The 72,089-nt window shown below is 38.8% G+C and overlaps 1 long non-coding RNA gene across 1 annotated transcript; it reads left to right on the forward strand.

The window, feature by feature from the left end:
* Positions 1–24,560: 24,560 nt before the first annotated feature.
* LOC126282184 (uncharacterized) lies at positions 24,561–30,936 on the forward strand. The gene is made up of 2 exons (XR_007551345.1): positions 24,561–24,851; positions 30,562–30,936. It is a non-coding gene; the product is annotated as an uncharacterized LOC126282184 (long non-coding RNA).
* The last annotated feature ends 41,153 nt before the right edge of the window (positions 30,937–72,089 follow it).

Genomic DNA, 72,089 nt, shown 5'->3' on the forward strand with positions numbered 1-72,089 from the left:
AACCTCTGGAACTCGTCGCTGCCTGAGCCGCTACGCCGCACGGAACGGCACGAGGGGCAGACAAGCGCGCAGAGCCCTCGACAATAACGAGCCTAAGGCACGCCGTTTCTGGCGCCAGTGCCGGCACCGGAGCGCCAACACTTTTCCAATTTCCGACTCGGCCGCTTCTCCAGGAAGGCGGCCGGAAACGTCTTTGCTCAGGTCGAGGGCGCTGTAGCGATAACGCGGCCCATCGATAAAGCGATAACTCAAGAGGACCCAGGCTACGCTGTTAGCAGTTATTGGATTCTTCCCTGGAGAGGAATGACGTTCCCGCCGCTTATATCGCCGACGTAGTTTCCCGTCGTACTCGAGTCTCGCTTCTTTTTACTGTCAACATTATGTGTTCCGTTTCTGCAGTCCGACATTAGTAGAATCACACACGTTTCGAGAAGAGAGCGAGGTTTCTTGGTAACGTCTATCAACGTTTCCTCGCCCATGTTATTGGCTTATAAAAACTTTACGTTCGAAAGCCCTCCAACAATTACTGTCTCAGGCCAAGGAGCTTTTTTTATGTTTAGCATACTCTGAATTTACATGTACGTCCATGATATGAAAAGCACTGTGAATTGCATGGCATCGGCTACCTCCCATTGTAGCTACCCATTATCAGAGAACCTTCCCATCTCCCCTCGTCGTTCCTTCGAAGCCATCAAGTGGGCTCAGACGACGTGCAGATTTCAAAGCAACTGTTAATCCACAAACTGTAGTCGATTCCATTCCGTCCATCCTGACACATAGCCCGCAGCCCTTGCAACCACTTGACACACTTTGTAGTCTCTCCCCTCCTTCTCTCTTGCATCTATTGTCTACATTAAGCAATGCCCAGTCCAAGTAATTAATAAGCAGAGTCTTTTATGAAGATCTGAGAGGAGTGAAGATTACAATAAACCTTCAAGTTTACTAAGTTGGTCATGTTGAGATGTTTCAAGTTCTCCTTTGTCTACAGGTATAATTCTGGGTGAAGAAGTCCTCACAGTTGGTTTGAACTAAAAAAATTGGAAGATTGTTGTTACAGATTTTTTATGTAAAAATATTTTCCAATGATTTTTTCACATTTTAGTACATCTTACAGTATTTTGATTTTTCACATTAACAAAGCACGTTTCAGACTTAATACACAAAAACACATGCGATCATATCAGAGGCAAGTGGAAATAACAATATTCCAAAGGGTTCAAAGAATTCCTATTAGTTTTGGTTACATTACTAATTTCCATTATTATTTCATAAATGAAGCCGGCCAGTGTGACCATGCAGTACTAAGCGCTTCAGTTTGGAACCGCGTGACCGCTACAGTCGCAGGTTCGAATCCTGCCTCGGGCATCGATGTGTGTGTGATGTCCTTAGGTTAGTTAGGTTTAAGTAGTTCTAAGTTCTAGGGACTGATGAACTCAGAAGTAAAGTCCCATAGTGCTCAGAGTCATTTGAACCAACCCATAAATGAATCCAGAAATAAATATAGTAAACAGTACAGGGTACTTAATAATAGAAATTTTAAATTTGCAAATAATTCTTAATTTCAAATATTTCTAAAAAAACATAAATGTACACTCAGAACTAGTACTTATCGATTATAATGTCGAAACTGAAATATTTTATGAAGTAATTTGCTTTTCATAAATTTTAGCTTGAAATATGACATACTGTGTATAAAATTATATGAAAGTTTTCAGAAAAACAACTGATATAATACTGAACTGTTCAAAAGTCGAAAAATAATTCTGGTTTTGACAACTATTGAGGAAAAGTAATGCTAGAGGGGGACGTGCCGTTACTACCTCCAAGGTCAGTTGCCTAGCTGCAGGCGCCTAGGACTATTTAGCAGGTGTTCTCTGTAAAGGCACGTTTTTAAAATACTCAATAAATGTGGCTGGGTGCCACCACGAGTTTTGCCAAAGTGAGTGGGGTCTTAGAGGAACATTTTTCCGTTTTATTCGGGCATGTGTTAATGTCACACTCCTCTATGATGATTTCACAGGAAGGCGTGAGACAGGACCGCTGAAGAAGCATAGGGACCCTTTGCTGCTTTGGACCACGTCAGATGTTTTTGAAAGGTCACTAATGGTTCCAACCTGTAAACAAGAGCAAATATTGCGGTAACACTGCACTCCAAAGTGGTGAGATCACATTCAGTGGGGTTGCAGCCCCATAATGCACGTCGAGAAGGGTTGAATCGCCCATGATGGATCAACAGTGCCAAAGGTGCCGAGAACGTCATCCGCTCTGCGAATTGTCATTTTTGACCGCGAAATGTGTAGGAATCAGTGTCACAAGGAAAGGGTCTGTTTCACTGATGGCCTTTATATCACCCCCGAGGCCTTTCTATTTTTATTCTGAGCGCTTCAACGCTGGGCGTCACGGTTCCCAACTCCATTGCACAGGCATCAATGTAGGGGTGAAATGTGGGTAAGAGGGACTGTGAAAACCTTCCTATCGTGTGACACGATACGATGGCGTTTGGCACAATTCTGATGAAATCTGTTGCCAACGTGACATAATTAACCACCTTTGTACACCACACGAACTTCTGAGCTTTGGCCTTTTTTTCCCGCATTTACCGACACCTTTCTGTTCGAATCGTCGTGGTGTCCACGCAGGGCGCCACACTTTTGTGCCGTTACCGAGGAAGGTTGTAGGCACTTGAGCCAAATTTCAAAGTAATGCGTTGGATTGGGAGACAGTTACGGGGTTTCGAAAAAGTAATCATTGAATTTTGTTGTGTAGTGTAGTATCAAACATAGGCGTTAATCTGAGGAAGATGTTTCTGAGAATGGACGTTTGGAGCACAGCATTGTATGGTAACGAATCATGTACTGTTGGAAATCCTGAATAGAAGAGAAGCGAAGCATTTGAGATCTGGAAACGAATGTTGATAGTCAGATGGACCGATAAGGTCAGGAATGAGGAGGTTCTCTACAGAATCGGAGAGGAAAGGGATGTGTAGAAAACACTGACTCAAAGAAGAAACAAGACGATTGGACATCAGTTAAGACATCAGGGAATAAATTCCAAGGTACCAGAGGGAGCTGTAGATGCTGAAAACTGTACAGAAAGACAGAGATTAGAATATATCCAGCAAGTAATACTAGGGGTGTGGTTTATCATTGTTACTCTGAGATGGAAAGGTTTGCACAGGAGAGGAATTAGTGGTGGGCTGTATTAAGCCAGCCAGACGACCGATTACTCAGAAAACACGTGCTTTGGCCCCAGTAATTTTGCAGAGGTACTTGGGGGCAACTTACTTCATAAGTGCCACCAAGTGCTAACTACTTGGAATCTGTAAGTGTCGTTCAATGTACTATCGAAGACAGGTCTAAAGTGTAATCGCTCCAAGTATTCCTTTTTTAACAAAGACATAGAGTATCTGGGTCATGTGATTAATGCTCAAATTATTCATCCATCTTAATCGCATTTGTGTGCCATTTGCAACTTCCCTGTCCCCACAAATGTGACGAACTGCAAGTAGTCATGGGAAAGTCAACATATTTCATTCAGTTCATACCAAACGCCACTCAGATCATTGGTCCAATTAATCTTTTGGGTTGCAAGGGTGTTCATTTTGTTTGGTCTTGTGACTGTCAGACCGCTTTTCAACACATAAAAGATGCACAGTTAAGTGATCAGTGACTTGTACACTTTGACCCCAAAAACCCTGTCTCTCATGCAGTCGACACTTCTTCTTATGGTACTGGCGTGGTGCTCTCGCACCATCTGGACTCACCAGACACGTCGATAGCCTTTGTATCAAAGGCAATGAATAAGGCACAACGCAGTTACAGCCAACTGGAAAAAGAGGCTTTGAATGTCATTTACAGGTTTACTCAATGCCATCAGTACTTACATGGACTGCGCTTTTACTTGATTAAAAACCATAATCTGTTGACGGTTCTGTTTGGTTCCTCCCAGCCTGTCTCAGCTCGGAAAGCTTAATAATTATAGCAGTGGGCCTTATTGTTGTTTAACTGACAATATGAATTGACATATCGGTCTACCACTAAGCATTCCATTGCTGGCCTATTTTAGTAGTCACCAGAGGGCTCCAGTACAAACTCTGATTCATCAGAGGACTCCTGTTTTCACATCGACTAGAAGAAGATACGAATGTTGGACGAGTTTCTGGTGACTTTTCACTGAGGGGCAAGTGAGACGGCGTCAGACATGGCTTTGAGTGTAGTTCTAGGTGGCCTCGCAACATTACTGGAACCGCCACCTTGTGGTACGCCACTATTCTGCACATCTCAATGCACATGGGCGCCCTCCTCGTTCACACAAAAAACGGCGATGCTCAAATAATGGCCCTCAGCCGCTCCAGCAGGAAGTACTCTGATGTCATCAGATCAAACAGTTAACTAGGTGCCATTGAATGTGACTGTTGATGAACTCTCAGATAGAGACAATGACTTCACAGCGTGCTACCTGAATGGAGCATCAGGCTGCTCCCCCTCAGCATTACCTTGATTAGCTTTGCTCTGCTGGACCATGGCAGTGGAAGCGCATTAACTTTGCTGCTCCATTGCAATACCCACTAGTTATTGATGATGGACACTTATACCAAGTTCCTCTTCATCATCCCCATCACTTCTAATACGTCTGTGACTACTGTGTCTACTCTGACTTCAGATTTTTTTTTTTTTTTTTTTTTTTTTTTTTTTTTCTGACGGGTTTTAAGAAGTAACTGTGTCTGGTAAAGAGCCACACTTCACATCCTAAGAGTTTAAAGAATTTTGCACTAAAAATGATATACAGCATATCCTCACTGCACCTTCCCATCTGAGGTCCAATGGAGAGGTGGAATGGTTGATCAGAACCTTCAAGGTGCAGATGTACATGTTACAGGCCACCCACACATGGGACCAGGCCCTCAGGGATTTTTGACATGTTACCACTCCTTGGGATGACAAACAGTCAGCGGAACTCATGCATGATCACCATTGTATGACGTTGCCCCATCTTCTGCATCTGTCTCAGAGGATCTACATCCCACCATCTACACCTAAGTTTTGACCTCAGCAACTGGTTTGGTATAGGGTCGCAGATGGGAACACGCAGAAGTTTCTGATTTGCTTTTGAGGTCCACCTACACCATACAGGGTCCAATCGTGCTGCACCAGCAGCTTCAAAAACAGCTTAGGCCTATTACTTCTCGAGATCCTATTGCCCCTGCTTTTTGTTCACAGACCCAGTTCATCACCAGTCCTGCTGCAGCTGCCATCACAGATGGAGTCGCCTCCTACTTCAGCACTGTCGTCTCCTCAGTTGGGGAAACATGCTGGACGACTTTGAGTCACCTTCAGCAATGCGGCTATTTTGGCAGCATTTGCCAGAGCCAGTGGAGGAGTCACATCCAGTCATCTGGCCAGATACTGCAGAGGTTCCCATCTCCACCTCCAGTGCCCATATCTGCAGCTGGTGCCCACCTTGTGTCTGGTTTTCCAGTTGGTGTTTCTGGACATGCTCAGGGTACCTGCCTGAGCGTAGGTTGGTGCTTGGCACTGACGACTATCTCCGCTCCTGCCCCTATAATTGTGTTCATGTTCTGTCCTCCTCCCTGCTGTTGGGCTCTACTTGTATACACAATGCCAGTGAAGATGTTTGGAGGAGGAATGCAGTGTCGACGGTCATCGTAACGACACGCCGCCAGTCGACTACCACAAAGATGCTGCAGTTCCACTCAGTATCATCGATGGGTCACGTCCGGACAAGGCATGTGCCATGCTTCCTGGGAGTTGCAAGGCACCACCGTCATGTGGCGGTTATGAAATATGGCCACAAGGGACAAGCGTGGCAGTTCTGTTTGAAGAAGAGTTCGAGTTTTGCGGAACAGTCACATTGTAACCCTACCAAGCTTATGTCAGACTTGTATAATCAGAGTCTTTGCAGTAATTGCAGTTAGAGTATTCTGAGTTTGATATCTACAGACTTGTCATATTATGCAGCTTAGTGTCTTTAGCTGATTTCTTGCTTGCTCCGAAATCATGAGTTATACTTGTGAACATAATTCCACATGTGTTTAACTTAGTCACAGTATGTGACAACTACGAGGGTCGTTCAATAAGTAATGGTCCACTTTTTTTTCTCAGAACATATTCATTGTTAAGAGTCAGAATTTGGTGAAAATATTCACCAACATGCCTTATCCATTCTTAGTTTTCTATGTGTTCTCCATCAAGTTGAATGGCTGAACGCCAACGTTGTGGAAGAGCATGTATTCCCTGCTGGTAAAAGCTCTTGTTCTGTAGGCATAGTAATGTTTTCACTGTATGACTGACACTCTCGTCGTCTTCGAAGTGTGTTCCCCATGGAGAACCTTTAAGCATCCCAAAGAGATGGAATTCCGAGGGTGTCAGGTCTGTACTGTAGGGTGGATGAGCAATAATGTCCAAACCAATTTGGCGATGAGTTCCCAATCACTGTAGATGCACTTCCAATGCTCACCGACACCTATAGAGCCAATCGTCGAGTTCTGATGCTCCGGTCAACAAGAATAATGGCACACACACGATTCAGCATGTCTGGAGCAGTGGTTGTGATAGAACGTCCAGAGCGTGACTGATCATGGAGCTCTGTTTCTGCATTTCCTGAGACTGTAACTTTCTTTACCCATCTCCCAACTGTACTCCTATCAACTGCAGCATTGCCAAACATTGAACACAAATGTTTATGGATGTTCACCACAGTTTCTTTTTATGCACACAAGAATTCAATAACAGCACACTGCATGCAATGTTAGTCTATGTAGACGCCATTTTGACGCTGTACTACGCCTCTGTCATCTGCCAGAACGGATTCAGACTTCATCGTCGCACAGAGCAAACATCGTGAGGCACCAACAAGGAGGTTTGTCTATGTATACTAATGCCTTTTTTAAAAAAATGTGACGTATTACTGATTGAACGACCCTCTTACAAAGATAGGTGTATTTCAGCATTCAGTAAAGAGCTGTGTTTTCTGACTGTTCATTCAAATTACTGTTCTCTTTCTCCACTTACATGTACAAAAGAAGAATAGGACAATACATTTCATTAAACTGTGAAAACATGGCTAATGATCACTTTTTAGACATTTTTTGGTACTGCACATCACACACAAAACAAAATGACTAACACAAAAACAAAACTTTTGCGATGGTGCTTCAAAATTCACCCACTAGATGGTGGCTGAGTGACGCTAGTCGATGGTGGGGGAAACACATGTGGCATCATAAAGTTTAATTTATGTGGCATGGCTAAAGGCCAGTACACACTACATGTTAATGGTTGGTTGGTTGTTTTGGGGAAGGAGACTAGACAGCGAGCTCACCGGTCTCATCGGATTAGGGAAGGACGGGGAAGGAAGTCGGCCGTGCCCTTTGAAAGGAGTGATTTAGGGAAATCACGGAAAACCTAAATCTGGATGGTCGGACGCGGGATTGAACCGTCGTCCTCCTGAATGCGAGTCCAGTGTCTAACCACTGCGCCACCTCGCTCGGTCGGTTAATTCAATAGAAGAGAATGAACAGTCAGGTGACATAGCAATGTTGGAGGGTTCATACTAGATGGAACACCAACACCATCAATTCACTAAGGCTTGTACTGAATGGTGAAACTGAGGCTATAAGATCACATCTATGATGCAAAAAGCAGCAGAATAGTATCATTAAAGTTTGTTAATGGCCAAAGCAAACTTCATCATGGTTGTTCTTGATCAATTATGAAAGCTAACTCCCTGAGAAGTGAAACATTTCAGAACAATGAAAATTATTAGATATATATATACATATTTCAAACAATGTTATAAGGGAATACTTGGAACCTGTTCACCTTATTCATCATTTTTTTCTCTGTACGCCATTAACATCTTAAATAATTGTATTTTTGTCCTTAAAGACAGCTGACTTCTTAACTCAATAAAAGTATGTTTAATGAAAATTGCTTCCTCAATTTCAATCCTTTTCCTTTATAGTGTAGTTGTCAGCCCTGTTCAGTTACTGTAAAATCTAAATCATTTCTTGCTCTCAGATATCTGGGCTCTCTTACGGGAGAACACTCAGTGGAATCAATATCCAAGTTGTCATAGAACATTTTCAATAAGTCAGTTAGTTTCATGGTCAACAGATCATTTGCACAATAAATTGTAATTACTGTCATGAGTTATTTTACATTCATAACACAAATTAATTTGTAAATATGGCAAAATTCTGCATGCTGACTATTTACAAGATTTCTTTTTAATACACAGATGTGTGTTAATAATACCTACTCACCCTGAAACATTACAATAACAGAAATTGTTCTACAGAGTAAAGGGAGTTGTCAAGGAGAAACTTTTTCAGTTCATTTTCAAATTTTACTTTTCTGTCTGCCACACATTTTACATCACTTGGTAAGTGATCAAAAATTTTAGTTGCAACATAATGCACTGCCCTTTAGTGCTAAATACAACCTTAATGTAGAAAAATGAATACAATTTTCTTCTTCTGTTATTGTAATTATGTACATCTCTGTTCCTTCTGAACTGCAATGGAATATTAGGAACCTACTTCATAAGGGTATAAATATATTTTGAACCAGCAGCCAAAACGCCTCACTCCTTAAACATATGACTACTGGATGATCATGGGTGAGCACCATCTATTATTCTTGCAGCACGTTTTTTGAACTACAAATACTTTCTTTCTTAAAGATTAGTTGAGCGACTAATGCCCCTGTAGTTTTGTGCATTCATATTCCAAATGAACCAACCAAAGACGAGTTGACAAATGCTTATTCCATATGACATTATTGAATGAAAATGTGCAAAATATGTCGACTTACTCACTTGTCTTTCACCAAGATTTGCAATTATTCTAAGAGTAAATGTTGTTGAACCATGTTGTTTTTGGAGTTCCCAAACGTGCTGTTTCCAGTTTAAGTTGTTCTAGTCAATATAAAGACACAGAATTTTGAAATTTCCACCCTGGTGAATCATTGGTGCAATACCTCCAAATATGCAGAATTGAATATATTGTGCCTTTCTGAAACTGATAATGAGACCATTCATAGAAAACCTCCAATGACAATCTTAAGAACATTGGTTACCACTCCTTCTGTTGTTGCATGCATTCCTTGATTGATTAAAATATTACTGTCATTGGCAAAAAAGTAATTCTACTTGTTTTATATTAAACAGAATATCACTAATATCGAGATCGATTTAGAAAGTAAGGAACGATCGGTCGCAAAACGGAAACCACATTGAATTAAAACTGTTTTATTCGAAAAGTTAGCTATACCTTTCAGCTGCTTCTCTTCATAGTCACCACTCGGACTTAGATATCTACCATAGCGTTTTACCAACTTTCCAATACTCTCATCACAGAAGACAGCCACTTCTGCTTTCCATCTATTTTCTGTGGTAGACTGTGGCTCGTTGTCCATGTCAAAATGTTGCTTTCATAGCTGGAGGTTCATTTGAGCACAGATGAAAATCAGAGGGAGCCAAGTTTGGGCTATATGGTGGGTAATAAAACACTTCCCATCTAAAATACTGCAGGAGCGTCCTCATTGCCCATCCAATGCGCAACTGATGACTGTTATGAAGAACAGTTATGTAGGGTTACAAGAGATCAGGCGAAATCTCTAGGCTGACAACCATACTTGGCTGGAGACACTATTTTCTAGGCATTTTTACACATTCACTGTGCGCTCAGAACTGAGAGGAGCGACATGGCATGCAACATGTCTGTTTAAACCATCATCAGATGTTCACTGTGATTGCTATTTTGTGACCAATCATTCCTTACTTTCCAAATAGCCCTATGCAGACCTACCATTGAGCCTTGGGGAAACTCATATGTGATTTCTCCATGGTAAGAAGAACTGTCCCTGGTTACATAGGTTGAATTGTTAAGTACACCTTTTTGTATTCCTCTCATTACATATGACATCATTTATTTGTTGATTATGCATTCACTTCCACAAAAACATTTTAATCTGTACAATGACAGAATTGATAAATCATATTGAAAAATAAAACTGCTTCAGCTGTACAATCTCTTGTTTCTTAGCCAGTACTGGTTTCACATCTGTTACAGCTCCATCTTCAGGTGGTAATCTGTAAATATGTGAAAAAACTATGTAAAAAAATCTAAGATGAAATCATAGTGAAAAATCTACGCGAGTCAGGTCATGATAAACATAACAAGATTTGGTGGAGATACTCTCATAAAATGCATGGAGAAATGTAAACAGCGATAGAGAGGAATTTTATGCAATGTCACAATGAATAAAAAGGAGATATAAGAGGCAATCATCTACATGGTTGCTCAGGATTAAAAACTCCTTGAAGAGTGGAAAGGTCGGTGGGATGCAGTGACAGATGTGCATCTGAATAACATCTTCTCAGGTGCTAAACTTCCAAGTGGATATGACCTACCACGCAAGACCTGCACTACTCTCAATAGAATCTGTACCAGCCATGGCCAATGTAGGGATGTTTTCTTTAAGTGTAAGAATCTGAGTAATGCAGCCTGTGACTGTGGGGCTCCATACCAGACTGTTTACCACATTATCAATGAATGCAGGATTTGAGCCTATCACCGTGCTGAAGAGGACTTCCTGCTAGCAACTCCGGATGCTGTGCACTGGATTGAAGGACTGGATATTCAGTAGTAAAACCAAACTTAAGTTTCTTGTGTGTAAATATGTACATATGTATATGAAATTTAATTTTATGATTTGTCTGTATTAGCCATCCGCTAAATAAATAACAGTAAGCATGTAGAGATGAACTCGCACTGTCAGAGGGCATCTACATGACAGTCTACTGATTAAAAACTTTTGCCATCATAATAGCAATATGTCAAAGAAAATAGACTACAGTGCACGATTTCCCATTAAAAGCAAAACTAAAAATGATACTGTACCAAGCAGGCGGAGTCCATGGCCTGAAGATTTAGCTAGAAACTCAAACAACTCATACATGGCGTGAAAAACAGACAAACAGAAAGAGAAATACTGATGTGTGGTGCAGGAACGACATTAAGTGAACTCTATCGTACCCAGAAACAGGTTGATATGTAGCAAATGTGGGAGAGACGTTGTAGATTGATTAGAAAGAAGGGATCTTACCAAACATGGAGTTAGGGACTGGCATGGGAAATACACATCAGCATGTCCAGGCTCTAACGAAAAACGGGCGTAACTGGCCAGCAAGCTGTATGGACATACTCAATGGGATGTGTGGCAACGATGTGGAATGTATGTGTCAAACTCTTGGGGGATGGCAAGATGGTTCAGTATATCTCTTATAAATAATACAGTATAAAATGTTAATATATGCCTAAGTGAAAAGAACGCCTTATGTCAATAAATAAAAGCGCTAAAATATGGAAAAGCACTAAAGTTTATAGTTTATGTTTCACAGGTAAAATTAAAAATTAAAAGCTGAAAAAGCTCGCTAAATTGGAGAATTTTTGACTTAACGTTTATATGAGAATGTGTAGGTAGCCAATTAAAATACCATGGTTGCAACTGCTATTCATATCTGAATTGGCTACCTGCTCATTATCATGCAGTTACTAAGTCAATAATTTTCTGGTTTAGCTGGATATTTCAGCTAGTAATTTGTCATTTTTAATGTTACTTCTCTCTCTTCTGTCTTCAGTGTTCAACCCACAGCGTGGTTTGCAGCAGTATTCCATGGCCCCCTTCTGTCTCCCTTCCTCTCCATTTCTATGTAAGTAGTAAATGTGTATGATATCCTTGGTCATCATATCGATTCTTTCCCTCAGTACTCCTTTGCTACAGTTCCAATTATGTTACTGTAGAATGAGATATTCACTCTGCACCGGAGTGTGTGCTGACATGAAACTTCCTGGCAGATTAAAACTGTGTGCCGGACCGAGATTAGAAGTCGGGACCTTTGCCTTCCACGGGCAAATGCTCTACCAACTGAGCTACCCACACGACTCATGTCCCATCTGCCCAGCTTTACTTCTGTCAGTACCTCGTCCCCTACCTTCCTAACTTTACAGAAGCTCTCCTGCGAACCTGCAGAACTAGTACTCCTGAAAGAAAGGATATTGCGGAGACATTGCTTAGCCACAGCCATGGGGATGTTTCCAGAATAAGATTTTCACTCTGCAGTGGAGTGTGTGCTGATATTAAACTTCCTGGCAGATTAAAACTGTGTGCCTAACCGAGACTCGAACTCGAGACCTTTGCCTTTGGTTCACAGGAGAGCTTCTGTAAAGTTTGGAAGGCAGGGGACAAGGTACTGGTGGAAGTAAAGCTGTGAGGACAGGGCGTGAAGCTGGCCGGAGTGGCCGAGCAGTTCTAGGCGCTACAGTCTGGAACCGCGCCACCGCTATGGTCGCAGCCTCCAATCCTGCCTCGCGCATGGATGTGTGTGATGTCCTTAGGTTAGTTAGGTTTAAGTAGTTTTAAGTTCTAGGGAACTGATGAGCTCAGAAGTTAAGTGCTCAGAGCCATTTGAACGGGGCGTGAGTCGTTCTTGGGTAGCTATGTTACTGTGTCTCAGTATGTGTCCTACGAGTTTGTCTCTTCTTATCTAGATGTGTCTCCACAGAGATCTGATTTCCTGTACTCTTCTCAGAATCTCTTCATTGGTTACCCTATCTTTCCAACTGATTTTAATCATTCTTCCCAAGCATCAAACCTCCAGGGCTTGCAGCCATCTTCTCTCTTGTTTTCCTATTGTCAAAGTTTCCCACCTGTTCAGAGCAGATGCTTTCATGGCCCATTTTCTTATTTCCAGACTGATGTTTTTGCTGGTGAATAAGTTCTTTCTCAGATTAAATGCAGCTTTAACGTACTGTATTCTGCTTACAATTTCTTTCTGGCTTCTACTATCCCTTATGATCCTCCTTCCAAAATAAATAAATTCATCTAGCATTTCTTGTTCATCTTTTCCAGTTCTTATTCTTAATGGTTCATATTCTTTTTCTGCCCTGGACACCATTACTTTAATCTTTCACTTGTTTATTCTCATACCATTTTGACTGCCATACATCTTTTCCATTGTGCTAAGGACTTTCTCTAGATCTGCTTTCATCTCTGTGATCACAGCAGTATCAGCTGTACAACGCATTAGGTCTGTTTTCTGTTGATTAATTTTGATCCCCATCCCAACAGGTTCACAAACTTCGTCTATAGCTTCCTGGATGTAAGCACTGAATACAAGAGGAGAAGGAGTGTATCCTTGTCTCACACCTTTTCTAGTTTTTGCTTCTTGTTCCTGACGAAAATTCCTAATCACAGTCACTTACTTTTTGTAGAAGCTGTGCATCATCCACATGTCTGTATTTTAGACCTGCTTTCTTAAACACTCTGAGCATCTCTCCCAGACAACATTATAAAATGTCCTTTCCAAGTCTACAAACGCAGTATAAGGTGGTCAATTTTTCTGTATTTGCTTTTCAGTAAGAAGCCTCAATGCTGGAATCATTTCTCTTGTTCCTAATCTCTGTCTGAATACAAACTGATCCTCACTCACTATATCCTCCACCTTCTCTTCAATTTTCCGAGAATCATCTTTATAAGAATTCTGGAGGCATGTGATATTGGGATTATGTTTGGTACTGTTCATATTTTGTAGCTGTTTCCATCTTTGGTATAAGAATCGTGATACATTTCTGGAAGTTGGTATCTCTCCTCTGTTATAGATGGACCTAATCAGTTTCAGTGGCATCATTTTTATGTTGTCACGAACATTCTTGATTAGTTCTGCAGGACTGTCATCAACAATTCTTAATTTGTTCTCCAGTAGATCTTTAAGAACTTTCTCATGTTCTTCTTGTAGAATGTCACCTTCTTCATTTTCGTCTCCTTCCTCTTCTTTTATTGTTGAACATTCTTGTAAACGTCATACAATTCCTCAATGTAATCTCTCTCTTCACCAAACAGCATTTTACCTCTTCGTCTTCAACTGTACTGAGGTTGTTGTTTTCCAGTTGTTAAAAAATTTATTTACTGTTCTGTAAGCCGTACCAGATCTTCCATTTCACATTTTTTCTTCCACATCTGTGCACATTTCCTCAAGTTTATTTTTTTTTTTTTGTTGCTGTCGTAGCTTCTTTACTGACTAAAATCCTTAATCTTCTAATTCAGGTTTTCGTGTTTTCGTTGTTCACCAGCTGCGTGTTTGTACAGTACTCTGTTTTCGCTAAGCTGCATAAAATCTGCTGTAACCCATTTCCTCTTGTTTTTGGGTTTAATTTTCGTAACTGTCTTTCTTGCTGCTTTATGTATACCAGATTCGCCTTGTTCCCAATTTCCTTTAACTTCATTATGTTGGATATTTTTAGCTGGGTTGTCTGCCTCATGAGTGTAATGCCTCATCATTCCCTCTGTTTTCAGTTTTTCTATTTCCCTTTTACTGTCTGCTTCTTCACACATTTGAATTTGAATTAACATTTCATCAGAACCAGGTTTTTATCACTATCTAAGTCTGCAGATTGCTAGCTTCTGCAGTCTTTTACTCGGTTTCTAAAGCTTGATTTCACCAAAATGTAATCGAACTGTTGTCTCCAGGGCCCTTCCATGTGACCAATTCTACCTTTGAAGCATTATCTCTAAACTCTGTGCTTTTCCACGTTTCACCACTTTTATTTATTCATTATAGATTTTTAAGCGTATTTCATTGTTTCACATCGTATAATAATTTAAGAGATCTATCTGGGCTTTTTGTCTGTATCTCAAGGGTTTGACATACGCGTTAGGCATCGTTGGCGCTTACGTGTCCATGAACACGTTCCATTGTGGACGCCCGTGCTGCTTGCTGGCTGGTTACTTCTGTTCCTCAGTAGTGCTTGGACATTCTGGTGTGTAGATCAAGAAGATGCAAAACCATGAAATCCACTGTTATAAAAACGTGAGCACATCGAAAATAGGTGAACTTTACCAAGTTAGACTATGAGTCAGTTCTGTCCAATAACGTCAGCGTCAAAACTGTCTTCCCAAAAAACCTTGACAGTGATGTCCTGTTCCATTCTGTCTTATTCCATGCTGTTGACCACCTGTGCTAATCATGCCCAACGTCTTTGACACCACCATTTGAAATGCATTTTGGAATTAGGTGATCATATTTTTTTAAAAACAAAAATGCAACATTTGATTTTTTTCTAAATAAGAAAGGGACAAAAGAGAATGCATAAAATTCTTTCATCATAAATGCGAAGGTTTCGAAACTAATGATAAATAAATAAATAATGTGTAATATAAATATCCTCTGACTCACTCCAACCAAACAGTACTGTAGAATATTGATGCAAGAGTCATTCCTCAGTGATATTTTACTGATGAATAGATATTTTTCATTAAGTCCAATTTGCAGATAACATTCTGTAAAAACTAAAGAAGTGTGATTAAACTTCATTTTATAAATCAACATAGCTTTCAAAGTTTCTGCTGCAGGACTGTAGTTTTCCTTTGTCCACAAGTGATTCATATGAGCAAAACACTCTTTAAGTAAGGATATTTGTTCCAGGTAGAGAAAGAATAAACTCTAATATTTTAAGAAAATTGGTATAGGACACTTTGTTCATACTACAACGTGAAATAATTTCTACTCAACAGTCGCTAGGTGATATTTTACCCTGTTTCCAATTTTCTAATATTTCTAATGATACATATTGCTTAGTATACACTTAGTCATCTTATGAGCCATTACTGTCTATTGCAACTGCAGGAATCATTCCACAAACGAAATCTTCAATCTTTTGTGTATTCTTGCTGTCTTAAATGATACCCAGCTGCACTACTGCAAGCACTCAATGGATTCAAGCCACTCATTTAAATATTTAGCTCAGGTTAATGAACTGTATGGACATACTGTTCGAATTTTTAAATCTCTGATGAGATCCAGTATACCATGGACTAATCTGATACCACATGTTATGAAACAGTCTTCACCCTTGAAAACTAAATTAGGTTTCAAACCTTATAACACAGAAATTATTTCAAAAGCTGTAATTGTTTCACTCTCTACTTCTTCAACTGCAGTGTCAAAAGCTAATCCTTACATGTGAAGAAATTACAGCCAAGTTCCTGATAAAGATTTTCAGAGAAAGATTTGGTAACAAATGGACATTTATTTTGATATTTGAAATACGATTTAGGAGGAACAAGCATAGAAGATGTTTGACTTCTGAGAGTAAAGCACGCCATTTCTTTTTGCTATAGCCTGAAACTTGTTCATATTCCTGGTCTAGAAATTTGCAAATTTCATTCAGATTTTCAATTCTTAGAGTTCACATGTAGAGCTAAGCATACATTTTAGAAACAATGCCTCCAATATCGATAGGACAGATATCAGCAGCTGTCTGGATAGTATTGTGGAATCTATGAGCAGAATGTCCAACCCCAAGTAAGTCACAACAACAAATTTTCAAATTGCAGTTCATCTCATCTGCACAAAGAGCGATTGGCTTTTTCTTTTAAATCTCACTCAAAGATGTAGCAATGATTTCTGAAGGTTCTCCAGGAAAAGATTTCAGATCCAGTATTTTAACTTCAACCCACTCATTAGGATTAAATTACATCTACATCTACATGGATACTCCGCAAAACACATTTAAGTTTCTGGCAGAAGGTTCGAAGAACCACCTTCAATATTATCTATTATTCCAATCTCGTACAGCGCACAGAAGGAACGAACACCTACATCTTTCTGTACATGCTCTGATTTCCCTTATTTTATCGTGGTGATCATTTCTCATATGTAGGTCAGCATCAACAAAGCCATTTTCCATTCGTGGGAAATAATTGGTGATTGGAATTTCGTGAGAAGATTGCTCCACGCTTTTGTTTTAATGATATCCATCCCAAATCCTGCATCATTTCAGTGACACACTCTCCTCTATTTGGCAATAACATAGAATGTGCTGCCCTTATTTGAACTTTTTCGATGTACTCTGTCGATCCTATCGAATAAGGATCCCACTCTCTGGAGCAGTATTCTAAGAGAGAAAGGACTAGTGTAGTGTAGGCAGTCTCCTTAATAGATCTATTACATTTTCTAAGTGTCCTGCCAATAAAATACAGTCTTTGGTTAGCCTTCCCCACAACATTTTCTATGTGTTCCTTCCAATTTAGCTGGCCAGTGTGGCCGAGCAGTTCTAGGTGCCTCAGTCTGGAACCGCGAGGCCGCTATGGTCTCAGGTTCGAATCCTGCCTCGGGCATGGATGTGTGTGATGTCCTTAGGTTAGTTAGGTTTAAGTAATTCTAAGTTCTAGGGGACTGATGACCTCAGATGTTAAGTCCCATAGTGCTAAGAGCCATTTGAACCATTTGAACCTCCCAATTTAATTTGTTCATAAATTTTGATTCCTAGATATTTAGTTGAATTTGTGGCCTTTGGATTTGACTGATTTATCATGTAACTGAAGTTTAACGGATTCCTTTTAGCACTCATGTGGATGACCTCACACTTTTCGTTACTTAGGGTCAATTGCCAATTTTCACACCATACAGATATATTTTGTAATTGTTTTGCAATTTGTTTTGATCTTCTGATGACTTTACTAGTCGATGAACGACATCATCAGCTGTAAACAATGTAAGATGGCTGCTCAGATTGTCTTTTAGATAACAAAACAGAAAAGGTCCTAAAGCACAACCTTGGGGAACACTATAAATCACTTCAGTTTTACTCGATGACTGTCCTTCAATTACTACGAAATTTGACCTCTCTGATGGGAAATCACTAACCCAGTCACATAACTGAGACGATCTTCCATGAACATGCAATTTCACTAGAACCCGCTTGTGTGTCAAAAGCCTTCTGGAAATCTAGAAATATGGAATCAATTAGAAATCGCTTGTCAACAGCACTCAACATTTCATGCAAGTAAAGAGTTAACTGTGTTGACTGTGTGTCAATGGACCATATTCTTCAAGGTAATTCCTAAAGTTGTAACACAATATATTTTCCAAAATTCTGCTGCATATCGACGTTAATGATATGGGCCTGTAATTTAGTGGATTACTCATACTATCTTTCTTGAATATTGGTGTGACTTGTGCAAATTTCCAGTCTTTTGGTACAGATCTTTTGTGGTGTGATTCATTATAGCTGATTGTTATGTATGGAGCTATTGCATCAGCGTGTTTTGAAAGGAACCAAACTGGCATATGGTCTGGACCAGGAGACTTAATTTTATTAAGTGATTAAGTTGCATTACTATTCCGAGGATATCTACTTCTCCATTACTCATGTTGGCAGCTTTTCTTGATTCGAATTCTGGAATATTTACTTCATCTTCTTTTGTGAAGGCATTTCAGAAGGCTGTGTTTAGTATGTCTGCTTTGGCAGCAATGTCTTCAATAGTATCTCCATCTCCATGACTATCGCACAGAGAAGGCACTGATAATCTTGCCGCTAGCATACTTCACATATGATTAGAATCTCTTTGGATTTTCTGCCAAGTTTCGAGGCAAAGTTTCATGGTGGAAACTATTACAAGCATCTCACATTGGATTACCCAATAAATTTCGAGCTTCTGTAAAAGATCGCCAATGTTGGGGACTTTGCATCTGTTTAAATATGGCATGTTTTTTTCGTTATTTCTGTAACAGTGTTCTAACTCGCTTTGTGTACCAAGAAGGATCAGCTCCGTCGTTTGTTAATTTATTTGGCATGAATCTCTCAGTTGCTGCCGATACTATTTCTTTGAACTCAAGCCACATCTGGTCTACACTTATATTGTTAATTTGGAAGGAGTGGATGTTGTCTCTCAGGAAGGCATTGTGTGAATTTTTTCTGCTTTTTTAAATAGGTATATTTTTCGTTTATTTCTGGAGGGTTGGGGGTTACAATATTCAATCTCGCTATGGCAACCCTGTGTTCACTAATCCCTGTATCCGTTTTGTTGCTAAGAGGTCAAGTGTATTTTCACAACCATTTACTATTCCCATAGGCTCATCAACTAACTGCTGGAATTAATTTTCAGAGAATGTGTTTAGCACAATTTCGGATTATGTTTTATGTATACCTACAGAGTTAAACATGTATTTTCGCTAACACATCGAGGTTAAATTAAAGTCACCACCAACTACAATTGTATGAGTTGGGTACGAATTTGAAATCGAATACAATTTTTCATTGAACCTTTCAGCAATTGTATCATCTGAATTAGGAGATCGGTAAAAGGATACAATTACACTGGACAACAAGTGAAAGTGTGTAAATTGCATGATTTTGTGTTGGTTCTGTTTATTTCAGTATAAAATGATACAAAACCATTTTCATTAGTAGTTATCCCCAGCTTTTTTAAAAAAGTAATCTACATTTTTGTATAAGTAGCTCACTAACTAAAAATGCATTGATCTACATCTACATATACGTGATTACTCCGCTTTTCATAATAAAGTGCCTGGCAGAGGGTTCAATGAACCACCTTCATGCTGTCTCTTTACCATTCCACTCTCGGACAGCACGCAGGAAAAACGACCACTTAAATTTTTCTGTACGCGCCCTGATTTCTCTTATTTTATCGTAATGATCATTTCTCCCTATGTATGTGGATACCAACAGAATGTTTTCGCAATTGGACGAGAAAACTGGTGATTGAAATTTCATGAGAATATCCTGTCGCAACGAATCGCCTTTATTTTAATTATTCCACTTCAATTCACATATCATGTCTGTGACAACATCTCCCTTATTTCTCGATAATACAAAACAAGCTGCCCTTCTTTGTAATTGTTCGATGTCATCCATCGGTCCCACCTGATGTGGATCCCACACCTCACAGCAATACTCCTGAATAGGGCGGACAAGTTTAGTGTAAGCAGTCTCTTTGATAGACCTGTTGCACCTTCTAAGTCTTCTGCCAATGAATCGCAGTCTTTGGTTTTCTCTAACCCCAATATTATCTATATGATCGTTCCAATTTAGGTTATTTGTAATTGTAATCCCTAAGTATTTAGTTGAATTTACAGCCCTCAGATTTGTGTGACTTATCGCGTAATCAAAATTTAACTGATTTCTTATAGTACTCATGTGAATAAGTTCACACTTTTCTTTATTCAGGGTCAATTGCCACTTTTCGCATCATACAGAGATCTTATCTAAATCATTTTATAAGTTGTTTTTATCATCTTATCACTTTACAAGACTGTAAATGACAGCATCATCTGCAAACAATCTAAGACGCTACTCAGGTTGTCTCCTATGTCATTAATATAGATCAGGAACAATAGAGGGCCTGTAACGCTTCCTTGGGGAACGCCGGATATTACTTCCGTTTTACTTGATGACTTTCTGTCTATTACTACGAACTGTAACCTTTCTGACAAGAAATCATGAATCCAGTCGCACAACTGAGGCGATACTCCATAGGCATGCAGTTTGGTTAGAAGACACTTGTGAGGAGCGGTGTCGAAAGCCTTCTGGAAATCTAAAAATATGGAATCAATTTGACATCCCTTGTCGCTAGCGCTTATTACTTCATGAGTATAAAGAGGTAGTTGTGTTTCGCAAGAATGATAATTTCTGAAACCGTGCTGAATATGTGTCAATAAATCGTTGTCTTCGAGGTACTTCATAATGTTCGAATACAGTATATGTTCCAAAACCCTACTGCAGATCGACTTTAGTGATATAGGCCTGTAATTCAGCATATTCCTCCTACTTTCCTTTTTGGGTATTGGTGTGACTTGAGCGATTTTCCAGTAATTAGGTGCAGATCTTTCTGTGAGTGAGTGGTTGTATATAATTACATGGTTGTATATAACTGCATCCATGTTCTAAGGTTCATCATAACAAATTTAACTGAATAATTACTTGAATTGTATTATGTGTTATGCATTGATCAATTTCAGTGCCATTCTGGTATTATAAAAGTAAAATATAAGAAAAAATGAAGATAATATTATATCAATGAAAATACTTTTGTAAGTCTACTTCATACCAGAACTTTGAAAAAGAAAAAAGAAAGTATATAAATTAACTGGTCACAAATGTATATAAATGATTACAAATGTTGAATGTTCATATGTACAGTATATACAATTACATATTTTGTTCAGAGATAAATTCAGAAGATGAGCGTTTTCGCTTGGCTTGACATTTATACACATACTCGGGAGCATTCTTTCTGACAGTTTAACAATACTCTGCTAAAATAGTAGGGCTCCATTTTCCACCATACCTCTTCTCAAATGTGGCATTATGTTGATGAAATCGTTCGCCATGTTCATCACTTACTGCACCACAATTTTTCGGAACAAGTCAAGACGACTATGTAATAAATGCATTTTCAATGACATGTTCCAACGAAGTTTTTCATAAGATGATAACATGTAATCTACAATCTCCTTGTACTTTATTGCTCATTTGTTCCCTAAGAACTGTAAACAGACGTTTATAAAACATTCCCATGCATGCTTCTCATTACCTTGTATGATTCCTTCAAAAGTATTGTCTCCAAAAAGCTCTAGAATCTGTGGGCCTACAAAGATGCCCTCCATAGTTTGTCATCACTTAAGTAAGGAAATTTTTGCCTTAAGTACTTAAATGCATCACCATCTTTGTTCATTTCCTAAAAAAAGTTTTTGATGAGACCCAACTTGGTGTACAAGGGTGGGAGCAGGATATTTTTCGGATCTACTAGAGGTTTACTCTTAATGTTCCTTATACCTGGTTGCAGAGATTTTCTGGTGGGTCATTAATTTTTACTGTAATGAGATGCACCGGCTCGACTCTCCCATTCACAGAGAAATCAGCAATATTTAGTATGCCCTAACTGCATACCTAATAGCAAAGCAACCACTTTCAAGTCACCACAAATCTGCCATTGACAGTTACTATACTTGATGGCTTCTAGTAAAATTTTCATGTTTTGGTATGACTTTAATATGCACACTATGTACAACTGGAATAGAAGGAAGCTCATTATAATATGTAAAAGCACTGGTTCTAAGGTCAACTTTGACGAATCAATAAAGAGCCTCCACTCATCAGGGGTGTAATAAATTCTGAGAGTCTTCATTACACCATTTATGTCTACACATGCCACAACACTTTCTTGCATGTTAAATAAAGGAATGAATTGTTGCTGCCTTCTGCAGTGGAATGAAATATTTACATCGCTTTCCATAAAACTGCGCTGCTGCAATCTTGATGCTAAACTCTCAGCCTTACCTTTAGAGAGCTCCAAATCTCTAATGAGATAACTAATTCTGATGCAATTTTTGTGGATCATCAATTGATGGTACATTTGGAAGCAACTCTGAATCTTGCGATGTACATGGTTCATGATATTCAGAATCCCCATTCGAAGTAATCTCATACTCTGTCAGTGGTTCAGGTGTTGGCAGTCCTTCCCCATGTAGAACTGGACGTATGGCAGATGGAATGTTAGGGTAGGTCACTGTCTTCTTCTTCTTCTTAGATAATCCTTTCTTGATAGGAAGAACCATTCAAAAGCAGCAGTCACTGACATGGTTAGTTGGCTCACTCCACGTCATGGGGACTATCAAGAGCATAGAACGTCCTTTCCCATGCATCCAGTTCCTGAGGTTGCTGGCACAAATGTTGCAGATCACATGTGGAGCCCAGTATTTCTCCTGATCACCTATTTTGCTCCCAAAATAACAACTGTAAGCTTTTTCAATCACTGGAGTTATTTGCCGCTTTTGTGTAGCAAATATCAGTTCTCTGCACACATAGCAAAATGTGTCAGCAGTGTTAACACAAACTCGTGGCATTTTTGTTCACTTCAATAGCCATCAACTGGAACAACTGGTAGTTAATTTGGAAATAAATGTGCAAAAATTATTATATGTATTAATAAAGTCACTGAAGTTGAAGAGGAGGGAGAAAAAAATATCACTAAAATTCGTATTAAAATGTTTACAGCCATAATACTGCACAGAAGCAAGACCAGGGACAATAATATAATCAATTGTTACTAGTTATTATGACTTTGACAAACCATTGTGATATTTGACTTTAAACTTAACACAAAAATCCAAATATAATTATCTTACCATAACAAAACAGTGTAAAATGAAAACTAGAGCAAATTTTGAATTGTCTTTGTGATATTCATGATCAGCATATTAGAATTGATAGGAATTTACCATATTTATTCGATTTACATTTTTATTATTGCACAGTGTTATTATCTTATTCCATCTCCCAACAGTGAAGTCTGCCCATATTAACACACAGGAACTATCTGCTTCAGTTTTGCAGCAAGATAAACTACTTCTAACAAACAACAGACATATTTTTACGTCCTTATTATCTGATGCAGCCGTATTTATTGAAGTAAAATTTGATTCCTGCAAATCAGATTCAATTTGAGAAATGACAAATGAGGTCAAAACATTCAACATAGGTGCCTCGGTTCTGGTACAGCCGCAAATAAATTTTGGTTCAAAAGTACTTTGGATAAGTTTAGCAGCACAATCCACCCATCTGAAAGACTGATTGTGAAGGACAGGATGGTAAGCGAACGTCAGCCATCAGCTGCTAATTTCATATATTTATCACTAAAACTTTCAATTTTTAAAAAAATAGCCTATACTGTTCTAGAATAAGCTCTTACACAGGCTATTCTTTTATGTTTTTCACTTTTTTTATGTTGTAATACATCCGATCATATCCCATGGCAAATACTAAAAGCAGATTCACACTTACTGCATCGAACATCTGAGTCAGACGCTGTTGTTTTTATGTATGAGTATTGCTTTTGTATGATTAAAATGATACTTTCTTTTCGTCAGTGGTACATTATTCATTTCAAGTGTTTTAGCACTCGCATTTAAGCAAAATCTTACAGTATTTTACTATTTCACAAATGCAGAACACAGTACGGTCTTCTACCAAAGTCACAGCTGTAACGAATTTCTTCCGACTCCCATTATTAATTACCTAGATGCCGATTGGACGTTAAACACAATCTTCGTTTTTTCTTCGAGTCTCACTCATCTCATTTTTGGGTCTGTGGAACAAAAGGGAGAGCAGACCGGTACAGTTCAATTGTCGTCCGCAACTTAGTTTTGCAGGTGAAGTCTCACATGGTTTCAGGTACATATGTACTGTAGATATCTCGTCGAATTGTCATTTACTACTTTCTTTAAGTTCTTCATCAAACTGATGCAAAGCAGGACATCTTGAATTTCTGAAAACTATTGATAATGGCGGTTTAAGCCGGAAAGTCCTTGCCACAAAAAGGGACATTTCGGAGTCCCGTTCTTCAGAAGACAGGACGGAGACTCAAAACTGTCACGGGATCTCTGGTGACTTTACTATGGAATATTTTGACATGGCGTTCAATTCCGTCACGTGTGAATCGGTCTTTTAACTGGCGCCAATCGAGTGGCGCTACAGGAATTTGAATGTTTCAACACGCAACTTCGAGGACGCTGCTCGGGTTGCCGCCAAGTGGCATCATTTTTGTTACATGAGGAAATCCAGATTTATGATTTTTGGTGTGGTTTACAAAATTCCGATGCTCTCAGAGTATTCTCTGATGTCTTGATGATTTCAAGAGTTTCTCTGCTTTCGTCTTGTTCACAGATGGCGACGCTGTCGAGAGTCTTGTAATGTTTTTGTCTCTGCCGGCCCTGGCGGTATTGTTTGATTTGATAGAAGGTGATGAAGTTGGAGGTAATATAATATTGAACGCGCGTTAACGTATTGGACTGGAAGTGTTGTGGCGCCCTTTTCTGAGCCGGTTATGAGATACAGTTGTTCAGTGGAGAAATTGTGCTTGTGTGGGACTTACTCCAAGCGTAATACTTTCAGCATAACCATATTACAAAAATACGTGGTAAGGTGTTACTGGTAACTTGAAAAGAACCCGTGAGCCCACCACCAGGTAATGAAAAGCGTCTTTCCTTAGTTTATGCACCTCCGTAGTGTATGTAGAAAATTCGTAACAATGTTTTCTGAAGTTTTTTTCTGAAAACATTGTCGGTACTGTTATCCAGTCAAAGAGGAATTTCATGGATGACTAATGAATTAAGGTATACATTGACGAAACAGAGGAAATTGCTGTCATTCCACCGAAAGGAAAACCAAACAGCATTTGTTTTCTTGATTAGATTAGTTTTCGTTCCATAGATCCGTGTTGAGGAGATCCTCGTGGATGTGGAACATGTCACCTTTTTTTAATTTTTTTAAGCTGAAATAACAATACTAATAGTATAAATATATACAGCACATTTGTTTCTATTAAAAAATTCGTCAATGGAGTAGAAGGAGTTGGCCACTAGTAAGTCTTTCAGGCTCCTTTTAAACTGATCTCTATTTGTAGCTAAATTTTTTATGTTTGCTGGCAAATTATTGAAGAATAGTGTTCCTGAGTAGTGGACCCCTTTTTGAACTAAAGTGCTTTTAAGTCCTTGTGCAGATATTTTTTGTTCCTGGTATTGTATGTATGAACTCAGCTGTTTGTTGGAAAGAGATATATTATTTAGGACAAATTTCATTAAGGAGTAAATATACTGAGAGGCAGTAGTTAGTATACCCAGTTCTTTGAAGTGGCTTCTACAAGACGTCTGTGAGTTTACTCCAAAAATAATATGTATTACACGCTTTTGGACTCTGAAAACTTTTGTTTGACTTGAAGAGTTACCCAAAAGATTATACCATATGACATTATGGAATGAAAGTAGGCAAGGTATGCAAGCTTTTCACTTTTATGTCGCCTATGTCTGCTAACACTCGAATTGCAAATACAGATTTGTTAAGGCGTTTCTGCAGTTCTGTGGTGTGCTCCTCCCAACTGAATTTATTATCAATTGTACGTAAATTTGTTGCAGTTGAATTCATATTTGCATTCTCAATATCTTATACGCATGGAAACACTATTGTGAATGCACCCCTAGGTAGCCCATCTGTTATTACGCTCACGAACAACAGTTTGATTTACAATTATTTGCTTTTGTTTAACATATATGCAATATTTCGTCGGTTCTTGGAGGAACATATTAAGAACTTAAATACACAGTAAAATTCATTAATTTGTTACGAACCGGCATTCGACTTCTGCAGCCATTGTCAGATAACGTTGAACACAGTCCACACAACTTCAGCGAGAATTCATAATATGTACAAAATATGCTATACAGATGTGACATTTTATGACTGTACCAATACAAAACACATTCGTAATGTAATATCTAGAGAGACACTAAACAAATAAATTGTAAATGACATTGTGTTCAAATATTAAAACTGAGTGCATAAAACAAATGATCTACAGGTGAATAATGGGACATGCTACTATGTCATACGGACAAACTGGTGAATGTGATGAACAGGCCGAATAAAGGGAGGGGATGAAAGATGTCTTTGGAATGTTTAGAATAATCTTATTAGCTAATGAGATGAATAATAACTGGCTGCCATTTTAATAAGGGTGAGTAATGAAGCTATGTTTGGCAATTAATGACCAGGTCAGGATTCTTTGATTGGTGTTTATTAATGACTAGAATTTGAAGTAATGTTAGCTTTCTGTTTAGTTCCTTTATGGGGAACGTCACATTTTGAATCATATGAGTGACATTCATTCAGAGCATATTCAGCAAAGGTGCCTCTTTCTTAGTCTCCGTTTCCTCTCATAGTCAGTCTAGTGGTTATAGCCATACCTGATTGATCTACTTATAATTTGCCACACAGATTGCAGGAAATCTATAAATTTTACGCTGTTTTAAAGGTGGAATCTTTTCTTTAATGCTTAGCAGAAGGTGGGCAACAACGTTCTTAATGAAAAAGCTGAATTATATTTCCTGGACTTAACTTTCCTTGCAAGAATTTGTGTAATCCTACCCATATATAGTGTCAGTCCCTATTTGCTATCCAGTGTGGTTTTGTGCTGTCCGAGATGGATAAAAGAGAAATGTTATCCTTTGTCCTTTCTTTTTACTGAGTATATGTCAATCATTGAAGGACTATAACTGTTACTGTACGTTATTTCTTCTATTCATTTTCAAAATCAGGCTTGTTCCACATCCACATCCCATAGATGTCTTTCTTCCCCTCTTATTCAGTCTCTTCATCACATTCACCAGTGTGTCCATAAGACGTAGGAATCTGTGCCATTACTCACTTGTACCCTCCGCCACACACCGTCAGGTGGCTTGCGGAGTACGGATGTAGATGTAGATGTAGATGTACAGTGTAGTTTTAATATACTGTAATGTAAGATTTATTTGTTCAATGTCTCTTTAGGAATATCATCTTGTTTCATATTGCTATAGCTATAAAAGTCACTTATCTATGTACAGCATTCTTTGTACAGTAGTGAATTCTCACTGTTGTTGGTTCAACATTATCTGACGATGTCCTAAGAAGCTGAAAGCCAGTTCATAACGATCTAATAAATACTATTTTGAAACATTAATACGTTGTATTCAAGTTATTAATATGTACTTGTTTATACAAATTCTGTAGAATATCTGCTACTAAGATGTATATTTTCTGGTCCCATTCCATTACAGTAGGAAAACATATGTTTATGTTTTCAAAAATATGAATGATATTTTTGGGACAAGTATTCACCAACTTAAATTTACTTTCAATTTTTTTAATAACGGGTCTCATTCCATCACAACTAAAAACACTAGTTTTATTGCACTATGTAAAAGGTTATTGCTTACTCTTAATCAACTTAACATCGGTTGTTCAATAAACTTAAGAAAAATTTTCATAAACGAGAGAAACTCAAAATGTTTTTAATCTTTAGTAACTGATAATTTGTATGTTGCCATGTGTGTTTTTTTTTTTAATATTTATTCAATTGGAAATAAGGCTATAGTGTTGTTAAAGTGGTAATACACATCAAAAGAAAAGATATGGTTCCAGAAATATTTTAAAGTCACAAACATATGTTGTATGTTTGTGTACTGAAATGACTGACGAAAATTTATACATAAGTTGGGATATGAATGGCGCATCTCCTGCTCACTAGACAGATGCACTAACCACAGCTGGCCTAGGTACAAATTTTCATCACTTCAGTCTATATATAGACATTACATTTATATTAGCCTTACATCACATTAGAAGGTTAATAGCAAAGTCATTGTTTGAGTTTATGGCGTACTCAAATTAATGTACAGTATGATAGACATGCAATAAAATAATGTCGTGTCCTTTTATTAAGTTGTCCAGAAAGAGAATCAGTTGTGGTGTTTTAAGGATGAAGCTGAACAGCTTAAAGCAGTGCACGAAGTAAAGCTGCCTGGAAATACACTCCTGGAAATGGAAAAAAGAACACATTGACACCGGTGCGTCAGACCCACCATACTTGCTCCGGTCACTGCGAGAGGGCTGTACAAGCAATGATCACACGCACGGCACAGCGGACACACCAGGAACCGCGGTGTTGGCCGTCGAATGGCGCTAGCTGCGCAGCATTTGTGCACCGCCGCCGTCAGTGTCAGCCAGTTTGCCGTGGCATACGGAGCTCCATCGCAGTCTTTAACACTGGTAGCATGCCGCGACAGCGTGGACGTGAACCGTATGTGCAGTTGACGGACTTTGAGCGAGGGCGTATAGTGGGCATGCGGGAGGCCAAGTGGACGTACCGCCGAATTGCTCAACACGTGGGGCGTGAGGTCTCCACAGTACATCGATGTTGTCGCCAGTGGTCGGCGGAAGGTGCACGTACCCGTCGACCTGGGACCGGACCACAGCGACGCACGGATGCACGCCAAGACCGTAGGATCCTACGCAGTGCCGTAGGGGACCGCACCGCCACTTCCCAGCAAATTAGGGACACTGTTGCTCCTGGGGTATCGGCGAGGACCATTCGCAACCGTCTCCATGAAGCTGGGCTACGGTCCCGCACACCGTTAGGCCGTCTTCCGCTCACGCCCCAACATCGTGCAGCCCGCCTCCAGTGGTGTCGCGACAGGCGCGAATGGAGGGACGAATGGAGACGTGTCGTCTTCAGCGATGAGAGTCGCTTCTGCCTTGGTGCCAATGATGGTCGTATGCGTGTTTGGCGCCGTGCAGGTGAGCGCCACAATCAGGACTGCATACGACCAAGGCACACAGGGCCAACACCCGGCATCATGGTGTGGGGAGCGATCTCCTACACTGGCCGTACACCTCTGTGGATCGTCGAGGGGACACTGAATAGTGCACGGTACATCCAAACCGTCATCGAACCCATCGTTCTACCATTCCTAGACTGGCAAGGGAACTTGCTGTTCCAACAGGACAATGCATGTCCGCATGTATCCCGTGCCACCCAACGTGCTCTAGAAGGTGTAAGTCAACTACCCTGGCCAGCAAGATCTCCGGATCTGTCCCCCAATGAGCATGTTTGGGACTGGATGAAGCGTCGTCTCACGCGGTCTGCACGTCCAGCACGAACGCTGGTCCAACTGAGGCGCCATGTGGAAATGGCATGGCAAGCCGTTCCACAGGACTACATCCAGCATCTCTACGATCGTCTCCATGGGAGAATAGCAGCCTGCATTGCTGCGAAAGGTGGATATACACTGTACTAGTGCCGACATTGTGCATGCTCTGTTGCCTGTGTCTATGTGCCTGTGGTTCTGTCAGTGTGATCATGTGATGTATCTGACCCCAGGAATGTGTCAATAAAGTTTCCCCTTCCTGGGACAATGAAATCACCGTGTTCTTATTTCAATTTCCAGTAGTGTAGGTCCTCATTGAAGCCATTGGATAACCTTTTTGATGTACATGTAATTGTGTTATTGGTATGAAGGTAGATGTGGTTGAAGACAGCTGTTGGTGATGCCAGCAGTACCTCCCATCCTGGTACAGTAATCGACACAGAAGCAGCCCATAAAATCCTTCCACAACATATTATTATGAAGGCTCCTGAACAACTGCTTCCCCAAGCTTCATTAATTACAGCAACGCCATCCAAAGGATGCCCCCCCCTCTCTCTCTCTCTCTCTCTCTCTCTCTCTCTCTCTCTCTCTCTCTCTCTCTCTCTCTCTCTCTCTCTCTCTACAAGGCAACTTCATCTTCCTGTGAGAAATGTGTTACAACTGAGATTCAAGGTACTCCAAGTGCAGGTAGAAATGATGAGACCAGAACATTGGAAGGAAATGTGAAAAAAAATCTGAAAATATTGACAATAAAAGAAAACTAGAATTCTGGAAGGGAAGCACATATGCCTGGTGAACAGGTGACCCGGATTCATCACAGCCTTGGCACAAATTTTCATTTAATACTTCAGTCTGCGTGTGTACGTCATTATTGTATGTTTATTCAGCTTTGTGAGCTGAAAATGAAATTGTCACCTTCCAAAGAAGAATGCTTTTTTGGTTTTTGTCCTGGTCTTCTGTCACGCCTTTGGCCAAGTACAGTGAAAGATTGATCTGTGTAATAGCGGAACACACACATTTACACCACATGTTTGTAACTTTTGTTAAATGAATGCGTGTAGCTCCAAAAGCTATATTTTGTAGATTTTTTCCTCCACTTACTAAATAGTTTTTCTGACTTAACTGTGTTTTCATTTGGTAAATCCCTTTCCCTATAGTAAAATAGTTTATGTGATTAAAATTGATCAGTGAACAATATGCTCTTTTTTATTGCAGGTGTTGACAGCTCTCAAGCCTTGATATACACCGGTGCAGATCCAGCATTCCAGGCACAGATACCACCAACCCTGCCATTGTCAGCTAAATGATTTTCCACTGTTTGGTAGATTGCAGTTACACAATTCCAGTATTGTACAAATTTAAAGCCCTTCAGTACCATCTAGTAGCCTCTAAACAAAAAGTCGGATTTTATTATCTAGCAAAGTGGCTAATCCATCCAGTTTTTGTCTGTAATCAACTAGCCACATAAGTATGTGGTATAATTCCAGGTGTTTAACATTGTGTTTTTTAGTGATCAGATGTGATTAGAGTTCATGCTTATTTCTCTTCCACTCACACAGTTACATTAAACTTTTCATTCTCTTACCATTATATTTGAAATGTTTATTCCTCTTCTGTAGTAATTGTTCTAAGTAACTTGAGGTGAGTGACAGGGAAATACGGAAGCCTCCGATCCCACCCGTCTGATTTGACCCATGATGTCACAAATATGGCCAAGTGACCATAAACGCCAATTCCAATATGGGGCATATAAAGTCATTACATACATATTATAAAGACGAGAATACATTGAAAAAACTCTCTCTCTTTTTTCACAAAAAGCTTAATGACTCTTAACAGGACAAGTGCGGGAGATGGGGGTTTTTGGGTGGGGACAAACTAAATACAAACAAATTTAGGCACCCACCCCATACAAAACTACGCAAAATGATGAAAAAAAATAATCACAACTTAGCAAATACCACAAAACACAATATTATCTGGAATCGGACACTTCCCTTGACCTATGTAGCTCAACTGCTGCTCCCAATCCCATAAGTTAGCTTCGACCTCTTCTCTTTACCAATGTAACTAAAAAAAACATCTCCCAATACTCATACCAACCTTCACGGATACATATTTCAATGAAACACTTCCCTAGACCCCAACACGCAACACATACTCCGAAAACAAAAAATAAAAACTTGCCACAAGAAAGTTCCAGCTTCACAAACTAGATTGGCCACCACAATCACACATAAGTGTGTGCGCACAAACCAATGAAAAAATACTAAACCAAAAGAAAAACACAACCCACCCAACCTCCCCTCCTGACCCCAAAATAAACTGACAAACAAAAACCAAATGCAACATAAAAAAAACTCGCACACTACAACTCAACGAAAACTTCAGCTAAATAGATCCTCCACTACTAAAACAAAACACACACACACACACACACACACACACACACACACACACACACACACACACACACACACTCCCCCTCCTCCCAACATAACAAATACTCCAAAACAAAATAAACCACCCACCTCACCCTGAGCCGCAGCCATCCACCCACCTACCCAGACCACCCTAACTAACCACTTTCGGCCTATGCATTTTACATTTTGCAGCAGCAAATTGGAAAAGCATTTTGTGGAAACTAAAGTATTCGTTTCCTCAACATAATCATCTTGCCCTCTGCAACAAAAGATCAGTATACAGTTTGTGATGAGACCACCAGGTGAGCCATTGTAAAGGACAATTACCTGTCCTGTCAGTGCATTGGTATTAAGCTGTATGATGTGACCAGACTTTAGTCAAAGTTTGCCACACTTTTAGCCCACATCTAGTCAAACCACACAATACCGTTCAATGAAATGCTCCTCACAGCATGTAGATATTGGTTATGCAAGCCATTGTGTCCCTCCTTCTGTTGATAAACATCAGAGTCAAGTGTTTCATGCCAGAAATTGGGTTTGTGAGGACTGTTTCGGAGGCAAATTACTCCACCTCCTGCTGGAATGTGCCGTTTTTGACTTAGATTTGTATTACATTAAAAAATACACGCGCAAGTTGTACTCTTTATGGATCCCAAGCAAAATATTTCATTCATTTGCTGAAATTTGTTACTAATAGCAATTAGTTGATTCTAACAAGCTATAATGTCGACCAATTCTTGTTGCTGATGGAGCTGGAGTGACAGAAGTAACGTGTTGGTTTGGAATCCAACAAGCACCCTGCCTAGCTGGCTATTACCAATCCACCACCTTCTACCATATATACAGGAAATGTATTGGCCTGGTTGTAAGGCTGTAATACTTCTGAATGAAACTGATGCTTGACTTTGGAGAACATTTGCCACAAAAAAATTTGTCATTGGATACTCTCCTAATACAAACTTTCATACGTGAAACTAATTTCTCTGCTGTTGGATATGCACCTTCAGCGTACTTGCTGAACACTATGTGCTGCAGGACGTTTTTTGCAAAATCGTCTAGCTCACCCACATCTTTTTTGTGATTGTGTTGCGACCCTGCTGATTTGAAAACAGGTGAGCCGCAGGCTCACATAGACGTCTTAGATTCACTGGATATTTTCTGAACGGTCCCCAAACCAACACCACAGGCTTCAGCTGTCTGCTCCTGGCATTTGGGAATGACGCGACCTGCATGTTGTGACAGTGTGGATTGAGCGGAAGCTTGTCTCTTAAAGTATTGTTACTCATGGAACACTATTCCTCTTGCCTGTTTCTGTAACACTGGACGTTATTGCTTACAATAACACCATGAAGGCAGTCAGCACTCAGCACAGAACACTGTGACTCAAAAAGTTAAAACTTCCAAACACAGCACAACCTGCACGTAATGAAGACAAGAATGTCACTGGCACACGATCACCTGAGAGCCACATTGTACACTTCCGCATGCTTCTGCGCATCTGACCCTCGCTCGCCTTCATAGCTGCTCTCCACTTTCATTATGTCCCACACATCTTAAAAAACTTATTCCTGCAAAATCAATCTTAACATGAATTATGAAACACCATAATCCTCACTTCTTACGTTTTGCTTGGCATCATACAGTTGTGTGGTTGTTTGCTTGTGTTGAAAGTGCCTAGTTACCTCCCTGTAATCAAATTTCAGATGTGTTCTATTTCCTGCAAGACAGTATATGCATGTAAGAAACATATTGAAGATGAAAATTATTCTTGTTCATAAACACCTATTCTGATTATGAGCAGTTTATGAATGTACTGTGTTCTCATGTGTAACATAACAGCAACAGTGTCTAATCACAAGTACCATTGGCATACAAAAATATTAGTTTCTGTACATTTGATGGCTTGCCCGGGTTCTTCTGTCGTTTATTAAATGTCCACTTTTAGAGAAAACCATCTGACAAAGCACAGAAGATGCAACAACATTGAATCTCTTGCACTACTTTTGCAATGGTTGGGGAAATGAACTGATTTTGTCTCCATCATGTCAGGAGATGATTTCTACTGATGATTGGGCTGTCAACATGTCTTTGGACCTCTACAATAGTGTGACTGTACTGTCCCCTGTGGCTGTGCGTATTCCACCAACTCGCCAAATATGCCCATACCTTCTGGCCTACATTTTTAAGCTTTCTGGGCAACAAAATTAACTGTTTCTTTGTGTTGTCTGCTGCTGTCTGCTTCTGAAATGCCAGCAGTTTGAATCGTGATCCAGCAGAGTAGCAAGGGCAATGGATTTGTTCTGCTCAAGATTCTGAAACAGGTTAGTAAGTCCCTCTTTCAATGCATCAACAGCTTTCATCGAAACTTCATGTAACCACATTTTGGTAATTTCATCACACACTGCCAGAAGGCCATGTGTCAAAACTATAACGTGAAAATTGAGACAAACGACACAACACATAATAAAAGTATACAATCAAATAACATTAAACTTATGTGAGCCAAATAAAATAAGTTAACTTGTCAAGCTGCCAGTTGGGTAGTTCTCTGCTCTGAGCTGCCTTGAAACATGCTTGTACAGTTTCAAAATAAAGTTCAGAGCAGATATCCCACATTTTTCAACAGTGATGGAAGTTCTGTTGGCCTGTTACAAAGGGCAACTGTAATTTTTACTGCCTCTGATAATTCAACAATATTTTCCAACATAAACAGGGTGGAATTCCATCTTGTGAGCAAGTCCTGTATCAATTTCTTAATGTCCACTGTGCCTCTGTTCTGTTGGCATGTTAAGAGCTGCTCCGTTGTGCTATTGCTTCTTAAAAAAAAAAAAATAGTTGTCTTCACTTTCTGAACATTTTAAATGCACTTTGCACAACTAAATTAAGTGTGTGGGCATAACAACCAAAATGTTCCCACTTTAGAATGATGGAAACTGTATTTTTCATATTTGATGCATTCTCTGTGACCGCCATTACAATTACACCACCAAGACTAAATTTATCTGTGATTTTAACCAAAGCTGTGGGCGAATTTGGGCTTGTATGGGCACCACTGAAATGGCTGCAGTTCAGCAGTACAGACTGTAATTGGATGTGTTCAGTTATGAAGCGTCCAGTCACAGCCATATAACTTTCATTGCAAGTTGATGTCCAACAACCTGTTGGTAAACAGTTCATCTTTATACCTTGCAGCTTTTGTTGTACTGTCTTAGAATATAACAAATTTGTAACTGAAATGAGCAGTGATTGGGCAGGGCCAATCATTTATCTATAAATAAAACAAAAACTGGAGTAGTTTGCTTCATATACAGACATTTAAACAAGACACAAAATGTGTTAAATTTCTGGAATTCCATTTACATCAAAAACTCACATGGGATAAGCATACAAATTATCTTTGTGGCAAACTTGCTAGACTCTCTTCCTACCGCACGAGACGACACATTATTAGTAACCATTTATTAATTTCTGCATATTTTGCTTTGTTTCATTCACAATTGCAGTGTGGTAACTCAATGGATTCAAGTACCATCTTCAAGTGGCAGAAGAAAGCAGATGTATATTATGTATAGCACCACGACCAAACTGTGAAAAGCACTTCAAAGAACTCAACATAACGACTCTGCCTAGTATGTATATCTAAAATGTTTAATAAATGCTAATGGAAACATTAAGAATTTTGATTTAAGATCCCAAGTCCATGATCATAACACCCGAAACAATAGTAACCTAGATCTTCATACTGAAGACTGACATTAACCTATAAGAACACTAATGACCATTATTTCTTTGTCTGAAATTCTATAACAAGCTACTGAGAAAGTAAGCGGCCTACCATTGAATAGTTTGAAGCATACCATAGAAGTGTGGTTCAAATGTATGCTATACGACTCGACACTTTTACCTTGATGGGTTGACTGTGGCCACAAAAATTTCCTGTATCTTTTTAATGTCTTAGCCGGGCATGGGTCTTACAAAGACTAGTGTCTGGCCGCTTGGAAACCTTAGCTATCATTTCTCTAGTTGATTGGGCCTTTGGTACCACTTGTGCAGCCACACAAGCCCATGTTTTTGCGGGTGACCTGTCATTTTCTTTCTCTAATTCTTCACTGCGGTCTTCAAGCTTTGCATTGGCAATTGCCTATGCAGCCAGTTCATCTTTAATGGCCTGGAATGTGGCCTGACTGATTTTCCCATTTTTTTCTGTGTTGGTCAAGGATCTGCATGAACCTTGTGTGCCTACTCATTGTCATCCTCCATTGCCTCACCCAGACCATCTTGTGGCGAGGGATCGCCAAGCATAGAAACCCTCGTGGGTGCACCAGGATCACTTGTCTCATCTGTAGCCAACATGAACAGTTGACAAGTGATGAAATTGGGAGCCATCTCTTGCCACGGATCGGCTCCTCTGGCATGGCGGGGACGGACTAAACCAAGGACCTCTTGGAGTTGTCAAGTTAAACAGGCCGTCTCCAGTGCACTAGTACCTGGTCACCACTGATTTAACTCGTCCCACATTGACAAGTGCACCCCACACTCCAGAGAAGCAGATTCACCTCGTGTCCTTCGCCCCCTGCTAGCCTGAACGTCCACCTTGTGGCCAGGAACCCACTCCTACTCAGGTGGTGGGTCAGTCACCCAGCCGTTTGGGGGTCTGGACCCATCCAACCTAAACTGTACCCGTGCCAGCGAAACATTGCACTTGACAATTAGCTTTTTGTCTAGTTAGGTTGGCTATACTGTAATAGCGATGTTGCAACAGCAGCCTCTTTACACACGGCAGATGATACAGTTTTCCGTCCCGCCTTGTAAATGCAAGCGATTGAGCAATTACAGTGTATATAAAAACTCATTTTTAGTTGTATTACAAGGACAGGAAGTAAACAACCGTATAATAATGCATGTAAAAGCATAACAATAAATACCCTTTCAATAACGGAGCAAAGAAATACAAAAAACAAGCATCTGATGACTGGTACTTTAAAATCAATAATGTATGTAGTTTATAAATTAAATAATAACAGAGATTGCAATAAATAACCAATATTAGTAATTTTTCACTCACCAATTTACAGCGATAATGGTGTAATTCCATCCCGCTCTCCTTCGTCGCTGTTGTCCTATTCATCGCCAAAACCGTCATCAGCAAGACAAATCATTAATTGTTCGTGGCCACTGATAATGCCTTCATTGTTTGTGCTGCTCGTATAAGCTTCTCGACATGCTCTACTTTTCTTCTCCATGAGGCTGCATTCACAGTCACAAGAGTTTCACGCAACAGCTTTTCCACCTCTGTTATTGAAAAGGACTTGTTGTTGATCCTTACATTTTTACATCACTCCATATTAACTCAATAGGGGATTATTTGTGGTTGGGGCTTTGTTCTGTATCACCAAATGTGGAGCATTGTCAATTAAAATTGTTGTAGGGACAGGAAATTGTTTTAAAAGGTTCCTGAACCACTCAACAAATAGTGTTTGATCCATATCTTTATGGTAATCACCAGTCTTTTTTATCTAAAAATTAAAAGTGGGTCGGGCAAAACCACTGGAGGAGCCTGCATGGACCACAATTAATCTAGCTCCTCTTCCTGTTGGCTGATGGCCGCTACTGCTGGGTGTGTTATCTGTCCAGCATTTACTGACAGTTTCCCCGGCTATAACCCGAGTTTCGTCTAGCCAAATTATGGAATGAATGTCTCTGCCCACAATTTTGTGCAAGAAAATGCTACGAGCGGTAACAATATGTGCCCTCTCTAACAGTACTTTGTGTCCGTCTAGTGTTTTGTAACGGAAACCCATATTTTTAGCACACTTTGTTTTACCACCCCTGAAGAGTTCACTTTCTTTTAAAGAGACTAAAAACTTAGCTACAGTTGGATACTCTTTTTCTGCTGTAGTAAGCATAAACATGCCTACAAATTGCATCAGTCTGGAAAGAATCTAAATCTGTGATAGGACTAGGCTGCTTTTTCTTCTTTCCTGAGGTTGTTAAAACATATTATTTGATCCAGATAGCTCGGAATCATTACGGCTCACTTCAGTATCTTCCAAGTTTTGTAGTAATACTTTCTTACTTACTACGGTTCTTGCACTAATTCCAAGAGTTTTCGACGTACGTTCCACCACTTTATTGGCAGGAATTGATGGATGTCCATGAATGCTTACGTAGTTTTTCTCTTGCTTGTAAAACTAGAGTTCTGCGTAGTAACTCCAGTGCTGTTTAGTGGCACCCCTCGACACAAAGGATTGTCACTAGGCGAACGAAGTCTCTTCGGTGGCATTTTCCAAGTATGTAAACTCACAACGTTACAAAAGTCACAATGATGTAGCAGACAGTACAACGAAAACACACGGTAAACAACATACAATTCACGTTGTATACACGTGCACTAAACAAAACCAGCAACGCGGGAACTTTGATGTCACAGCACGTGAATAAGAGCAGTGCTCACTGCGCTGTCATTGGCTGGCACCCCACGCTGAACGCCTAGCGCCTATCGTTCTTCACTTGTTACTCTGTTACACTGCCAACTTCATACGCAAATGTCAAGTGCAATGTTTGAGCGGCCCAGGTTTGGGTTGTGTTACCCCCTCCCAGGCTTGGCAGAACACGCCTCAGGTGACCAGAGGTGCAGTGAGGCACATTTGCCGAATTGGGGCAAGATCCCACAACAGCAAACCAGGCCACCAGCAGCCAGAGATGCAGATGGTGGCATGTTCCTGCATTCTGGGGAGCAGTGGTGCCAGGCAGTGCTGCATGCCGAGGCCAGCAACTTGCCACACCAACTCTACATTCACTGCTCGAGCAAGGAGGGACAGATGTGTCCATTTTTTATGCTGCTCCTCCTCCGCCATGCACCCTTTGCTTTCACTTCGCTTTGGGTTAGGAGACTTTTAACGTCCTCCGGGATGTGAGGAGCGGCCAGGCCGGAGGAGCCCAGGCTAGTAGTCAGACTTGCCCTCACCTCCCTGCCTGACTAGTTTGACATCGCTACGGTGCAGCACTCAGGCCCAAGTTATGTTGCCCAGAGGGCTTCCACACGTATACTCTGTGCCAGATATCTGAAAGCATGGGTGACGTCACAGCAGGGAAAACGTCCCGGTGTCTCAAGATAATCACTCTGGACATGTAATTGTCCCAGTTTTAATCGAGAAACAAAATGCGTGCAGTAACATCTCTTACTTAATTACTGTGGACACACAGTGCGTAGTGGGGCAATCACACTTTTGTAGAAATAATTCAAAAGTCAAGATTGCTTAAATGCTGTTTACTGGATAACCGGTTTCAACACACTAAAGGTGCCATCATCGAATCTGAATGTAGGTTAACATTTATAAACCATTTGGATATAACTATACATGAGGCAGACCAGCTGATATAAAATCATTGTCACAAAAAAGATAAAACTATTTGGTACATGACCGCTGCCTGACTAACAGTCAGCATCACACTGTCCTATCAGTGGGTTAAAGTTCAAGTGTAGCATCATCATGGGCCTAATATCAGCTTCAAAATATCACAGTACCTGGCAAGAAAAATAAGAGTAAGATGTAACTGCAGTAATGAAGTATAAACTATAAACAAGTGTCCTGGTTTTTTCCTCTTTGAAATCTGCTCAGCTTAGAATGCGAGAACTTACCTCCAGTCATCATCAGGTAGCACAGCTACTCCTTCCAGTTCTCCATCTTCAGAGCTAGAATCACAATAATCAGTTCCACTATCACCACTTAAAACTGATTATTTTATCTACTTCACTGTCGATAAATATCTTTCTGCATGTATTCCCGCTCAATTTAACTTATGTGCACAACGGAATCCAGTCTTCTTTACTCATGGATTTAAATTTCTCCTCTAACAAATTTTTCAGACTCTACATTGCAGAGAATGTTCCTTGAGGCCACCCAAGCTTTTACAATCGACCAAATATTTTCTAATGGATTTAATTCTGGATGGTAAGGAGGAAGGTGTAAAGCAATGTGACCAGCAGTTTCAAGGATTTTATAGATGGAATACCCCCCTCCCACGCCGCCGTTGCCGCCGATTTTCCTTGGTAGCGACTTCACACTAGTGTTACTACCTTGAAAGACCGCTTCTTTCAACAATTCCTTCCACTATAGGCACACATTTTTCAGCCAGTTAAAAGTTGTAAACAATTCTCTTATCAACGGCCTCCTGAAAACTGTCAACAATTCTCCTATCAATGGCCTCCTAAAACTGTCAACATCTATAATTCATTTGCATTTACACTTTTTATCTGAAGTTTCAAATTTCCTTTTCCTGTGATATTCTGATAGCTTGCCTTCGCTTTTAATTATCTGGGTAGAGCTACACGAAACGTCTTTTGCTATTTCAGCTCTCAGCTGAGCTTGCTCCACCGGAATGTTCATCCCCTGAGAGGACTCAGCCTCCATAAACATTAAAACATAATGTACCATCTCCCGTGACTGACTATTCAGTTTTCTGCCTTTTAGTTTTTTGGGCAGAGCTGCACACTGCTGCGCATGCACAGTGGCTATTCGACTGTTTCAGAGTAACGGTCACGAAGCTCTGATACCTGGCGCGGACTGTACTGGGGGAGCATGGCCAACCATATCTCGCCCACCACTTTCAATAATTCACGGTGGGCCAGTGCAGTCCAATGAGGATTGCAGCCAATTAAGGGCTAGCCTTTTAATGTCATCCATGGACAGCCCTTCCCGTGGTAGCTTCACCCCATCCAAGAGGGCTACTGAGTGCCAAGGCCATGGGATAGAACGTTGCAGTCCCCATCCCACTCGGGTTCCTCTGAGCCACAAGAACAGTTCGGAATAAATCAAAATATTTCCGGGAATCAGAGGGTCTCCTGGCAGTTCTAACAAAGTTACGGAAGGCAACACTCCTCCACCCGGAGTCGCCACTCAGACCGCTTTTCAGCTCACCTCTTCTGTAGGCTCAGTTTTTGCTTCTACCAATGAGCTTTAACTGTTTATGCAAGAATTTCTGTCACTTCTTAAAAACTTTCTTTCATCTGGAACTGATTCTCCCTTCTTCCTTTTTCTGAATGTATCATTGTGTAAATTCATCATTTTTCACAAAGTACTTTCATGAGTTTAACAGAAAACAAGCGGAGTGTAGCTGCACAGTACTGTCACAGACATTACTCGCAAACAGTGGCAAAGCTTTTTGGCACTTAACCCACTTTAGCCTCTCCTGTGGGTCTGCACATACAGGGAGAAAAGTATTTAAACCAAAAAACTCTTGGATGTTGTAGGGGACATCAAAACAAATTTTTCCCTAATGTCATTTTTTCCTAAGATGAGTGTTTAAAATGGCAAAGGAAGATTTCTCTACGGCAAACTAATCAAACCAACAAACACTTCTCCATTTTTTATGACCAAGAGATAGCTCATTAACACAACCCAATTTCAATTACAGTAGATTTTCAAAAATGCCTCCATTGACATGTAAACGAAGACTACATCGTCGGATCATTTTCTGTCACACAGGCAAAAACCCCAGGAATATCCTGAATTGTTCCTGCTGCTGCTACTATCCAGGAAATCAGATCCTCTTGTGACGCAACAGGAGTTGTCTAAACAAGGTTGTGCATCTCTCCCCACACAAAAAAAAGTCCAGAGGGGACATATCTGGGGATTGAGCAGGCCATGATACAGGATCACTTCTGCCAATCCACATTCCTGGGAACCGTCGGTCCAGGAATCGACGAACAAGACTGAAGTGTGCTGGCGCCCTGTCATGTTGGAACCACATACGTTGTCTTGTAGGGAGCGGGACATCTTCCAGCAATTCTGTCAACGCTCTGGCGAGAAAATTGTAATTGTGCCTGCCATTTAACGGCCTAGGTAGCAGCTATGGCCCAATTAAACAATCCCCAACAACACCGATCCACACATTAACGAAGAACTGCACTTGATGAGCCCTAGCAACTGTGGCATGTGGCTTATCCTCACTCCAATCATGCGAATTGCGCATGTTGAAGACTCCCATCACGCCCAAACGTTGCTTCATCGGTAAACAACACAGAGGATCGAAATGAAGGATGCATTTCACACTGTTCCAGGTACCACTGTGGAAACTGTGCTCTAGGTGGGTAATAAACTGGTTCCAGGTTGTGGACATGCTGTAAGTGAAATGGATGTAACAATTCCTCTCGAAGGACTGTTCTTACATTTGTCTGATTCTTCCTCATGTTACGTGCAATTGTACAAGTGCTAATTGAAGGATCCCACTCCACATGCTGCAAGACAGCTCTCTCAAATTCTAGTGTTCTTACCGTGTGACGGCATCCCTGTCCAGGTAATCTGCTAAATGACATGGTCAGACACAGACGTTGGTACACAGCAGAAAAGGTTGTATAATGCGGGATACGGCGATTAGGTTATTGTTGTTGATAAACATGCTGTGCAGCTTGTTTATTGTGGTGTGCTATGTAGTACGCACCAAATATATCAGTGTACTCACTCCAGGACTATCGTTCCATTAGTAAACAGACACAATGTACTGCTACACTGGTGGACAGCAGCTACCTACAACTGAAGAGTGTAATACGGCCTCCACCGGTTTAAATAATCCTCATAGGAAAAAGTGACATTAGGGAAAAATATTTGTTCTGATGTCCCCCTACAACCTTCCAGAGTTTGTCAGTTTAAGTACTATTCACCCTGTATAGCTAATGCCATCTGTCGGGCCTTACACATACGCACTATTAGAAATGATCGTAGCAGTTAGTCTGCTTTCCAGGTTGTTAGCAGTGGCACTTAGAATTTTTTCTTTTAACTAAAAAAAATTTTTTTTTTTCGCTCGGTCCATTGATTTCCATTCGTCAAATGCGGTTAATGTGACACAGAGAAGTATTGGAAATGGCCGTCGCTAGATATGTCTGAAATGTGAGAGGCTCTGTCAACAGCTGGTTTTATGTGACCAATGACTGAAGGAGATGCTTTGTATAGCTCTGAATTCAAACTTGGGTCCTAAGCTAACCACAACTTCATTATGTGCAATGTATCCGAGAAAACAACGGTAAACAATCTGCGGCAGAACTAAAATCACAATCACTTTGTTAACGCTATTAAAGCTGACATCTATGGGCAAACTCAACACAGAAAAAGTTAATTTCAGTGCTAAATGCAAATTGTAATTTTTTTACTGGGTACCTGAAACTACCATCTCACTGGTTACATGACCTACTGCATTACCGTCCAGTGAGTAATCCTCGCGGGAACTTGATTGCAACACAGGCACATTCCAGACTCAAAAAGAATGACAGTAGGAAAAATAAGAGCAGATAGTCAATTTATTTATGAAAATGACATGGCACAGAATTAGAAAAAAATACATTTAAACCACTTAAGTGAGAAAGTGGTTATCAAATTGTTTTGAGTACATTCAGAAACAAAATAATTTCATACCATTTGACGAGCTTTGAACCTAAGACAGTCAGCATGGCAAGTTAATACACTAACGATTTGTTAAATTTTTTTATTGCATAAAACACAATAAATTACAATTTTATACAAAAGTTGACGAACTCAATCACTATCAAACTAGTCTTCAAACTGTTACATTAATGAACGAAATAATTTTTAAAAAAATAAGGGGCAGTATCAATCAATATTTATATACACAGTATGAACTGATTTTGACTTCCCCTTGCAGAACTTATTCACTGTTGTACATTGATGTGTTGCTTGAACTGCTTTTAGTTGTAAAGAAGGCAACAGAACTTTAGAAAAAATACCACGGAACTTGGCAAGCAAGGCTTTATTTCTTTTCTTTGGGTGTTTTTTTAGATTGCTGCTGTTATCTTATGCCTATTTTTTTTAAGACTGTCTAAAAGCTGCAGCTCAATCTCTGATTCTGATAAGACTTCTTTTTGCCATTGCAAAAGAAAAAATCACCCAAAGAACACAGAATAAAAAAGGTATACCAGATTGGCTTAGTGCACTCTCATTGGTCAGCAACTTATGTCACCCAGCAGCCAGACAGTGGCAGTCACTGTTTGTAGTGTAGAGGAGATTGCAAGATTGTTTTTACATCTCTTCTCATATAACTTAGCTTTGCACTCACAGGGTTGAACACACTTATTGTTAATATTATATAAAAGGCTTCCGAAAGAAATGTGTTAAATATTAGTAGCGATGATGATATATCGCCATGCAAAACTAGTGGCCGATGTTAGCATTCGCATTCATGCTTGTGTTTTAGGCATCAGACTATGGTAAATGTTTTACAATTGGACAATGCCTATTTTACACATTTTTGTAATAAAAAGATTATCTCCAAACTTATGTTACAAAGCTGATGCAGAAATTACGTCAAAGATGCTGAAGGCGACGCTAAACAGAGCTGATGCTTCCTTGCCGAATTCAGCTTCATTGCATCAATTTTGGCACTTTTGTTTAAATGTCTAATCTGTATAAAACTTCTTGTTCTGACATATAATTGAACTATTTTGCTATCAGTTCGGGAAATTTCGTACGTATATGGTCTGCTAAGGTTTCCATCACTCTACTACAATGAGAAATATTTGATCCATTAAAAGCAGCAAATATAATTTCTAACTCGTGTATTTTAGCAAACCATTCAGTAGAGGGAGAAATGAAGCCCCATTTAAAAAAATAGTAATCCAGTTGTTTTGCTTCAGACTTAATTTTGTATCAACAACACTGCCCTGCTGGGTTTCCCAAAGAACTGTCAACATTTTTGCACTTTAATGCTACGTGTCATGCTAGATGTTTTAACACTGAGTCCCAAGCCCTTTAGAGCATGCATGCATGCAACAGAATTGGCATTTTTGGCATCTCCGTAATTAACTACGATTTCATTCTTATAATGTTATTTAGATATGGAAACATTTTTTAGAGGGAAAGGTTCCTATTTGATCCATTTCTAAAATAAAAAGCACACTTACATACAATTTTAGGACACAAATTTTATGTACATTTCAGCATATATTTAGTGAAAAAAATTCTGCACAGATTCCTATCTGCACATTTAACAATTTGCCACTTGTATGGTACAATTTGAAACACTCTGGAATATACATTGGAATTTTACAGTCAAGACACCATCATACTGTTTCTTTTCTTGAAGTCTTTCCATTGGACAGTTGTTTTTTCTGCAAAAACTTTGCACACTCATGTGGGATACACCTTCTTTTCAGTGGAAGGAATCCTGTCTGCAAAATACCTTCCTAGTGTCCTCAGTTTCATCAGCAGGTGTCAGGTAGGTTTCAGAATCAGAATTCTCATTTCTGTCCTCTGAAGTCAAAGCACCAGAAGACAAAGGTATTTCACTTGCACTTAGTCAGTATCAATAAATGAATTCTGTTTTTCGCCTTGAAAGGTATGGGATTGTTGTAGAAGACACCAAGGCCACCAATTCTGGAAAAGAAATTTTCCAGACAATCATGATTAAGTCTGGCTGTCAATATATCGACGGCCCCAAGTATTAACTTCGTAACTTAAAATTGTCAATTTTACAGGAGAAGCAAAAGAAAGCTCGAGCAAACGGTGTAAATCAGAATCTATTTAAATTGTAATGAAACTTCACAGGTAAACAGTTATAAACGAAGAGATTTAAATGTACTATACTAATATGCTCCACTCTTTTCCAAAAGTATAGTTTTTGGACTTAAGATGTTTCTTCTCTGGAAAAATATACAGAATATTTCTATCTAAGTTGCGTTACAATTGCTTTATGATAACAAAAACTTACTAAATAAGGTATTTAAAATTTTTTGAGCTTTTATGACAATAGCTCATCATTCATCTGTATTTGACACATCATGTTGTTCTGGTGTACCAGTTTGTGTTGAAACCAAGCTTTGATAAAATGGATGATAAACACTTGGGATGCACTTGTTGTCACATAAAGACGAGAGATCCTTCAACTTCAGTTCACTGATAGGTAAGACTCCATGATATGCCTGTTCAAGGATGTCACAGGATGATAACTGTCATCCTCTAGAACACTTCTGGACAAAGATACACGGTGCTTCTTCCTGGTAAATGTACTTAAAAAAGTGCACTTAGTATGGTCGGCCTTCAAAGACAGCAATTTCTCGTACTTTACTCCACATCACCTTATTTTGATTAGTGTCACACATCCACTGTTGCTTCTGCACTACTTTCTTGAAGTCTTAAATTAAGTCCTGACTCATTTCATTAACTGTGTCTGGCTTTCCAGTGACCTTACTAATTCTTATTAAAGTGACCCATTGATCCGGAACGTACACTGATTCTAATTACGATCAGAGCGTGCATTGTCGCCTTCATTCTGGGAGTGAACCCGTTCTAGAAAGTGATGTGTGATTGAAATTCCAAACTTAACAAAAGCAATGACGAACATACAAAATGGGAATCTGTTCCTATTTTGGCCTCCATGGCTATCAGAGTACACGTTAAAAGTTTTTCCACTTTTGCAAGCTTTCATCTGCAAGAAATAGTAAGACGGCTAGCAATTTCATTTGGACCACGGCAGGCAATGGCCTCATGCCAAACATAGCAATGCCCTTCCTTGTTTCCCATGTCGTATACTGTAAAATTGTAGGTGGAATAATTTCGTTTGTAATAGTAAAGGCTCACATCAGACTGAGGAGTAGCCAACACTTTCTGCAGATCAAAACATGCACTAATAATGGACTTGTCCGAGATTGAACTCATTTTGTCTTTTTCTTTTGGATCCCTGACAATAGTTTTATTGGCAGTGAGAGACATGTATTTTTTCCAACTTTGCTTTTTCCTCTCCAGAGGAACTATTGTAAAGCTCACATAGTTCACACTTATCCTTTTTAGGCCGAAAGAATGAGAAATTATATTTTTGGTTGAATATATCAGTGTATTGCCTTAATGTGGCAGGATGTATGGTGGCATATTTTATTTCCTTGGTTCATTCCTGGTACAATCTATGCAATTTTGCAGTGCTCAGTTCTGCATCAAGGTATTTTCTGCTTGTTTCTTTTCTTGTGTAATGTGACTCTACACAAGGAAACCTGTTTATACCCTCTCGCACTGACTCCTTTGAGGCCCTATTGTATTTCCCCTTCTGCAATGCTTTCCTCTCATTTCAGATGACAGAATTCCATCTGTTCTCAGTTTTTGTATGGCAGTTCTCGCCCACATATCTGTAACAGAGAGTGTGCAGAAACATTTTCTGACACACCTTAATGATATTCCCATCGACTGTTAGAGAATACTGTCTTGAAAATTTTCTTCTTGATTCTGCTACATTTCGAATCTGTTTCCTGCTTACATTTTTCGCCTGTCGACGGACGAACTCTTGTCTGCTATGATCCCCCATATGCCAGAACTGTTCACAAATATCCTGCCCCCCCTTTTTTTTTGTTTAACTTATGACATTTTATTGGCATAAGTTAGGATCCCATTCAGGCTTCATTACTCTTGCTTTTATTTCAGCACATTTTCGACCAATGTGTGCAAAACCTCTGAGAGATTCTTTTGCTCTATTCACTATCCATGAGGCTGGGTTCCTACTCCTTTTACGGGTCTTTTTATCCTTATTTTCACATCATTGTGTGCTAACAGTGTTTGGTGAGGATATAGTTGTATTACGTTCCGCTGTGGATATGGGTGGAGAAAGATTTAATCGTTACCCAGTAGTTTGTAAGATCTCTCCTGCTATAAAAATGTGTAATTTTAAAATAAAATGCCTATATTGTTTTGCGAAATGTACTATGCTACAGAAACCTTTGTTTACCTTGGTCTTATGTTTCCCTTTGAACTTTTTCTTTTTTGTTCCGTCTCGTCACTGTTGCTTGATGAATCATCAGCTGTTGTGGCAACAGTCAGGATAAGAAACATTCACCACTATTATCCAAACATGATGTATCAATTAATTTTGAACTATTTCTTGTTATCACGTCAGCTGTGCCATTATTGGGACGAACATTAGAAAACCACAAACTAGAGCAGCCAGCATCAGTGAGACGTGGTTTCATTTTATTTGCACTTCAGTTTCCTGTAGAAAGACGCGAATGACATCTAACAATCATTATTACTGCGACAACACAAATTATTTGTAGCGCTAAATAGAAATGCAGCCAAAAATTTACGAAAAATATTCTTAATTTGGATATAAAACGAGAAATTGTAATTATTTTTGTTGTCTATAGAATTTCGGGGCTTTCAGGTTTTCAGTTGTATACACGAAATTAAGTTTTCTATCAATGTTACAATAAAAGAAAATGAGTACTTATGTTTATCATCTTTCGTTGGGTTGAGAACCATTTCCATTATTTTTAATGCTCTACTTGAGTACATAATTATCCAAAAACCTAATAAATGATACTAATTACAAAAGCAGCACACTCAGAACATGTTAACACAGATGTTTATCAATTAATGTGCTAAGCGAAATAATTGGTTATACTCGTAATGATGGCTGGGTTGTGATATCCAGACAACGCAATTCTGGTACCAACCTCATGAAAAGCTTTACAAAACCTTATTTACAAATGAAGAAAACTATGAACAAGAATTTGTAATTATGAAAAATTTCGATGTAGACATCTGCTTCCTGTTTCGTTTTATAAAGTGTGTCCGTCATTTTCTCTTACATTTCATGTATGGCTCAAAAGTTACACGTGTTCTGTTGTTTCCTGGTCGTTCTTTAATGCATCCAGAGGCAAGAAGTGCTCCATTCAGTGTACTGGTTTGGAGTCTGTTCCTAATTTTGCTTTTCATGAGGTTTACCTGAAGTTGAACATGAAACTTCAATAACCTGACAAGTATGAAATCATATTATTAACTAGTTATTAGCTTCATTGCTTTACATACCTTAGAAAAACTCTTTCACAGTCTACATTTGAATGAGGTAAACTCAAAATTGAGAGAGCGAAAATGCTTAATTCCTTCAGACTTGTTATTAAATATATTCCACATTTTATCCGGTGATTGTTCCTTCTGTAGTGAGTGTGGGAGACAAGCCAAAACCAGAGGGAGACGCCTCCACTGGTCATCTGTAGTTTGTGCTAAATTGAAAGCTGAGGGAGGAATTACACTTGGCAACAGTTCCATTAAAGGCATGAGTGAAGGTGTTGTATCTCGGAAACTTTGTGATGGGGCACTTGTAGTTTTGAGTGCCCCTAGTTTGGACAGCACTTTATCTTCCATATCATACCGTAATTTGATCTGGCACGAAGCTGTGTGCAATATTTGAGAATTAATAGCTCTCACTAGGTATCACACGCGCACACGCACGCACACACGCGCACGCGCACACGCACGCACACACGCGCGCGCGCGCGCACACACGCACGCACGCGCACGCACACACACACAAACAAACAAATGTATAGAAAACAATATCACACATATTATGTATGATTTCAGGCAAACAAGGTGTACTCACCACAAGAAAGTTCCTGCATCGATGATAAAAATCCTTGATAAGATGTGGGGGGGTTCTTAATCTCTGGTTTGCCAACTTTCTTCAGAATTTTCACACCCAAATACAGTTGTGAATCTTCCAGATGATGAGCTGCATTTTTTGGGGCAACATCACCGAGATTTTTTCCCATGACTGGACTAGACTGGAAATACTCGTTGAAAGTAGTAAATGTTTGTAGAATCCCCTCTAAGATAGGGTTTTCCTGTAACAAAAATGAGAATTCATGCAATATTGAATTACTTTCCATAACATTTGTCTAAAAGTGTGTTTTACTTACCTTGACCAAAATTTTCCAAATAAGATGCACGTGCAGATGGCGTTTTAAGCTTCCTCAATCTTTCGCACATGACTTCAAGGCCTTTCCTCATTTCCTCGGGGGATTTATTTGAAAAATCTATGAGACAAGCTTTTATGTCGTCTATTAAATCATTATTTCTTTTGTCTGGAACACTCGCCATGTGAAGTCTCTCTGGCATATCTTCTTGGCTTTCAGAGAGCAGTCCTGTATCCATTTGCTCCAAAAGTTCCGAAGAATTTGAAGCCACTGCATTCTGAGAGCAATACAGAGGCTCTAGCCACCCTTCAGGAGGCTCCTCATTTGTAGCAATAAAATAATAGTCTACGTATACTGTCACTATTCGTCACCTCCCTTTAGTTTCCTGATGGTAAAACAGTATTGCCCCAATATATATGTTTGCAGATCTTCCCTGTATTGCCTTGGCAACAAGTGCAAACAAGAACAGCCGTATTTACAATGGTAATAATGATTCTCCCTTTCTTCACTGGGAACGAGCAGAGCATCCTCATTGACTTGACTGATTTTTGCTAGAATCTCCTGTGAAGGAGCCTTTATAGGCCTACAGAAAGACTTAGGACTTACTCCATTAGCAGTATCAAGAAGTCTCCTCTGAAAATACAAATTCACCTCTTGTGTGAAAGTCCACCATCTGAACCACATTGAAGGCACGCACCCTCTCAAGAATCCTGTCCTTTAAAATTCTCATGAAGGCCTCACTCATATTGTGTGTTGTGCCCTTCTATAAGTGTATCTCAACGATGTGAAAGCGTCCACAGTTCTCTCCTATCCCAATACCCTTCCAAGTATTTCAATAAATTTTGATTATTTTCACCGATGTTCGCCCTTGTTACATTATAGTTTACCACTGCTTAATTTTTTGTTGGTGCAAACATTATTTTTTCGAAATTCTGGAAGAACTCTCACTGTTTTTGCATTGAGAAGACAGCACCACACTGCCTGCAGGACATGAAATATACACAACAAAGGTTTTGTGTTTGGGAAGTTCCTTCCAATTGCATTTTGTTCTGACTGGCTGTCGTCAGGCAGAAACACACTTGGGGCCATTGATGTTTCTCCCAAAAATATTTTTTCCCCACTCTCTCTTTCAGCAACTCTAGTCCCATTTCTATAACTCTGCAGCTTTCTGAAGACAATCAGAACTCCTAGTGGTAAACCTCCACATTCCCTATAAGTAAAACGAACATTCTGCTGCTATCATGATCCAGAGAACCAGTAGAATCCACAAATAAAAGTTTGGCAGCAGCTTTTACATGAGTATGGACTTTTTTGCATAAGTGGTGAGCAAATGCTGAAAAACAGTTCTACAAATTAATAGTAGCTAAATGTATATGCATAAAGTTTTCATCAGACTACAAATTTGTAAATGTACTCTTACCATGCTATATAATCATCTTTCAGAATCAACTTGGCACACACAGCTCCAACTTGGCTGTTGTATTCCTAACCTCTGTTGCAACAGCTGCTTTCCTTCTTTGTTGAAGTCTGTTGGCCCACACTTTTTCTTGAAAACTTTATTGAACAAATAGTGGCAAAAGTTGTAATCAGGACACTTGCTTCTGCCTGCAATGACTAAAGGGTAATCTGAACAATTCAGCTGAATTACAACCTTTATTGACTTGAGCAGTGGCTGGTGAATGACCTCTTTCAAACAGGGAGATTAATTTTTCTTTGACTTCACTTGATGGTTGCCTAAATCTTAAATCAGCAGCACTCTCAACACTGTGGTTATGCCCCAACACCAAATTAACCTAAACACAGCATTTCCATATAGAGCATTGTTTTCTCTACAGACTTACCTCTGTATCTATCATGTCACCGTCATTTGTGATGGACAGTTAGTGTTTTTTGTTGCCCTTTGCACTGAACCATGAACTTTTACAGTGAGAGAACTGTGGTGACAGACCAGCCTTTGTTTGAAAACCTCCTTTCCTGATGCAGGAAAGGATGTTTAAAGATTTAATTTCTTGCACGTTAGTCATTTCTGTGCAGCTCCAACACGTTTTCCACTGCAGGAGAATTTCCTGTCAAGAGAGAACATGTATTACTATCACTTCTTTACTTGTCTTCATTTAAATTTTTTCAGAGTTTACCTCCCTACAGTAATATACATTTGATATAAGAAGTGCAGCAGGTATGTAGACACATGGTAGACCACACCACAATTTCATAATTACCATCAATAAGTACACATTTTACCTTGGGTAGGGAGGGGTAAAAACAAAACAATATTTAAACTTTCAAAATTTTGGGTGGAAAGCTTTTGTACTTGTCATAATATGGTTACTAATGTTTCATATTCACAAACATTTCACTGAAAAAAGAAGAAAATACTTGGGGGCACAAAACAGACCTATTGACTAAATTGAAGAAAGTACTTACACAGGTGATAGGACAATAAAACATGAGGTAACATCAAAATTCATATAATGGTCTATTAGACATTTCTACATAAAACAAATGTAATATAAATTTTGAGGAAAAGAGTAGATTTTTATAGAGGAAATTTTAACTAGCTTTGTCCATTAATGTTACAGACAGTATTTAAACTAAGTTTTGGCCTTAACAAATTTGTTTAGACACTTTAGTCTGATAGTTAAAATTCCAACTCTTAAGGGAAGTGTGTTTAAGGGAAAGACAAATTTGCATGTTGGTGTGCTCCTACAGATTATTTAAAATTTCTGAAGTTTCTGGGTGATTAGAGCTGGGTGTTTGGTAAAGTTTGAAAACCAGTCCTTACTGGCAAAACTGCTTTTCACTGGTAAATATGCTTTCTGTAGTACTCAGCTGAACAAACTCGGCAACAATCTGTTTTACCTTGAATGAAGTTACGGGAAGGCCCATGTAGCCAAGCGAGTATACTCATCTTTACTGAGAACATTTCTTTGTGTTTTCAGAACTCTTTAGCATTACTCTGAGCTTCCAATGGTATGTTCAAATTACAGTTGTGTAACAGTTTTTATTTACAAGCGAGTATACTCATCTTTACTGAGAACATTTCTTTGTGTTTTCAGAACTCTTTAGCATTACTCTGAGCTTCCAATGGTATGTTCAAATTACAGTTGTGTAACAGTTTTTATTTACACCTGGTGTTAATTTTAAACTACCACAGCATACTCTTTTTTTTTTTCCCCTCTCTTTAAGGTTGCAGTTCAATGTAATTTCTAGGCATTCAACACTACTGATAGTCTTCTGATTTCCAAATTGAAGTACAGAGAGTAAACAAACTAGTTACTAATTATTTTTTTTAAAAAAAAAAGCAAACCCTATTTGTGATGAAACTGAACTTAGAAAGCAGTCAGCTGCTCAAGATATGATTGCCTTCTGTTTACTCCACTTTTCCTCCACCTTTCCAAACAATGGAAAAAACAGCTCACAGTTTAGCATACAAATGTCTTTTATAATCCCAGTATACAATTTTAATAAGTTTTAGCTGATTCTGAAACTTTTTACACATATACATGTTTCACTTATATGTGAAACATAAGGAAATAATTGCCTACAAAAAAGCTTTCTTTTAAAGGATTATTAAGTCTAAGATACTAACAAGAAACAACATAAAAACCAAATTTGTACAGAAACATGTATTAAATAATTTTCCAGTTCTGGGAAATGAAAATAGCTATCAAAATAAGATACACCGCTGTTTTATATAACGATTTGCGCACGCTGTTTCATACCGTTACTAAATCTCCTGCTTACTATCACACCATTTACATTACTGGAGTCCACAGCAATATTTTTAAATAAGGATTTCTGATCAGCTAAACAAGTTGGCTGTACCTTCACCTTATTTCCTTCCATAATTTACTCTAATTATTGCTATTTTTAGCTGATCCTGCTTATCTCATTTTTACCCTACCAATACCCTATCTTTCATGTTTTATTTGATTCCCGTAAGTCTATAATCTGAAGTAGCCGACATTACCAAGTTGCCAATAACAATTGGCAAATGAGCAGTCTGGATTAATAGCTTCAAAAAGCAAACAGAGAATACAACCCACTTTAGAAATAGTAACAAATAGTATTAACTATTTCACTCTTCCTTTCGTTCACCGACAGCATTATCATTGAAAGCAATGAATTTTAACGCCTAAAAAAACATTAAGTGCATAAAATTCATACTAAATATGGTAATTACAAATACTTCAGCTTTTCGCTCATCCACAACACTATCTTCAAACGAAACCATTTTGAAAATACAGTGTGAGGACATGTTGACACACACACACACACACACACACACACACACACACACACACAATCAATTTGCGCGCGCCTGATGCACAGTAATTTTTCATCGGTAGTCGTTTGGTGGCTCCTTATTGGTCGCTAGCTACAGTGCTCAGACAGTGTGGAGGGGAGATGGAAAGACCCCCAGATCAAGCAAGTACTCGCGAACAATACACCATTTCTGCAAGTAGTTAAATTTTCTGCCACCAGATTGCAACACCAGACAGTGATAAAATTGTACCTCATGGCCACCATAATTTTGCATATATTAGGAATCCATTTCTGCACTTAACTCATTTTTTCCGAAAATGTCACTTATACCCCTTGGCTTCTCACCTCCTCATATGTTGCTTGTGTCCTAATAACTGAATTATAATGTCTAATCTTTGCTTGTGTCGATATTGAATTCTTATTGTAGTAGTTTTGTGTTAATTTATATGCAAATTCTAACTTTATTTCTTTGTGTTAACCAGTCCATTGATTTGGATCCACTCCCCAAGGTATGTGAATTTATCAACTCTTTTAATTTTTCCATATTTTGTTTTCATGAACTTTTCTGTATTATGTTTGTGTTCTATATACTCTGTTTTTTCATAGGATATCTTTAGCTCAGTCTACCCCTGATTCTTAAAGTATCTGGAATAGTGTTGAGTCGTAGGCCTTCTTGAAGTCTACGAAAGTAACTACTGTATTTTTATTTTGTGTAGCTCTCTCTCTCAAAATTCTTTTTCATTTAAGAATCTGTTCGGCACATGATCTCCCTTTCCTAAATCCTGCTTGATAATCTCCTATAGTAGATCGTGCGTGTTCCTCTATTCTATTTAAAAGTGCTTTAGACAGAATTTTGTATGTTATTGGTAAAACTTTGTGAATTTTACAGTATGACCCCCAGTATTCATGTTTCTTATTACTGTCCCATTTTTCCATGCCTTTAGTAGATTATCAACTGCTTCATCACAGCTCATTCCACCATTGACCTCTTGGTATTCTTTGTGGTTGTCCGATTTCTACAACTGACTCTAGCATTGTTTCTTTAATTTCTTCCCAATCATCCATTTTTCTTGTGTTTAATATATCAGAATTTGCCCTGATTTTGCATGATAAATTAAATGTTTACACTTGGAAATCTTTTTGGTTTGTTTGGTTGAGACACGGTTTTTTTCAGTCAGATAATTGTCTGAGTCTATGTTTAGGCCCTTCCTCACTCTGACATCCAAGATTTCCTTGTCGTTACAAGTAGTTATTGCTACGTCCTCTAATTGATACTCGCCTTGATTTTTCTTTCTTGCAAGTTTCTTGAAAAATGTCATTAGTTTTAGGTTAAATTGTTTACAAAAGTATGAGTCTTTAACCATTTCTGCTGGTTCTTTCATGTTCTGGATAATCTTCAACTAGCGATTTAAATTTCATTTCTGTGCCAACTTCTGCATTAAAGTCGTCCAGTAAAATTTTAATGTTTTGGAAATTTGAATGTTTCGTATTTTAGCATTTCCCAAAAATCTTACTCTTTTCCAACATTTGTTCTGTTACGTTGGTTGATAGGTGCATATGCCTTTATAATGGTGTAAAGTTTATTGCCTGACTTGAACGTCAAAAATGACATTCATTGTGATGGGGACCTAAAATTTAGTTTCTATTTAACTACAAAGTCTCTCCCCAATACAGTCGTATTATGGGAATTTCTAATGGCTGGATTTCCTTTGTAGATCCTGTATCTACCAGACTCGAATGCATTTGAATCACTGATTGCAGAAACAGCATTAGTCCATGTATGTTGATTTTAAGAAAAACGGAAAAATAAATTTGTGGGCCTGAGTATTCTATTTTCTTTGACAGCACTGTTTTACTTGTAATGATTAGATTATATAATTTAAATGTGCAGAGTTCGTGGACAGGTGCTGTTTCAGAAATCAGTTGCTTGCCAGAAATGTAAGTCTGTGTTATTCAGCAGTTTCTTTGTAAATTATTTTTATTTAGCGTATGGTGCTACACACATTTTACACTTATGTATTTTATAATATAATTTCATAATGTAATAAGTGAAGGATATGTATTCAGATAAAATATAATACATAAACACAATAAAAAGTAACATCACAGCAGATATTTTGCATTACACAAGTCTTCAAATTCTGACTTCCAAATTGTGATCCATTCGAGGCAGGGTAGTGTGGCGTTGAAGAAGTCAGACTATCCTGGTAGGCTCGTTATTCACAGTCCTGGGCGATGTGCTGCATTATTTGGCTAGGTGCCCCGCAGTCACAGCTAGGGCTGGGAAGCTTTCCTCACTTGTGTAGATAGTGTGTACATAGTCCATGTCCTGTTAGGATTCTGTTTAGGCTATTCCATAGCTGTCGTGCAAGTTCAAAGCTCTTAGGTTTCTCTGATGGACAGATAAGTTCATGGTTGTCAGGGGAGGCACTATCACTCAGCTCTCATGCCATTTAGTATCCATCCTGAAGTTGTGCAACTGACAGTTACTGGGCCAGTCTTAAAGGGGGATTTCTGGAGCGGAGTCGTATTCTTTCCAAAGTTGGGACATCTTCATGGATAGGAAGTAGGGGGTTATTCATTATTTTTGTGTATTCCTTCATCAGAGCTTCTTGTCTTCGCAGGGAGGGTAGAGCTATATGACTAAGTGTTGGAAGCCAATATAGTGGGGTAGTCTTTATGCATCCAGTTATGGTTCTCATAGCAGCGTTGAGCTGGGTGTCCACCTTGTTTACATGCTTGCTGGTGCACAGTACTAGGCTGCAGAGTACACAAAGGCGAGTGCAGCGGTTTGTAGTGTCTGCTGCTGCTCCCCAGTTAGTGCTGTAGATCCTCTGAATGAGGCTGTTCTGTGGGCTTATTATATTGGATACATTTCCCAGGTGTCTTTGGAAGGATAATGTCCTATCTAGAGTGACCCCCAGGTACTTTGGATGTGGCTGAACCTTCAGCTCATATCTCGCCATTCTGTTGTTCAAATGAAAACAGCTGACTTCAGCCTTGGTGGGATTTGGTATTATCCTCCATTAGGTGAAATACTCACGCAATTTGTTTCGGTCAATTGTGAAGATGTTTTCAGTGTCTTCAAACAGCTTGCTTTGGATAGCTAGGGCCATATCGTGAGCATACCTGAACTTCCTTGAGATGGTTTCAGGCAGGTCAGAGATGTAAAGATTAAAGAGCATTGGTGCTAAAACTGATCCTTGAGGCAGTTCATTGTTCAGTTTCTTCTGTTTGCTTATGTCATTACCCTGTATCACCTGGAAGTATCTATCCGTAAACATGTCAAGTCTGTGTCATGTGGCAGGAGATTACTTTTGTCAGTTTGTGTAGAAGTCCTGCCATAGGCAGCTGTTAGGTCTATTAAAACTACCACAGTTTTTTTTGTTTTTGAAAACCTGCCTCAATATATGTTGTTACACTTTGAACCTGGTCTGTGCAGCTCCTACTGCGTCTGAAACCTGCCTGCTCTGGTAGGATGACTTCTAGGATTCGTGGACCCAGCCTGTTGAGGAGTAGCCCTTCCAGATGTTTGTTGCAGTAGCTGAGAAGAGTGATAGGGCGGTAACTTTCAGCTTTATCTGATGGTTTGTTTGGTTTCAGCACAACAATTATTTTAGTAATTTTAAAAGCTTTTGGCAGGCAGCCCGATGTTAGTATGCATGAATAAAACTTGGTCAGCCATTTCTTCGTTTCCTAACCACATGGAGTCAGGAATTCAGGGTGCATTTGAGATGATTGCCGCCAAAGTCAGTTGCAGTTTCAGGCAATTCCAGCTCAAACCACCACATTATGATGTTTATTTTCCACCACCACATCATTATAGATTTCACAGTCCAGCTGATCCACCTCTGCGTTGCAAATGTTTTAAGTGAAATGCGCAGTCGATGCGCTGCTGTTTTCACGTCTATTCTACCAACATTGAGAGTTATTTAGTTCTCGGGGGTTTGTAAAATTTCTGGATTCTTGTCTTGTCGTTGTGCAGCCTATGAAAAGGATTGTGGAAAACACCCAAATAAATTCCAAAGTACAGTGTAGTCTTAATACCAATATATTTCCAGGACTCGGGTGTCCAAGCCTGGTGAACTGTACTGGTTACATCACAGTACACAAAAAGTTGGTATCAAACGACACAGAGTTCATGCCACAGAAGTCAACAAACGAGTGACCCTACAATACATGTGATGGCAACCATAGCCAAAAAACGAATGCCCCAAAAGTTGCTTGTGTGTGACCTCTATTTATACTTTTGTTAAGTTACATAAAATAAAAATTAGAAGTTAAACAGAATATGAGATACACATTGCTAAAAATTTGCAATCTCAGTGCTGAACAAGGTGAACCTATTTTCAACTTAGTTATGAGTTAATATAACTATTTCTGACCAATTATGTTACAGGTAACAACATTTCTAAAATGAAGGACAAACCGCCTTCAGTCAAAAGTTGTGTTTATTTACTGCACTAGGCATTTAGAGCCCTGCAGGCTCATCTTCAGGTGCTTTTTAGTGATTTACATCAGGTTTTTTAGTAGTTTGCCTGTTGATATTACATTTTTGTGTTACAACATGGTATATTATAGATATAAGTTTAACAGCGTTAATAATATGAAACTAACTTACAGTTTAACATTGTATGATGTCTGCTTCTGTTGTGCAGTTGGTATAAACAATACGTATCTTCAGTTTTGCAGTACATACTGGGATATATACATAGTCACACACTTTTTCGCACATTGTAGTAGCAGAATGTAAACATGCCAAAGATTCTCGTTCAGACACCGAAAAACAATGGATAAAATTACATTTCTAAATATGTTTATAACAAATCAACTAGTGCTGAATTTTAGTGCGAACATATATCGAGATTCAATTAATGTGCTTTATTTATATGTTCTATTTAATTTGCTGTAATGATTTTATAACTATAAGTTTACTGGTACATTCTGACTGTGAGCTCGATTTCTTTAGATTAGTTACAGTATTAATTTCACATTTATATTGTGTTTCTCACATAAGAACAATGTTAAATGCTTTTGGCACATTCAAAATATGCTATAAGCTGCTCTCAGTGATGTTAAAACAGGTAAGGCACCTGGTTATGATGGAATGTGAAATATTACTGTATCTCATTGCTACCTATCACAACCCCTCGGAGAACATTAAAGATAAACACCAGTCCTAATTGTCCAATGTGAATAATTAAATAACTGTTTCAAATGCTGTCATTTCGACATAAAGAACAAAATGTAAAGTGACCTGTTTCCAAATTACGTATAAAAATAACCACTGTGATATATATACAGTCATGATAACTGTAAATGTTTAATGTGTAATACAGCATTTGTGGAAGGTAGAGTTGGCCAGATACAACGTTCTATTTCAGTATACATATAGTTAGAAAACGATGCTTTGCTGAAACCAATTGTGAAGCTCCGAGAGTACTCAGTTTCTTGAGGTGTTGTTCGCTGTATGTTTCTGTATTCCCTTTTTGCCTTTTGTGTGTGGTGTTTGTCTCATGGTGCTCTAGATAGTGATAAAATTCGACTTGCTATCTGGTCTGGTAGCACTGTACAAGCTACTTTGATTGGTGGTTTACTTCCCCCCAACTTCTTTAATAAGCTCCAAGCTTTTCTGCTTGACTTCTTAAAATCCATTTCAACAGTTGTCTTAATCCATCTATTTCTTAGAGCCTCATCCAGTGTCTGTAGCAGTTCATCGGCTAAGTCTGTAGCACCATATTTTACATACCTTTCAAAAAGTTTCTCACAATCTTTGTTCCAGTCCAGAATGTATTCCTTGCGGTACCCAAGTGGGACACACTTTTTTGCTGTCGCAATAACTACATCTACAAATCTGTTGTAATTGTTAGGTGTTGCTGGGATCCATCTTACAACCTTGTAAAGTTCTTAGGAGAACAGTGCCCAGTTTGCCTTTTGGAAATTCCATCTAGGTCTTTGTATGGATCGGATCACCAGGATTTGTATGTCTGTTTCATATATGACTGGACAATGTTGACTGCGTGGGAAACCTGGTAGGATCGTTCTGGATATGCTAATTGGTTGGCTACTGTGATTCTCGGTGGAGAAACATAGATCTGCATTTGAGTCTCCACCCTATACTGCTGATTTGAAAGTTCCCTTATCTTCGGATTGAATATGAGACATAAGCTGTTTCCTTCCATCCAGTCTGTGAGTGCAACGCCATTCTGGTCACTGATGTTGTATTTCCACGTTGTATGTTGACTATTAAATTCTACCAAGTACAGAGCCGGATGGGGGAGTGGGGGTAGTACCTCTGGAGGCCACCGGACAGGTGGAGGTTTGTAAACATTACTCTGGAGGCCACTGGACGAGTGGAGGTTTGTAAACATTACTCTGGAGGCCACTGGACGAGTGGAGGTTTGTAAACATTACTCTGGAGGCCACTGGACGAGTGGAGGTTTGTAAACATTACTCTGGAGGCCACTGGACGAGTGGAGGTTTGTAAACATTACTCTGGAGGCCACTGGACGAGTGGAGGTTTGTAAACATTAGTTATTGAAACTTCTTCCACTTTTATAGTGACCGTGTGGATTCCACTGTCAATGCCAGAGTGCAATAGTTCTACATTTTCTGTGGTGCTGCGGATGTAAGTAGCACAGCCGTGTGACTGGATAGTATGTCGCACCTAGTATCTCGTATCCTGGTATTATGTCTCTTGCCTCAAGATCGGCTGCACTAGTTACACGAGTGAGGACAGTGATCGGCTTGGCATTAGACGATAAAGCTTTCTTTTCTATACTCCTATTCTGTACTGTTTAGCAACTTCAGTTGGAATTTAACCAATATCAAAGGATACTGCATGTGCACTTGGTGGCAATGACCACGTGGGTTCAAAGTGGCTTTCCACATGCTTACAAGATTTTAATCAAATGGTTGAAACTGTGTAAATGCCTGTACCATGAGGCGGTAGCAGTTTATTTAAATAAATAATCTATTGTTTCTACTCGAGTTTCTCTATAGGCGAGCGTAGCTGCCTTGTGACTAGTTTGTCACACATGGACCAAGTGGCCCTATTTGTAATACACAGAAAACACACATTAAAAATCAATAAACCCTTCCAAAATTCCTAACACACACAAATAAATTGAGTCACACGGTTTGTTACCTAACTCTATCGTATAGATGGACAATTTCACTAGTCAAGCCTAATGTTGCCTACCATGTGGCGTGAATGCAAAGACATACATATATCACTCCCAATCATGGAGGTAGAATAAGGGGAGATGGCACTACAGACTTACACTGTACGTTTGTTTTGAAGCCAGTGGGCGGGGCCTGCCGCCATCTTGGATCCCCCAAAACATTAGCAGAGGAGTGTTTACAATTGCTTCTTATTCGTCATTTCTGTCTTGTGCACACGATATTTGTGTTACATAGTAAATGTTACACAGTTCTAGTGAACAACACAGCATAAGGAACGCAACTTCAAACGTTTTTCTTGTCTTAAATGTGTATTCGATACAGTAATACGACACGAAAATACGACGCATCAGGCCTCAGTACTGTAATTCCTTTTTGTTTATACACTTCAAATAAGCAAGAAGAGAGGTATGTGATACGAAAAGCGTGCTTTTGTAATCAATTTCTATTCAGTTTCATTGCGTTTGTGTCAATTATTGATAAAGCCAGAATGCCAAAAGCAATGATTGATAGTTTAGAGGCACCGATTTGTATTTGTCGCATTTTCAAGTCAAATGCAAATTTTAAACATCAAGTTTGCAAGAAACTTACCTTATTTCCGTTGGTGTCCCATAGACATATACAGGGATGGTATAAACAAGCCAGCTGTCGTGTCAACAAAGTGAAAGATTTGTTAAATTATGAAGGAAAAGAACTGAATTTAAGATTGTCAGGCCCGTTGTAGTTTACACGTCTGCTTTGTTTTTAATTTGTACCTACCAAGTGATATTCAGTGCGGCAAATAACAGCAGTTTACAGGGTAACACGACAGCACAGTGATTAATGTAATGATCTAAATAGCCTTGACTTAGATAGGGAACTTCGCTTTAACAAATATGTAACCCTTTAAGTACTTACAATTTAACCACAGTAACGGGTGTTCTACACATCTTACTCAAGATTTAATTAGCTACATGTAGTTAAATCTTTATATTAAATTATTGCATTTTCAAACATTAGTCCCCATTTTCAGTATATTTCGTGCCAGGACTTTTCAGTTACTTGAGAATAACCAAACAATTAAAACCAAATGTATTGCTCACCTCCTTCCAATTAATTTTAAATTCCATTTTTAGGGTTTTAGAGTACACACAGTTACAGCAAATAAGTCAGTAACAATATTAATATCCCATGCAATTACTTTTATTTATTCATTCTTTCATCCATCCATCACCCAGATAACATTTAGTACATTTGACATTTTCAATACAACACAGTAGTGAACACAAATATGAAAAATAATTTATTTTTTCTCTATACTGAGTGGACAAATGCTGACATGGCAAAATATACATAAGCAGTTAAGAATTTATTTTTTACAGACTAAACTGAAATGAGACAAATTTGATGAATGCAATGCAATGCAATATGAAGAAGAAAAGTAATATTCTACACAATATTGCTCTGAGTATATAGAGGGTCTATACAAGCGCGATGTACTTGAGGTCAATATTATGGAAATGGAAGAGGATGTGGATGAAGATGAAATGGGAGATGCGATACTGCGTGAAGAGTTTGACAGAGCACTGAAAGACCTGAGTTGAAACAAGGCCCTGGGAGTAGACAACATTCCATTGGAACTACTGACGGCCTTGGGAGAGCCAGTCCTGACAAAACTCTACCATCTGGTGAACAAGATGTATGAAACAGGCGAAATATGCGCAGACTTCAAGAACAATATAATAATTCCAATCCCAAAGAAAGCAGGTGTTGACAGATGTGAAAATTACCGAACAATCAGTTTAATAAGCCACAGCTGCAAAATACTAACAGGAATTCTTTACAGACGAATGGAAAAACTAGTAGAAGCCGACCTCGGGGAAGATCAGTTTGGATTCCGTAGACACACTGGAACACGTGAGGCACCCTGGAACATGTGAGGCAATACTGACCTTAAGACTTATATTAGAAGAAAGATTAAGGAAAGACAAACCTACCTTTCTAGCATTCGTAGACTTAGAGAAAGCTTTTGACAATGTTGACTGGAATACTCTCTTTCAAATTCTAAAGGTGGCAGGGGTAAAATACAGGGAGCGAAAGGCTATTTACAATTTGTACAGCAACCAGATGGCAGTTACAGGAGTCAAGGGACATGAAAGGGAAGCAGTTGTTGGGAAGGGAGTAAGACAGGGTTGTAGCCTCTCCCCGATGTTATTCAATCTGTATATTGAGCAAGCAGTAAAGTAAACTAAAGAAAAATTCGGGGTAGGTATTAAAATCCATGGAGAAGAAATAAAAACTTTGAGGTTTGCCGATGACATCGTAATTCTGTCAGAGACAGCAAAGGACTTGGAAGAGCAGTTGAATGGAATGGATAGTGTCTTGGAAGGAGGATATAAGATGAACATCAACAAAAGCAAAACGAGGATAATGGAATGTAGTCGAATAGTCGGGTGCTGCTGAGGGAATTAGATTAGGAAATGAGACACTTAAAGTAGTAAAGGAGTTTTGCTATTTGGGGAGCAAAATAACTGATGATTGTAGAAGTAGAGAACATATGAAATGTAGACTGGCAATGGCAAGGAAAGCGTTTCTGAAGAAGAGAAATTTGTTAACATCGAGTATAGATTTAAGTGTCAGGGAGTCATTTCTGAAAGTATTTGTATGGAGTGTAGCCATGTATGGAAGTGAAACATGGACGATAAATAGTATGGACAAGAAGAGAATAGAAGCTTTCGAAATGTGGTGCTACTGAAGAATGCTGAAGATTAGATGGGTAGATCACATAACTAATGAGGAAGTATTGAATAGGATTGGGGAGAAGAGAAGTTTGTGGCACAACTTGACCAGAAGAAGAGATCGGTTGGTAGGACATGTTCTGAGGCATCAAGGGATCACCAATTTAGTATTGGAGGGCAGTGTGGAGGGTAAAAATGATAGAGGGAGACCAAGAGATGAATGCACTAAACAGATTCAGAAGGATGTGTCAACGTTTTTAGTGATTCTTTTACATAATAGTACCAGTAGATTAAAATCTGTGATGATGCATAGCACTTACCATATTAATTTTTTCTGTTCATATTTGGTTATTACAAACTGGCTTATTTCTCCTATTTGCAATGTAGACATACTACATACTCTCACCATTTGCTTTTTAATTATCTACATGTTAATTTCTTGTTCTCATTGCCACCAAATATTGCCGTATAATTACAGTAAACATGTAAGATATAAAAGCAGTTGTGTTGTTTCCTTTACAAAGTTTAACTATTCACGCAAATTTTTAAACACCTGTTAAAGTACCTTACTGATCAACAAACAGGTTTTTCCATCATAGATATGTATATGTGATGGCATAAAGTGATGAATTTAAGCAAGTTGTGTTTCTTATTTAATAGTTAAGCTGCAGCCTATGATCATCATGGATTTCAATCAGTGTGCAGTCATAGAAACACACAGATTGTGCATAGGTAGGGCACGAGTGAGAAAGGTATGCTTGGTTGATAAGTGGTGTCATGTCTGCCAGTTAACCTTTCGTATAACTTTAAAATGTGTTAATGCAGATCAGAAATGAAGCATAAAACTATAGGATGCAATTATCACAGGTTGTGAAGGGTGAGAAATTTTATAAGTCTTCTTAACATGATTTTTCCTGTAGATCTTGAATAGCAAAATGATGTTCAAAGTTATTTTTCAGTTGTGATCTTACTTTTCTCCAATATTATTTCATACTTTCATGTTACTCTTTCTCTAAACTGCCTTATTCCCATTACCAATACTAGATTATTATTATTATTATTATTATTATTATTATTATTATTATTATTGGTATGGTTAGTGCAAATGTCTTAAAAAGGAAACATTGAATATGGTTACTTATTATGTATTATTTCAGAGAATAATTGTCGTTAGGAACTTTTGTCTTAACCTAGAAACTATACAGTTTCTTACTGAGAGCTTTGTTTGAGGAAATGTGTGCACTTCCATCTTAACTCTCCTGCTACCAGTATGTTTTTCTTCTGACTGAGTACCACAAGGAACACATAGGCCACAAGTAATTTAAATACGATATGTTGACAGTATTGTAATGAACTAACATAGTGTTTTGTAAATATACGAATGAACAAAACATCATTGGATACAATTGACTCAGGGGAAACATATTATCAGGTTGCTCATGGGATCATATTGACACCGGTGGTACTAAGAGGGTTAAACAGTTATGCAGTTTGGCAGTGACAGATCTGTACTGTATGTGGCACTTGTTTTCTGTGGTATTTTGTTATTGCTTGGCAAGAAATAAACAGGATTGGACTAATATTTCACCACAGTTTGATGCACTATACCTCTCTTGTATATTGTTGATTCCTCAGACTTACATATGGCATAGTGACTGAAAAAGAAGTTTTTTGTTCAAATAGTGTGTAGAAGAGATGCTAAATAGAAAGATGTACTCATTCTTCTGAGTATCTGGTAGCTCACCATTCTGCTTAAACTGTGCAGGCCACTCATGATTTGAGTCTCAGAACATTGTACTTAAATTTTTGTAAGTAGATAATTTATTTACCTGTAACATCTGTTAATAGATTTAAATAGTGTGTTTCATTCAAGATCATTGATGTTGTGTGATGTAAAAGCAAAATGTGTGACTGAATGTTTTTGGAATTAAGTGAGTTTATGCTAAAGCATTTAGTGTTGGATCTGTATCATTCAGTGCGTTTGATCTTTCTCAGAGAAAATATTTACTATCGAAAGGTAGTACATGCATTTTGCATGTACCAACAAGTCGTGCGTGCTTAGATCAGTGATGTAACATCTCCAACTGAACACTTGATGTAAGGAGCACACACTGTGCTTCACCAAGCCAAAATTGCAGTTTTGCCAGTATGTTAAGTAATGAACATTTTAATATGTACACACAGAAAAGAAAGTTTTCCATTTTCTGTCAGGATATCATATGTGGTGAATTTCAATACAGTAACAACAATGGATTCAGTTTTTAAATATTTGGTTTTGTCGTGTTTTGTTCACCATTGTCTGACTGGTTTGCATTGTGAGAGCAGCTCAGGTGGTGATGGAATGACGAGCATTGGCACCAAAGGCTGGAAGATTGATGTGATGACTTGAGCCATTTTTATTAAAATATGATGGCACCTACAGCTGACAGTGAACAGACAGGCCTATAGATCAGAGCTCTGTATGCACCGTGGTGCCAGATGATTGTCTTTCTCACTTTCTGTGCTGTTCACTGGTTCCCATTAATTGCACTTAGTGTACTAAAGGTCTCTTTCTGATGTATAAAAAACACAGCCAGTTTATATTATTTATATTTGTTCGTGTGCAGTGGTTCTGTTGCAGGTTTCTTTCTCTCCTCCATTCCTGTTGTATTTTATCCAAAGATAGCCTTCCCATCAATTTTGGGTGGTGGATGGTACAGACAAGTGAACAATGTATCTCCTGACCATCACCCATCATTTGGAACACACCAGCAAACATGAACAGTGGCCTCCTGGCTTCCTGCCCCACAGTCAAGATGAGGCATGTAGAGATGTCATTGTTAGTGTGTGACCACGCAGAGAGTAAATCTGTCTCTCGCATACATCATCATCAGAAACAGCCTAGGTCAGCAATTTCAATGAGTGAGGGACACGAGTAAGAAATGTGGACTGTTGTTATAGAGGGATGATCACAGGAGCTACTGCTGCTGAAGCCAGAGTTGTGACAAGAAACAGTCACTTCGAGGAAGAGAGTACAGCAGTGCTGGGCATGGATGAATTCCTTGTTTCTATTATGGTTAAGATGATGCTTCATATGACCAATTTCCAGAAGGACCCATATCTCCTACTGGTAGAAAGTAACCACAGCTTCTGGTTTCTAGTGAACGATATCAGCCAAATGTGACAAAATTGGCAGACTGGGTAGCTCCCAGCTTGTGTATCACAGCTCTAAATGCTGCACTCATCAGAGCTGAAGATACTGACCAGACACCAGTAGATGTACACCTCTGATGATGAATGGACTGAAACAAGAAGACAACCAGATAGCCCCACCACTGTCCAATGAATTGAGTGTGTGTGTACATAGACTTCTTGTACACCCTGTTTCATGTAGTGCTAAGTGGTGGTGTCATGTCATCTCTCATAACCAGTGTACATTTACGTGGCCTTTATTTCCTGCTGTCCATGAACAAGTCGTCACAGAACTCAATTGCTCATATGCACCTAACATGGCAGAGATGTGGGTTTGCTGTTTGTGAAGGAAAAAACGTTCACCATTTCCACTTGGGCATTTGAAGATCACCATTTAGCAGCAAACAGAAGCTACTTTCTCAGTGAACAGCCCTTGTTCCAGATTCTCTCACAGGGGAGGATGGATATGTTGTAAGGAAGGGATGCTGGCATGGGGTGCGAGCTGGAATGTGTCCAATGGAGAATGGTGCAAGTTTTGTTCAGCCTTGCTTATACTCTACATGTGATAAACTGTGTTGCTCTTGTACAAATATATGTGGTCACTTCGAGTGTAGGTAAGACATTTAGTTGGCAAGCAAAGAAGAGAACTACCTTAAATGGCAGCATAGTGTGAGAAGTGGGTTGAACTTTTTCCTCCACCACCTCCTTCCCCTCCCACGACCCTACCTCTCTCCCCCACTCCCCTAATCTTCAGGTACTTACTCAGGATAAAAATTTATATTCTCATGTTCAGTGTATATTTGTATGTATTATTTAAGTATGCCAACACATTTACTGGTATATTCTGTGTTCAGGAAAAATACATTTCATTTATGTAAATGTTCTGTCATATTTCTTTTAAAATTGTCACAAATGTCAAAAACAAGGGCAGTGCGTTCAGCTTTATAATTCGAAGAATTTCTTCGAATAAAGGATTACAGATTAAAATAAGTCCGAATAACATACATGGATAACAAAAAACCTCTTTTGTGTCCACAAAATGTTTCCTTTTTTTTTTTTGTACCCCTTTCCACCAAGAAATACACTGTGATATATTTCCTCATCCTCTCAAAATAGCACCACCATTTATAATATTGCAATATGGTAATAATATTATAATACAGTAATTATTGAGTGAAACAATAACTCCACAATTTAAATATTTCTTAATTACACAACTACCTCCTCTGTTGTAGTATTAATACGTTACAGCTTACACTCAGGAAAAAAGGTTGAAGTGTGGAAAATTTGTAAATGGATGATCGTTTCTTAAACACAAAACAATTATCCATAAAAAATAGCAGCTCATGGATAAAGTGTTCGAGCAACAGCTCATGTAATGTAAGCATATTGCTGTGAAGTTCTATGTATTTTTGAATTTCTAGTATGACATTTGCATTAAGTTTTCATGTAGTTGTAGTTAATTAATTTGTAAATTTATTAACTTTATGCAAATTAAGAAATGTGAATACATTTATTGATAACTTATTTTCTGCTATTATAATCTTTCGATGATGATGATGATGATTCAGTTTAAAATCTATTATTAAGTTGTACTGTCTCACATAACTTATTTTGAATATTTAATTACTGGTCAAAGTCAACACACACTTCAAATTTTATTTAATTATTGTATGTGTTTTGTCAATTAATATTTTCATTTCATTACAGTATTTCTTTTGTTTCATAATTAAACTTAATTTGAGCATGCATACTTTCATTTATTATGTTAAATGGGTCATTTTTTCCCATCTGCTAGTAGTCTATTGTATTTACTGTAGTATTTTCATTGCCCTTGTATTTTGTCTGTTCCTTTCAAATATATGTATCGCAATGAACAACTTGTTACCTGAATTGGACCTGACAAAGTAGTAAATAATGAAATAAAATTTTCCAACACAGAAACAAGTGTTTTAATATATAGGCCTACAAAAAAAATCATAATGATGGATATTAGGGACATTTAAGATTCTACTAAATATAGGTGTGTAATTGCTTGTATTTGTTTTATGAGCATAGTCATGGTCCAGGGCAGAATACAGATGTCATAATATTGTACATGGTAATCACCTGTCAATATTCAATGCTTTGATTTAACTGCAAGAAATATTTGTGACTGAAAATAAAAATGATTTAGAAATTGGATGAAAACACTGCCCATGCTTTAAGTATTTGTGTTTTCATCTTCCATGGTAGTTTTCCATACATTTCAAGCTCGACTAGATTACACACTTCTCGCTCCAGGATGAAGAACATGTCAGAATAAAAAATACACATTAAATATTTACACGGGAAAACCAATATGCTAATGTACCCCTCGCATATCCCGTGTGAAATGGTCCTCAAGGGTGTGAAATAAGTAAAAAAAAAAAAAAAAAAAAACCTTAAATATGTTTTCATGTGAAAGGTTATAACTTGTCACAAGACATGTAAACATTTGATACACTAAGGTGTAAATTATAATTTGTAGTTGTGCATAATCAAATAGAAAAATCGTTTTACAGCACTTACAAGAATCACATTGCTGCATTGAATTTATACAGATGTTTGGTTGAACAAATACTTGAATTATTTCATATTATTGGTAACATTTGCACATCAGTTGGTTCTACTTTGAAATTTATCAAATAGGAGCAGGCCATCAGTAAGTCCCTTAAGCTTTTCTTAAACTGAACCTCATTAGTGGTTGAACTTTTTATAATTGCTATAAGTTACTGAAAATGTATGTTCCTGAATAATGGGACAGATTTCTGAACCAAAGTAAGTAACTCTAATTTTTGTGAAGATTATTTTTGTTTCTAGAATTGATTCTGCTGAGTGGTTGGTTTGACAAAGATATATATTTTAATGAAAAATTTCTTTAAGGGATAGATGTACTGGGAAGCAGTAGATCCTGAAACTGGTCTCTGCAGGATGTTCTTGAGTCCACACCACAAATAATTCTTATGACATGTATTTGGACCAGAAAAGTTTAGCGTGCATTAATGAGTTACCCCAATAAATAATCCTGTATGACTGTCTGGAAGAAAAGTAAGTAGAGTATGCTAGCCTTTTTAGTATCAAATATCTGACAGCATTTGGACTACAAATAGAGATTTGTTAAGGTGCTTCAGCAGTTCTGTGGTATGCTCTTCCTTCACTTGTTAACAAGCTGTAACTCTACCAATATGTGTGTGTCATAAATTTAAGACATATATGGTGAGAGGGAGAACCTCTTAGAAGTTCTAAACTGCATGTGCAGGTAGCCACGAAATAAGCAGTAATTCTGCACTACCTGGCTCTTTTCACAGATAAAACAGTGCATGCACTTTTTGCTAAGGAAAGTCAGGTGATGAAAGTGGACTGTCTATTTAACACACCATTGTGTTAAAGTTACAGTTGTGTTGGGGCAGTGTGACTTTCACAGCCTGTCTCAGTTCGCTGTGGCCTGGTCTGGTTGTACTTTTTGTTGGGTGCTAGGTAGTGAAATTTCTTACCCACAGAGACAGTGTTCAGCTGCTCCTAATCCCTGCCACCTTTCACCAGTACGGAATATTCCACACACTTAATTTATATAAATTAACACCAACACAAATAATCACAAGCAGCACAAGTTAGGTCGAACAAACGGGGAAATGAAATTATTTCTTGTTGACAACACAATATTCGATAGTGATTTTTTTATATAGGTTTTCATTGTTGCATGCACTGAAACAACTTCCACAAAATGATCAGGACCAGAGTGTGTGCAAACAGTGATCCCAGACTGTCAGCCGAAGGATAGCATGTTGTCTTCCTTCAGGAGAACCACTGTACTTGACTGTAGACGGTCTTTTGTTGATTACTGTTTGGTTTTCTCCTACAACTGTTGATATTACTTTAATCACTGTTTCCACACATACTGCTTACACTGCTGGATGAGCTGGCATCTCGACAACCTTGATGATGGCTCTGTAAGAAAGCCTGACTGTGGGAGTGTTGTCAATGGTTCACCAATAAGGAACTGGCATGGAAAAAGGTTTGCGAACTCATCTGGGCTATAAGGACTGCAGTTTAGTGCTGTTGTCTTAAGTCCAATGATGGGTTTGATGCAGCTCTCCATGCTACTCTATCCCATGAAAACCTCTTCATCTCATAGTAACTACTGCAACCTACATCCTTCTGAATCTACTTGTTGTCTGTCTACTGGTTTCCCTCTATGATTCCCCCCCCCCCCCCCCCCTCCCGCACTCTTCCCTCCAGCACCATACAGGTGATCCTGTGATGTCTCAATGTGTCCAACCAACCAATCCCTTCTTCTGGTCAGGTTGTGCCACAAATTTCTTTTCTCTCCAGTACTGTGCCGTACCTCTTTATTACCTGCCCAATTAATCTTCAGCATTCTGTAGCACCACATTTCAAAAGCTTTTATTCTCTCCTTGACTAAACAGTTTATTGTCCATGTTTCACTTCCATATACAATTCAACTTCAACCATCATCAGTTATTTTGCTGCTTAAATAGCAAAACTCATCTATTACAGAAGTATCTTGTTTCCCATGTTAATTCCCTCTGCATCACCTGGTTTAATACATCTACAGTGCATTACTGTACTTTTGCTTTTGTTGCTCATCTTGTATCATCAATTCAAGACACTATTCATTCTGTTCAACTGGTCTTCCAAGTACTTTGCTGTCTCTGACAGAATTACGATGTAATCAGCAAACCTCGAAGTTCTCTTTTTTTTTTTTTTTTTTTTTTTTTTTTTTTTTTTTTTTTTTTTTTTTCCTGGACTTTGATTCCTACTCCAAAATTTTCTTTACTGCTTCCCCAATATACAGATTGAATAACATTGGGGACAGGGTACAGCCCATCTCACTCCCTTGTCAACCACTGCTTCCAATTCATGCCCATCAACTTTTATAGTTACTATCTGGTTTTTGTACAAACTGTAAATAGCCTTTTGCTTCCTGTATTTTACCGCTGCCACCTGCAGAACTTGGAAGAGAGTATTCCAGTTGACATTGTCGAAAGCTTTATCTAAGTCTACAAATGCTATAAATGTAGTGGTGCCTTTTCTTAACCCATTTTCTATGAGAGGTCTTAGGTTCAATACTGCATCTCGTGTTCCTACATTTCTCCGGAATCTAAACTGATCTTCCCGAATTTTGGCTTCTACCAGTTTTTCCATTCTTCTTCTTCTTCTTCTGTAAAGAATTTGTGTCAGTATTTTGCAACCATGACTTATTAAACTGATAACTCAGTATTTTACACATCTGTCAGCTCATGCTTTTTATTATAT

Source organism: Schistocerca gregaria, chromosome 1, assembly GCF_023897955.1.
Source record: "Schistocerca gregaria isolate iqSchGreg1 chromosome 1, iqSchGreg1.2, whole genome shotgun sequence".
In the NCBI taxonomy this organism is placed as follows: domain Eukaryota; kingdom Metazoa; phylum Arthropoda; class Insecta; order Orthoptera; family Acrididae; genus Schistocerca; species Schistocerca gregaria.